This window comes from Hippopotamus amphibius, chromosome 1 (genome assembly GCF_030028045.1).
Source record: "Hippopotamus amphibius kiboko isolate mHipAmp2 chromosome 1, mHipAmp2.hap2, whole genome shotgun sequence".
Classification (NCBI taxonomy): domain Eukaryota; kingdom Metazoa; phylum Chordata; class Mammalia; order Artiodactyla; family Hippopotamidae; genus Hippopotamus; species Hippopotamus amphibius.
The window spans coordinates 82932855-83004204 of record NC_080186.1 but is presented as its reverse complement, the minus strand read 5'-3'; the positions used below and the strand labels follow the sequence as shown (position 1 = coordinate 83004204).

At 45.1% G+C, this 71350-nt stretch overlaps 1 protein-coding gene, 1 long non-coding RNA gene and 1 other non-coding gene across 7 annotated transcripts in view; 2 read left to right on the top strand and 1 right to left on the bottom strand.

Moving 5' to 3' along the window:
• The window catches only part of LOC130841737 (uncharacterized), a 4864-nt gene extending 3834 nt beyond the window's left edge, over window positions 1-1030 (bottom strand). The window contains exon 1 of the long non-coding RNA XR_009050271.1: window positions 815-1030. This is a non-coding gene — a long non-coding RNA (uncharacterized LOC130841737). The remainder of the gene's footprint in view (window positions 1-814) is intronic.
• Window positions 1031-28596: 27566 nt separating this feature from the next.
• F3 (coagulation factor III, tissue factor) lies at window positions 28597-70708 on the top strand. Of its 5 annotated transcripts, none has more exons than XM_057718080.1 (8): window positions 28597-28718; window positions 58491-59657; window positions 60141-60387; window positions 61433-61544; window positions 65464-65654; window positions 67481-67659; window positions 68214-68373; window positions 69711-70708. In XM_057718080.1, the coding sequence occupies exons 3-8, from the start codon at window positions 60288-60290 to the stop codon at window positions 69845-69847; spliced, it is 879 nt and encodes a 292-aa protein (XP_057574063.1). In that variant the 5' UTR covers window positions 28597-28718; window positions 58491-59657; window positions 60141-60287; the 3' UTR covers window positions 69848-70708. The 5 variants fall into 5 exon arrangements, with proteins under 5 accessions (XP_057574063.1, XP_057574070.1, XP_057574079.1 ...); XM_057718087.1 differs by having other exon boundaries at window positions 28639-28718; window positions 58475-59657; XM_057718096.1 differs by lacking the exon at window positions 28597-28718 and having other exon boundaries at window positions 45352-59657; window positions 60189-60387.
• Window positions 44868-44976, top strand: LOC130842868 (U6 spliceosomal RNA). Its single transcript, XR_009050623.1, has one exon. It is a non-coding gene; the product is annotated as a U6 spliceosomal RNA (small nuclear RNA).
• Window positions 70709-71350: the final 642 nt, after the last annotated feature.

The window sequence follows — 71350 nt, the reverse complement described above, 5'->3', positions numbered from 1 at the left end:
TTCAAGAAACAGCTCTCCAGGCATGGATGAATGTTTCAGAGTTTTCAGGTCTCTGCCTCAAACAAGGAAACCACTCTTGCTCAATTTTCTATGTTTCTCAAGATCTTGTGTTTCAAGAGGAAATTGTGTTCTTAAAGTTCCTAGAATTCATGGCTGCCAAAACAGTTCAAAGAGTCTCAACAAAGTGGGGAATGAGCGTAAGAAGGTATTCTTTTCCCCAGTCACCTCTGCCCTTCCTGTACTGATGTCTTAAGCGGATTCCATAACTCACTGTTCACACTCAGTGTCCAGCCCAGTTGAGGTCAAAACTCCAATCTCAGATCCAATTTAAGTCTCCCCTTTCCTGTCCCACTGGGAAAGTCAGGCTTCAGCTTGGAACTTGAAGTAGGATGGTGTGTGGTCTGCATGCTCTCTCTTTACCTTCCCTTTCAAGTTGCTCTAGGTTGGAGGGGGACAGGGAAGAGGGAGGGAGGGGGAAACAGGGTGATCTAACATGACTGGTCACCTTTCTGTGCTGGGAAGGTGTTGCTAGTCTTGTCTTGACTCAGTTGGGGTCCATATGATACTGGAAATTTTGGCTGGTGTGCTGGTCTCAGCATAAATGGGGGCAAGGTTTTCTCTGGGCCACGTCCGGACACACCCCTGAACCGAGGCCTCCTTAGGGCAGCTGCATGTCCTTTTGGCCAGCATTGATCTGTGCCTTTACCCTCCTCTCTGGGTGGGTATTGCCTCACTTGGCCCATTGGCTTATTGCCAAGCAGCTACCAGACAGTGCCCTCCCACCTCTGCCCAGACTGGTCCTGCAGGCCTCTACCTTCAGAAACCTCCAGCTTTCAGTCGCCACACTCCAGGCACACGTGTTGCTCACCCCCGAAGAACTTTCCCAGTGTCACCGTATTCTGCTCCACTCAGATGGCCCCCTCAGTCTTCCAGCACATCCGATTCTCCACATGGCTCTGGGGAGGAAGTAACCTTTCCTCTGAACCCTGCACTGGTGAGAACCTGTCCTCGCTCTCCTCCCTCCCCTGGTTCTCTGCTTGTGTTGCAGGGGGCAGCCGAGTGAGGTTGGGGAGCCAGCGGGGCCAGTTCTGAAGCCTCTTATGAAGCCTTGAGCAAGTGGTCTGGCCCCTCCTTAGCATGAGTTTCCTAAGACTCATGTCGTCAAGTGCAGCGTGGGCCTCCCTTTCCTGTTCAACTTTTCCACTCCAGCTGCTTTTCGAAACACATCTTTTGGTGATGTCTTTTCTAGAAACCTCTGTCAGTTTTAACAACAACCCTAACTAGTAAGACAGAGGGCTTGAAATAAAATTCGCTGTGAACAAGGTCTATAGGAATTAGGTTTCAGATGTATAAAGATGGAAAAAGCCCAGCCCTATCGAAGCAGAGATAGGAAAGAACTGAACAGTTTTTCTAAATACAATGAAATAGCTCAACAGCTTTGAGCTCTAGGCACCTCCCAGGACGCAGCCCTTACCTTTTCTGTGCTTCCAGCTGCTAAGAAACTGACTTTGACTCTGGGAGGAGCCGTACTGGGGCTTCTACCTGTTCCTCACCAGTTAGCACTGTTAGTGTAGATGAAGCCACATTAACCGTCATGTGTACCCACTTGTACCTGCCTCTTACCTGCCCCAACAGGGCTCTCTCCCAGTGCCCACCCCCCAGTCCCAGGTGTCTCTGCGTCCCCAGACGATCCCCCACCTGTGGAGACCCCTGGACGTGGCAGTCACTGCTCTGGGCGCTGCTCTCTGCTGCGCTGGAGCCTCGGGTGGTCTGTGGAAAGGGGTGGGACATGCTCCTTTCCTCTCCACATGCACCGAGATAAAGGGTCCCCAGGTAGCGCTCTTGTGCCCCTAAGGCTCACAGATGTGTTGGGTTTCATTACTTTAACACTTTACACGTACAGTGCTCTGAGCCGTTTACAAGCGTTCACGCCCATGACCTCACAGCAGCCCTCTGAGCTGAGAACTATATATCACCGTTTGATAGCCGAGGAGCCCAGCACAGGGGGCTGAGGTAGCTTGCCCAAAGCCACTCAGTGAGTGGGTAGAGAAGCAAAGCTGGAATTTTGAAAATGTATAGACATATATTTTTATATATATTAAATACATATATTTTTAAATGGCAGTCCCTCTCCTCCCTATGACCCGGATGACGTGTCCAAGAGGCCAAGCGATGAGGATAGACTCCATCGGGCTGAAGCCGGAATCACACCCAGCTTCCACACACCAGGTGTGGCTCCCTCTGCCTGACTCCCTGGAACAGTTTCTGCAGAGGCTCCCACACCCTTTAAAACCCAGCCACTGTCAGGCAGCCCAGGCAGCCGCAGAGAGGCCCGAACTCCCCGCAGGGGAGGAAGAAGCTGCGGCTGCGCTCGGGCAGTGTGGTCCTCTGGACCTGACGCAGCATTTGGGGTCTAGTTTGATTGCTTTCTTCTCAGGCAGCACCTTTGGAGAGTGACCCTTCGTCCTGGGCATCTGCCGCCCCCACCTCCACCCGAGAGGGCTTCGTGGGCCTGAAGAAGACAAGTGAGGGTGGGCGCCACGGGCTCGGCAGGCCAGGCTGGAAGCAACCGCGCCCGTCTCCCAGCTGGAGGAGACTCACCTCAGAAAAGGGGAGCCCAACCCCGCAGTGAGCGCCCGGTCAGGAAGGAAAATGTACCCCTCCCTGGCCCTCCACTCGCTGCTGGTTAAACAATTCAGCTGAGATGCAGCTGAAAACAGAGAGCTGATAGGACGCCTCCGGGGGCTTCCGTCTGCTCTAGCGTGAGGACGAGGAGGTTCACCCTGGAGAGTTCTCTTTGCTGCACTCAGAGCTGGGGGAAGAGGGGCAGGGGTGGCTGCCAGCTCCTCCGAGGCCCCCGCCCCCCCGCCCCCGGCAGTCCCAGGCCGTGCCGAGCGGCATCGCAGACTCCACCGACTGGAGTGCTGGTGACCACACCCCCAGCCGTTTAGACCACACACACTCAGGGCAAAGGCAGCTCCTTCCCTAGCCCTCCCTTCATGCCAGAGTCTGGGCTGATTTCACCCGGTTCTAATGAACAGCTCATAAGTGCTAACAAACTCCTTGGCACCCAGAATCCAGGCAGCGTCATTTCCAATGTGACTTCAACTGGCCGGACCAAGTCTCAGCCCCAGCACCGTCTCAGGGTTTTCCCAGGTCCTGTGGAGCCTGGGTGCCGTGGGGTGAGCAGAAAGGCTCATCACGGCTCCCGGAAGCCGGCTCATTACAGCCTCTCGCAGACCCGTTTCTAGGTCACAGAAACTTCCACCGGCCAAACAGGCGTGAACACTGACCCCTCCCTGATACTCGGAATATGGAGCAGCTTCCAGAAGGTCCAAGATCAGACCCTGGTCTCAGAGAATATTTGTGTGAGGATGGAAAGCAAGAAACATTAGACTTTTCTACCCAGCATCTGCCCCTTACACTCTGAGCCTGTCCTCAGGCCATGAAGGACGCACGCATAAGGTTAATTCAAACCTGTTTCCCTGAGCTCCTTCGTGTTTTCAGAAGGAAACCTCTCCAGAAAGAGCTGTATGAAACAATACCTCCATCCCCCCGCCTTCCCCCTGGTGGAGGCGAGAGGCCCACACCTGCGGGGCCGCATTCCTCTCCCTGGGTTGGGTATTCATTGTCTTCCCTCTTGTCTTTCCTGGCTGCTCCAGGCCTGGGCCTGTGGTGGACCAGGCAGAGGCTATGAGGCCTTTCCCAGTCCCACGTCCGCTCCCCCTTCTGCAGGCCTACGTGTTCTGTGACGCTGCCTGAGGGATTTCTCTGTCTGCGGGAATTTGCTGGCCTACAGGCAGGGCACACTCGCCAGGGGTTGGTCCCCTCCACCGCTGACAGAGGGAATTGGCCAACTTGTCCCCCAGCTTCCTCACCCAGGCTGGGGGGTGAAGGCCAGGCAAGGTCTACACCATCTCCTAGAGGTCCCCAGTGGGAGTGGGAGCATCTATCTGCTGTACACGGTAACGTGCTCATTCCATGCACTTTGAATTTGCTTCCTCCCTCATCAGCCCATTTAAACCCAACGGGGGGTAGGAAGTATAGGAAAGAAAGAGGGAACATCAGAGAAAAAGTGCCTCCTTTAGGACCTCATCAAGCCCAAATCCAAGAGCAGTGTTCAGTGAGGAATTTTTACAGGTAGTGGGCTCTTATCCTGCCTTTGGGTTAATAATTACATCCGTCTCAGCAGCTGCAGGGCTGCATGTCGTTTGAGGTCATCAGGGACGCAAACTGTGGCACAGTCACTCTTCTTCCTAAGGTGTCTGGCACAGGCGCAGCACTCAATAGATTCTCAGTAAAGGCCAAACTCAGCAGAGCTCACTCCAGGGAAGCTTGGAAGGGGCTCTCCAGAGACCCCTGGGTGAGAGAGAATGGCTTTTGGAATTTCTGTCCATCCGAAGCCACCAAGGAACAATAGTTTATGCACCCCCACATCCTATTTTTCTCTCTTACTGGAGCAGTCAACATGCAGGCTCATGAGTGGATGTAGGGCTCCTCGTGTGAGGACTGTGGGGTCGTCTTCAGGAGAAAGAAGCTTGGAGCCTGACCTCCTGGAGGGCAGAAGGCCAAGCCCTGAACTGAATATTGTCCTGTCCCCAGAACTGTGACCAGGAGGTCCAGGGCTCCTTTACGTGATGTTTCTGCAAGGCTCACTCTGGACATTGCTCCCACAATGTAATAAGATTTGGGCATAGCATTTATTTATTATACATAATTTATTATTGCACAGAGAACTGGGAGGATTTTGAAAAATCCTGATTAGATGTGAGCTTGGGAATAAGCTTGAGGAGTACATTTTCTGTAACCCTACTGAAAAATTCCCTAACAAGTTAAAGAAGGAAAAAGAAGAGAAAAAAGCCCCTGGCTCTTGAAGTGAACACCAGATAATTGTCACATTTGTCACCCACAGGTCTTAGATAGTTGGTCCCCAGGGACTCCCAGTTACTGCCTTGAGATCTCAGTGCCTGTATATGCTGCTGGGTTAGTAAACCTCAGAGGAATGGATTAACCACTGTGTCTGGGCTTTTTACTTCCTTGGCCTGAGTCATGCCAGGCAAGCTCACCTAAACTTCCTAAAAAATGTGGAGAAGTGCAGAGGACATGCAGGCCTGGGTGTGGCGCTGCTGGGACCCAGCCAGCCTCTGGATTCTCTGGCTACAGAGAGAACTGGCCAACTCACACAGGTAGTGCCTTTGTACTCTTGGAAAAAGAAGCATCAGAGTAAATGGGGAGGTGGAGGGAAGGCTAGACAGGAACATTTTTCCAGGCCCCTCTGCTCAGGAATTAAAAGTTGGCTGGGAAATGCTTCTGATGGCTTTAAATGTTACAGATGATATACTCCAGAGGGAACACAGTCCCCACCGGACATGGCCCCTGGGAAGTACTTAATATCGCTGGGTATCGTGTTTTTCTACAATAAAACTCGACATCTCTTGAGAACAGAGGCTAATTTTCACAGCTCTTTTTTGTCTCCTACAGGGCCTTTCACACGTGTCCAAGAGTGTGTTGATCTACTTTGTTCTCCTATTGTTTAAGACGATTTCCTCCAGGAAAGAACATGCAGTGAATTCATGAAACTTAGTACAGAGTTTGATCTCGATTTATAGATGGGAACATCTATAAAATGAAGAGGGTTGGGACAGACAGTCTGTGAGGCCAGTTCTAGCTCTAAATCCTGGCGTCCTCTAAGATGTGGAAGAGTGAGGTCAGAGGGAGGTGGCTAGCTGCTGGCAGCTCAGGGGAGGTGGGTGCTAGGGCCCAGGGCTCTTCAGAGACCATATCTGAAATCCTGTTTTGCCACCACCAAGATGTATACACAAAGGCACATCCCACAGTACTGCCCCTGGGTGTGTAGGCAAATATTGATTTAAATCATTTAATGAGTTCGTATTTGCGGAGAACCTTCTGCAAACGATGGGCTGAGGGGCTGTGTTGTGAGCGGTACAAAAGTTGAACACATCAAGACTCTTGCCCTCAAGGAGCTTGGGGCCCAAATGCCAGCTCCATCTGCAGCAGGCGGTGTGGCCTTCCACACACAACAACCTCTCTATTTCCTCATCTGTGAAACAAGGAAAGGCAAACTGATTTTGCTTGTTATGAGAATTAGAGATAACATACGCATAGCTTGCTGGACTGTGTCTAGGATTGGACTCTTGTTAAGAAATAGGTATTATAGGTCAAGTTCCCAGCACAGTGCCTAGCACTTGCTGAGGATGATTTTAGGTGGGTTCTTTTTCTTTTTTCTTTTTTTTTTTACTTGAAGTACAGTTGCTTTACCATGTTGGGTTAGTTTCCGATGTACAGCAAAGTGATTCAGGTATTCTTTTTCAGATTCTTTCCCCGTATAGTTTATTACAAAATATTGAGTATAGTTCCCTGTGCTGTACAGTCGGTCCTTGTTGGTTGTCTATTTTATATATAGTGTGTGTATATGTCAACCCCAAACTCCTAATTTATCCCTCCGCACCCTTTCCCCTTTGGTATAGGCTGGTTAGTTTTGAAAAACAACAGATACAGGAGACGCTCTGAAAACCAAGCAGAAGTTCCATCTTGTAAAAGATGCTTATGTGAGAGAGGGGAATCTCTATTTGTAAGGGTGTCTCCCTCACTATACCAGGAAGACAGGGATGACTCAATCTCTAGAAACTCTTATCAGTGGAGGAGTCAAGGGCTTCAGGCTGCATAATAACCTTGCTCTTCTCACTGGGTTTTTCCTCCGTACCCTCTCATAACTCCCCTTCCTCCCGTATCTTCTTTTGTTTTCAGTCAAGATGGTATTTAAGACGAGGGTTTCCACCATTTCAGGGAGTTACTCAGGTTTCTTGGGTCTCTCCCATGGATACAGGAGGTTAATCTTTTGTTCGTTTTTCTCCTATTGATGTGTCTCATGGCAATTGAACAATTAGACTAGCCAGAGAACGGAGAAGGGAAGAAGGGAACATTTTGCCTCCCTGCAGTAATTACTGTAGTTGCTGGTACTATACGCTCATCATGATTAGCAGCATGGGCCAGCATTAATAATGCTTTTGGAAGAGAGGAGACCTGAGAGGGCCCCAAAGGAGGGGAGGGACTCAGTGAATGGCAGGTGAGTCTCCACCCAAGAGCTCTTTGCCTCTCTAACGCACAGTCTACGTGCGTCACACCCCCACCTGTGTCCCTATGAACTTACTCTTGTGCCTGTCATTCATTCTCCAGAACTCATAGACTCACCCTTCCGCAAGGCTTTCTAACAGGAAATACAACTGTCAGCAGATTTTTTTAAAAGTGAAAACCAAGTTCAGCGCTCGTACGTTTCTTCAGGCGTGAATCGTAGACCCACGCTGCCTCATGAGCAGATCCCCGCCTGCTCTCTGAAAGAGGCAAACCCCGGTCTCTGTGCTGATCCAGGGGCAGCTTTGTTATCCTCAGTTCAACGGTGGGGGACGGGGGTCTGGGGGCGGGTATGGAGGGTCCGCCCTTACGTGGGGCTGAGGCAGGCTGGGGCCACTCCACTGCCCCCAGAGGAATGTAAGAAATCCCCTTGATCCCTGAAGAATCTGGATTAACAAGCCTTCTGGGTGGGCGAGGAAACCTGCCACCAATTCTAGCATCCACATTCAAAGGCTTTCAAACTCTTGCTTCTTAAAACTAGTCCATTAATTAATGCCAGACACATCACATTTTTTTTTCTCTTTTCCTGTGCTCCTACTTTTCTCTGAAACCATAACTATATTGGGGGGTGGGTTTAATAAACAAGTAGTTGTAGAAAAGGTTTTCACTTCTTTGGCCTTACCTCTCCTCTCTCCCTCCCTTTCTCCCTCCCACAGGAGCTTTACAGGCAGAACCCCTTTTACTGCACTTTGCTTTATTGCACTTTACAGATCTGGTGTCTTTACACATTGAAGGTTTGTGGCAACCCCGCCTCCAGCAAGTTTCTGGGTGCCATCTCCCCGCAGCGTTTGCTCACTTCGTGTCTCTGTGTTACATTCTGGTAATTCTCTCAGTATTTCCAGCGGTTTCATTACTACTATATTTGCGATGGTGACCTGTGATGTTACTATTGTGAATGTGTAAGACGCCCAATCTAAGACTGTGAACTTAATGCATAAGTGTGGTGTGTGTTCTGACTGCTCCACCGACTCGCCATTCCCCCTCCCCCTCTCCTCGGGCCTCCCCTCCTCCCTGAAACACAACAGTATTGAATTCAGGCCAATTCATAACCCTACAATGGGCTCTACGCATTCAAGTGAAAGGAAGAGTTGCCTGTCTCTCACTTCAAATCAAAAGCTAGAAATGATTCCGCTTAGTGAGGAAGGCATGTCCAAGGAAGACTGGCCAAGATCTAGGCTTCTGGCACCAAACACTTAGCCACGTTATGAGTGCAAAGGAAAAGTTCTTGAAGGAAATGAAAAGTGCTACCCCAGTGAACACATGAATAATAAGAAAGGGAAACAGCCTTATTGCTGATATAGAGAAAGTTTTACTGGTCTGGATAGAACACCAAACTGGTCACAACACTCCCTTAAGCCAAAGCCTAATCCAGAGCCAGGCCCTAACTCTCTTCAGTGCTGTGCAGGCTGAGACGGGTGAGGCAGCTTAAGAAGGGAAAGTGTGAGCGTGCACACGGCACTTAGCCTTTCTGGGCCCTACTCTCTTCAACTGTGAAATGAGGTTAATCATACTTCTTAACACCCCGTTCCTGGGAGTGTTAAAACTTGTGCAAAGCCCGCATGGTGCCTGGCACCGTGCAGAGAGCCAATAAATGTTAGAAATATGTATAGACAGAAGTGAATCGAGTCCATTTTTTCCACATGGCTATTTACACATTCTCTAAATATCCTGATTGATGGAGGGGGTGGCGGGGGGGGGGGGGTAGATCCGGAAAGAGAATCAGGGACATTGTCCTAAATATCCATTCACCCAGGCCTTGAGCTTTGGTTCCAGATGCTGTTATGACCCTCAAAGCAGACAGGCCAGGAAGCAGACGTGATTTTATAAAATTATCTTCCCAAAGTGCAGAGACGTCAGTTTTGGAGACAACCCGTGAGTCAGCAACAGGAGTGAGGTGTGAGTAGGGAGACAGTCCCTGATAAGGAAGAGATGACTCAACGAACTAGTCTTCGAATAGGTACGACTACCTGAACACAATACTACTTCGGTGGGTGTTTGTGCCGAGTTGTTGAGGAGAGGGGACAGAAGTCATCAAGACCACGAAGGGGGGTGGGACCTCCCTGGGGGTCCAGTGTTAAGACGCTGCACTTCCAGTGCAGGGGGTGTGGGTTCAATCCCTGGTGGGGGCGGGGGGGGGCGGGGCTAGGATCCCACATGCTGCGCGGCCAAAAAAGAAAAGACTATAAAGTGGGAGCTTTCTTTCTGAAGGAACTCGGGAGGTGCTCCAGCAAACACCCACGCATCCCTCTTTTGCCAACCCCTTCCGTCCTCAAATCCGTTTTTGCTCCAGGAATCATCCTCTTGGGGAACCATTTACTCCCTTTACTCATTACTGCCACTCTCCTTTTTTTTCTTCCCCAAACCACACTTACAAATGCCAGGACTCAGGAAAAGAGTCTCTCCCTTCTCTGCCTCTCCAGAGTTAACAGAACTGTAAGGACCCACCTTAGGAGACCACGTGAATCCCACAGGCATTTCCCAGAAAGATTCTGGCCCATCCTATTGATCAAAGAATCACAAGAGGAATCCCATGTTGCGTCCAGGATGAACAGTCTTCATGCTGGATGGATCACCAGCTGCCTGGAGTGTCCACACCAGGCACAAACCCACCACCTTATTCGTTTCCAAGCCCCAGCGGCTCCCGCCTCCCACTCAGCCCCCAGGTCCTGGCACGCTAATGTGTAGGCATTCCTGAGCCTCAGAGGAAGGGGCTACAGGTTTTATTCATCAAAATTTTCAGGCCACATCCTAGTATCTAAATCAACTCAGCTGATATTTATTCAGAAACTAGCGGGAGGGCTTGTGCCAGACTCTGCTGAGGCACTTTCTCCCCATCGAGGTACTTAGCGCAGTGCCCAACACTGTCTTTATGTTGCTTTGTGTAGCCACGTCCTGCCGTCCAGCTGGTCAGTGCTAGCTCTGTGCTCTGGGGAGAACTGCACCTCTCATCCTTCCTGTCTTTCTTCCCCTGCTATTTCCTAGAAGACCATGTGTGGACCTTACCCCCTTGGCTAAGGAGACCTGGAGCTCCCGGAAGGCAGGGAGAGGGGAGAGGGAGATGGGTGCAGAGGAGACAGAGAGACACACAGAGAAGCGGGGAGAAAGACAAGGGGGCGGGGGTGGGCAGGGGAGCATGGCAGAGAGCTCAAGGGGGCTGGGGGTTGCCAGGCCATACTTTGTCCTAGTTCTTGAGTGCCCACTGTGTGCCAGGATCTGTTGTAGACCCTTGAGGACACAGTGGTCAAGAAGACAAGCTCTTTCCTCAAGGAGTTTCTGTTCCCATGGATGACTGGTGACAAATGAATTAGTATATAATAAAAGTTGTTAAAGAAAAATAAAGCAGGTGATGGTCTGCTCTCAAATAGAAGCTAGTTTCACTCAGAAGGTTCTGACTCCTAGTCCAGTGCTATTGTGTTAATGTGAAAGACAAAATGCCCCAATGAAGGAGATGCTTTTATTCAGGCTATTGCAATAGGGAGAACATTCATTAAGGAGGAATGTCTCAAAGAAAAGGAAGGGGTCTGTGGTTTCATACAGGCAGGTAAACAAGGGAGTCATCCTGAGTCTTACAGGAGCCTTGAGGGAGGATGGGTCTTATCTAGAAATATTTGGAGGCAGGTTCTCTTTTGAGGTTAGAGGTTTAGCTTCTGGAACACAAAGGGATGGGGGATTTTGAAAAATCAAAGGGTAGGGACTTCCTAGGTGGCAGAGTGGTTAAGAATCCGCCTGCCAATGCAGGGGACGCGGGTTCAAGCCCTGCTCTGGGAAGATTCCACATGCCACGGAGCAACTGGGCCCATGAGCCACAACTATTGAGCCTGTGTGCCGCAGCTATTGAAGCCCATGTGCCTAGAACCCCGTGCTCTGCAACAGGAGAAGCCACTACAATGAGTCCATGCACCACAATGAAGAGTAACCCCCGCTCTCAGCAACTAGAGAAAGCCCATGTGCAGCAACAAAGACCAACGCAGCCAATAAATAAATTAAATAAATAAATAAAATTTATTTTAAAAAATCAAAGGGTAGGTGATTTCTTAAGTGTTGCTGCTTTCAGAAGCACAGGACTCAGGTAAATTTCAACCTTGTCACGAATATCACCCCACCTCCATTATTCTAAAAACTAAATGTGATTGCTTCCCTGTGCTTATTACCTGCCCCTTAACTTTGGACTTCCTTCAGGCGGCACACAGGGCCCTTTGTGACCTGATTCCTCCCTGCTCTGCATTAGCTGAAGTGGGAAAGCACAGGGAAGGGCACACAGGAGCAGATCTTCTGGGCCAGGCTCACCCATCACCTCCGCACGCCTGCCTCGGGCCAGAACTCAGTCATGTGGCCACACTAACCTGCAAGGGGGCTGGGAAGTACAATCCAGCTGTGCACCCAGAAAGAAGGAGAGAATGGATGCTCGTGGCCACGGGGTAGCTGGCTCTGTCACGCGTGCTTTTCAGGCTGCTCCCTCTCTCTCTAGGAACATCCCTCTGCCTCCTTCCTGGCCCTTCTCTGAGTAGATGGTACCTGTGCACCCTTCCAGAGTCACATAAGCATGCTTTCCTTTAGGAAGTTCTTCTTGACCACCAGTGTGGGTCAGATACCCCCGGATGCCTCTGTGGCACCCGAGCATCTGTTACAATACCAATTGCGCTGGCCTACAACTGTTTCTTTTTGCATCTGTCTCCTCACACTAGACCTCGAGGTCCCTGGCGCTAGAGACTGCCTTTGTCTCCCCGTCCTTAATGGCCAGCACTGCCAGACACTGGGTCCGTGACCCATATCACCTGTGAGACAGGCGAATGGACTCTGCTTTTCTTCCAAACTTCCCAGATAATTTCAAGTGGAAAAAAGACCAGAGGGTCGCTTCATAACCCTAATATAAGGTTTCATTTGAGATCTGGCCCTGGATCAATTCTCACAGACACTAAGAAGACACTAAGCATTGTTGATTTTAGGGGCACAAAGTGAGCTCAGATACTTTATTTTGAGTTCAGCCCACTAACCATCTTTCACTGCCTGATTAGCCCTTAGAAAAGAGAACTGTGGCCTCAGTTTCCTGGCAGGTGAGGACAGGAGTAACAGGCGCCCATTGTGTGAGTTGGGCGAGGACAGCAGCCAACTTGGAAGGAAGACAATGGGCTGGAGTGGTATCTGGGTAGTCAAGTAAACAGTTACACAGTGACACACGGGCACAGCTTCAGTGACCCCCACGTCGCTCCCAGCCAGTTTGAGTCAGGACCAAAGACAGTAAAGTCTTATTAACACAGGAGAGAAAGGCTGAGTCATTTCCATAATGACTGGCTCACGGCAGGAATCATTACCAAGCCTGAGGATGAGAAAATGGCCTCTTTTCATGTCAAGTAATTGGCTGGAGTCTCATCTTTACATCTTCTGAAGAAGGAATTATGTGGCTCACACATCCAAGAACAAAATGGGGAGATTACCTCATGGCACATGAGTAACCAGACCACACATGTGACTGGGACCTAAGGCCGGAGGGGACAGGGCAGCCACCCACAGCTGCTCCACAACCATGGAGCTCTCTCCTGTGAAGCCCTAGGTGTGTGCATTGGTTAAGCAGGAACATTGAGCTGGCCGGTGATGATGATGATGGTTATAGCTGACATTTATTAAAACTTAAAATGTACTAGGCACTAAGCTGGGGGATTTACACATGCTATTTATTTAATCTTTGCAATCACTCTATGAAATATATATACTACATACCCTCATCATTTTACATGGAAAACGTACTGTGAGGAAGGTGCTGAAAACCTCGTCTCACTCTGCTCCAGCCACACTGGGCTTTGTTTTCCTAAGATCACATCAAGTTGTTTCCCACCTCGGGGCCTTTGCACATACTCTTTCTGCTGTCTCTGCCGCATACTTTGCCCAGATCCTCCCCTGGGTTTACTCCTTACCTCATTCAGGGACTCTGCTCAAATGCTACCTTCTCCAAAGAGGCTTCCCTGATCTTTCCACATAAGATAGTCCCAAACTCCCATCTGCTGTTCTCTATTTCATTACCCTCCTTTGTCTTTCTTCATAGCACTAAACAGTACTCAAAATGATACCATAGATTTATTCATCACTTGCTGAACGTAAGCAGGGACTTTGTCATACTCACGCTGAGTCTCCAGAGCCTTGACGAGAGCCCGGCACATAGTAGTATCTCAATAAATAATGGTTGGGTAAATGAATAAACAAAGTCCCTGGAGAGCAGGGCTGCCTCAGCACACAGTTCTCAATAAGAACCAACAAAAAGAGAAGGAAGAAGGAGGGAGAAGAAAAGCCCTATTAAGATTCCAGTTTAACGACATTTATTTAGTTTTTCTTGTGCATCCGAGTGACCCATAGTATCTCATTCAATTCTCATATCCTGTGAAATAGGTAAGTTTAGTGAGAAAAGGGGAATATAAGAATAGTGGGCAGAAACACGTTGGCGTCAATTCCTGGATAAACTCTTTATCTATAACAGGGCAAAGCCTCTTATTAAAGAAACAGATTCCCTATTGCTTATCTCTATGTAGCCCAAACGAAAATAAACACAGGATTTCGTGGTTTGTTTTTTTTATGATTCAGCTTCATTTAATTTATTTCAGGCTATTTAATTTATTGTGTTTACTTTTACTATAACTTCAAGATAAAAGATTTATTTCTTACATCCACCCTTTCCTCAACTCAGCTTTTAGAGTTTCCTCCATGGTTTATGTGTATTGATTCAGTTCTCTGTATGCCTGTGAGTTTCCTCCACAAACTGTTTTACCAACTGTTATGGAAAAGGAACCTGAGTTTTTCTAAAGATGTGTCCAAACTAAAATGTGATTTTTATAATAGCATTAAAACAGCATTTAAATCACTTAATCATTTTAATCACATATGGAACAGTAACCCAACACAATCTTACAGGGTCCTAATCTAAAATCCTGGGAGTCCCTGACACCACCCCCCCACACACACACACACACAAATCCTCCTCCCTTATTAAAAGAAAGCATTCTTTTTTTTAAAATTAATTAATTTTATTGGCTGTGTTGGGTCTCCGTTGCTGCACACGCGCTTTCTCTAGTTGCAGCGAGCGGGGGCTACGCTTTGTTGTGGTGCATGGGCTTCTCATTGCGGTAGCCTCTCTTGTTGTAGAGCACGGGCTTTAGGCGTGTGGGCTTCAGTAATTGCGGCACATGGGCTCAGTAGTTGTGGCTCATGGACTCTAGAGCGCAGGCTCAATAGTTGTGGCATACGGGCCCAGTTGCTCCGCGGCATGTGGTATCTTCCAGGGGCAGGGATCAAACCCGTGTCCCCTGCATTGGCAGGCGGATTCTTACCCACTGCGCCACCTAGGAAGTACAGAGAGCATTCTTCAGTGGGTTGGACCTCTCCTTGCCTAGCAAGGCACAGGCTGTTCGGTTAAACCTGAACTTATGCAATGAGGATGTGGCTACTATTGCAGAGTTGTGCAAAATGGGGGAATCTGATGAAGTTTGGACTTTGAGCAGGGTCCCAGTTTATGTAACAAGCCCCAGTCTGACAGATCCTGAGGCCAACTGGCCAGCTGGTGAGCCTGACTGGTCCTTCCACCCCTCCCTCTGTGCACCCGTGGGAGCCCGTAAATCCAGGTGTGGGTTAGGGTTAGGATCAGAGGTCACCCTATTATAGCTCAGACCCACTTCGTGCTGAAGCAGCCCACAGGCTGCTTTTCAGAGGTGCCGGGAGCTCTTGAAGGGACAGCAATGCTGAAATAAAAGCACATCCCTGATCAGAGACACTGAACCCCTGAACAATGTCAGGGGGAATGGAAATGGTAAACCAGTGCGATTTCAGAGTCTTTGGGTGTCCATTCCCCTCTTTGTGTCCTGTTGAAGAGGAAAGAAATTTTCACATGCTGTCGAGCCCCAGTTCTCACCTACCACACGAAGCGTCACAGGCAGGAATTTTGGGGGGAGTCCCCCACCCCTTTGAGCCCTCCTGCTATATCTACCAGAGCTATCCCTCCCTGCAAACAACTCCTCTCCATGTTGTTCAAAACGTACTTCTGATTAAACGCTTGCCTAGGGTGGGAGTTGAGCCTGGGCCGGTGTTTTTTAGTTAAACGAGCTAACATTGGTGCTCGGCATGCGGGATCGTCGTTCCCTGACCAGGGATCGAACCAATGTCCCCTGCAGTAGAAGTGTGGAGTCTTAGCCACTGGACCACACGGAAGTGCCACATGACATAGCATCTTATGACTTACGACTTGGTTCAATCCTTAACCCTGGGTATGCTTGCTCCCATTTTAGTAGTGGGAGAACTAAGTCGTATCGGAGTTGATAACATATGGCAAGATGAAGATTACAATTTGAATTCCAATGACTTTTGACATCACATCACAAGCAAGCAGGACTAATAAAAGCAAGCCCAATAGAACTACCATATGATCCAGTCATCCCACTCCTGGGCATATACCCAAAGAAAACCATCATCCCAAAAGAAACTTGTACCATCATGTTTATTGCAGCGCTATTTACAATAGCCAGGACATGGAAGCAACCGAAATGCCCATCAACAAATGAATGGATAAAGAAGATGTGGCATATATACACAATGGAATATTACTCAGCCATAAAAAGGGATGAGATGGAGCTATATGTAATGAGGTGGCTAGAACTACAGTCTGTCATACAGAGTGAAGTAAGTCAGAAAGAGAAGGACAAATATTGTATGCTAACTCACATATACGGAATCTAAAAATGGTACTGATGAACTCAATGACAAGAACAAAGATGCAGATACAGAGAATGGACTGGAGAACTCGAGGTTTGGGAGGGGGCGGGGGGAGAAGGGGAAGCTGAGACGAAGCGAGAGAGTAGCACAGACATATATATACTACAAACTGTAAAATAGATAGCCAGTGGGAAGTTGTTGTATAACAAAGGGAGTCCAACTGGAGGATGGAAGATGCCTTAGAGGACTGGGGCAGGGAGGGTGGGGGGGACTCGAGGGGGGGGCGTCAAGGAAGGGAGGGAATACGGGGATATGTGTATAAAAACAGATGATTGAACTTGGTGTACCCCCCCCAAAAAAAATTAAAAATAAAAAAAACAAAAACAAAAACAAACAAAAAACCATTATAAATATAGCAACCATTAAAAGAAAAAAAAAAAAAAAAAAAAGCAAGCCCAAGCAAACCCAGCTCTCTCTGGGTGGAGACCCCTCTGCCAGTGCCAGACAGGTTGGCACACGTTGGAGATTATGAAACATCCTCAGGCTCTTGTCCAGGCAATGACACCGGGGCTTTGCTGGATCACAGCCACCAGCCCACTGAGGGCAGGGACAAATGCCAGCACACTCCAGTAGAGCAAATTCAGAATGACCCCATAACTGGTTTTCATAACGGCGATCTTAAGTCAGCAGGGCAAACAGGACCCAATTTCCATTGCGTTCCTGTTTCAGAAAGCAGTGAGTACACAAGGGATTTGGGAGAATCTTCCATCAAAAATGTTTAACACAAGTGTTGAGTTTCTCAAAGGATAGGCGTTAAATACTTCAATATTTGATTTCTCTGAAATGCCTCATCCCCTGATGGTCCCAGATAAATGGGGTGTTACCGTATATACCTGCTAATCTTCCAAACCTAAGTCCCAGCACAGTAATTTTTTAAAAAATATGTTCAAAGTTTCCACTAAACAATGAAAAAATTTACCTACTTCCCACAAGCCTAGTGTTTTATTCTGTTAAAATGAAAACAAAGTCTTCTTTTACCCAGTAAGCCTCCAAACTTCTCAAATCATTGGCAGTGAATTAAATGTTGATGTGACATATTGCTTCCTCTGCTCAGTGCAACATTTTACTCTTTTTCATGTCCATGCATCATATTCTCAGGGAGTGCCAAAGAAATAAACATATTTTCTGGAGTAAATATGTTTAAAATAAAATATAGTCCCAATTCTTAGGCCTGTGAGAGAGAGGAGAAGTCAGCAAACCACCACCCAGTTCCCCAGAGCTGGCTGCCAGCCCACAGGGGTTTTCTGGGGAAGGAGAGAGGGTTTGGCATCTATCAGGTTCAGAGTTTTGACTGCTCTTGTGGACCAGACATGCTGACGCTGAATCAAGTCAATACTTACCGCCCAAAGTGACTCTAGGATTGTCCCTTACCTAAATAAGCAGCACATTCTTGGAGCCTGCTGGAGTTCTCCTCCAGGGCAGGGAAGGATTACCAATAGTAAACAGATCATAAAGAATGCTGAGAGGCTACAAATGAAGATACATTTTGATTAGTCTATGAGTCTGCTCTGTGACACACAGGCAATAGTTGATGTTCACACAAACACAGCTGTCCTGCAGCAAATCAGAGGCGTGTCCTCCCTCAGGAAGGCCTTGGGTGTCACAACAGGGGGGGCCAGTTTGAGCTTGAGATGACACAAGTAATGTGCCTGGCCCATCAGGAGAAGAGGTAGATCCTCCGTGACTCTCTGTAGATTTTTCCTTTGGGCCAGTTTCTTCTAATCCACAAGGAGGCCCAGCAAGGAGGCTCTTCAGCTGGTTGAGGCTGGGCCCAGGCTGCTTCAGAAGTACACCTGGGGCAATGATACTGAAGCCTGGACGTAATATTCCTGAGATCATGAAAGGTTATGACTTGAGACCCATGGAGCTTCAAAGCGCCCACTGAGGTCCCTCATGTCAAGCTTAGGAGAGCTTTCCTCTCAGAGGACTGCTCGTTCCTCCTTACTCCGTTGGGAGTGATGGAGTGGGAACTCCTGCCTCTGAGCTGCCTTCAAGGAAAGATCCTAGAAAGGAATCACTGTTCTCCCCAAATTCCTCACCTTGACTGCTCACTCTGCCCCAACTCTCCCGGACATTCCTCCATCTGGGCCAGCACTATGGCCACCACCATCAGGGGCCCCTGGGACTTACCTGGCCAGGTGTGAGCCACACATTTATCACACCTGAAACAGGATATTTTTAGAAATTACAAAGATTAAAATACATAGAAATCAACTAAGAGAAAAATATCTACACATGGAGGAAGCTACCAAGCACAGGGTTGTTCTGGAATAACCAGGCTCTAGCCACACAGTGTCTGGGCTGCTGACACAGCTTCTGGTCCTGGCTTCTTCCCTTACTTCAATAGCCACTGAGAGACCACATCCCAAAGCCCAGTTTTCAGTCCAGCAAGATATGGATAGAGTTTGGGGGAGGAAGAAGGAGTCCAGTCAAGTCCCAGTTTGGACAATAGAGTTGCTTGAGGCGATAACAGAAATGCATACTCATCTAGGAAGACAGTGAGAAATAGAAGACGCCGACGGATGTGTCCCATCTGCAGGCAAGCAGTCTCGCCATCCTCTCATCTCTCAGTGGCTTGTGTGTGACATTCATTCGTCTCACAAACATCTCCTGAGCACCTACTGTGTCCTACGGCCTGGGTTAGGCACTGTTGGTGGAAATAAATAGGGTTCAGCTCCTGCCTTAGAGAAGCTCAGCTCTAAAGGGCAAGTCACTGTAATCTCTGGATTATTTTACTAGCCTTCTATCTAGTCTTTCTACTTCCCAACTTTTCCCCTTCAGCACATTCTTGGTATAGTAATCAGGGGGATCTTAATAAAAGTTAGTCACATTTTGTTACTTATTTGCTACCGTGGCTTCTCGACTCACAATAAAAAACAGCTTTTTCTTTTTTTTTTTAATATTTTTTTATTTGGTTGCACCGTGTCTTAGTTGTGGCAGGTGGGCTCTTTAGTTGTGGCTCCAGGGCTCCTTAGTTGTGGCATGCAAACTCTTAGTTGCAGCATGCATGCGGGATCTAGTTCCCTGACCAGGGATCAAACCTGGGCCCCCTGCCTTGGGAGTGAGGAATCCTAACCACTGTGCAATCAGGGAAGTCCCAAAAAATCAGCATCTTTATAATGGCCTAACAGCTGAGTATAATCTGACCTCCCTATTGCCTCTCATCTCATCTCTTGCTTCTCCTCCTCTCATCCATTACAGCTACCCAGCATGTTCCTGCCTCAAAATCTTTGCTCTTACACTTCCTTCTTCCTTGAATTATCCTTTCCCACAGAATCCCCTGGATCATTCTGCTACATACTTCAGATGTGCCCTTAAATGCTATCTTTTCAGGGAAGACTTCCCTAAATCCCTGCTCTGGACTGAATTGTGCCCCCCTCAAGATTCATATGCGGAAGCCCTAAATGCTTATGTGACTACATTGGATGTAGGGCCTTTAAGGAGGTGATTAAGGTTAAGTGAGATCATAAGAGTAGAGCCCTGATTTGACAGATCTGGTGCCCTTATAAGTAGAGGTGGAGACACCAGAGCTCTCTCTCCACGAGGTGAGGGCACAGAAAGAAGGCAGCCATCTGCAAGCCAGGAAGAGAGCCCTCACCAAAACCTGACCTTGCTGGTACCCCCAGTCTCAGACATCTAGCTCCAGAACTGTGTGGAAATGCATGTTTGTTGCTTAAGCCACCCAGTCTCTGGCATTTGGTTATGGCATCCTGGGCTAATTAATATACTCTCCTACCCTATTTAAAATTTTAATTTTGACATCACCTCCTAACTTGGCTCCTTTCTTTGTAAGAATCATCATCGTCTAATAAACTACCTATTTTGTTTATTTTATTGTTTGTCTTCCAGTACAATATAACATGAATGAGAACATAAAACTTAAAACAAAAACAGGGGGACGATAATCACGTACAGAGGACATCTAGGGGAGTGTGTGGCCGTTGTCCCCCCGCCCCCAACCCCAGGGAAGCAGACGCTGAGACAGAGGTGAGCACGAAGGGTGCCCTTGGAACCGACACCTGCGGAAGGGCAGAGGAGAAAGCAGGACGAGCGGAGAGAGAGGTCCAGCTGCAACATAGGTCTGATGATGGTGTCGGTGACCCACAGGGAGCGGTGGCGCTAGAAAGGCTCTTCAGAGTTAAGCTGAGATCACGTCCACTCTGACTGATCAAGCATTGGGCTTAGAAAGAGGCATGACTTGGGCAGCTGGGGCAAGCCCTGGAGAGCTGGACAGCGGGCGGCTGTCTGCCGACAGCACATCCAGCGGCTGGGGCAACAGGCCCAGGGATTGGAGGGTCAGCGTGGTGTATCGCAGCGCCCACCACGGCACCCAGAGTACTGCGAGAGCAGGGAGGGGAGGAACGGGCTGCCCGCAAGAGCTGTGACGCCTTCACTGAGAAGAGCCCCAGATGGTGAGAAACGCTTTCAGGCAGACAAAGAGGGGCACACACGTGAGCTCAGTGCACGGGGGCTGTTGTTGCCTGGCGGACTGGGGAGGGTGCATTGAGGGGAGGTGAGAGGGTCATTCCCTCCTCATGAAGACCTGACGTCAGCCCCTCTGTGTGACGCGGGGGAGCCTCCCCTTGTTCCATAACCACTAGATAAGCATAACTATGTGGGTACACAGTAAACTCATGATCAGCTGGTGAGCAACTCAGCAGGATCTTTGAATCGGCAGATATGGAGTCGGCTAACCAACACCAGCACCAGCGTGGCAGGCTGCCCCCCTTCCTCTCCCACAGCGAGGCGGAAATCTGACCGCTGCAGGGCATGGGGAGGAATGGGGCCCCGCACCGCTGCCGGGGGGCGTATTCTCTGTGTGATCTTAGCCCAGCCACGTCACCTCTCGGGGTCCATCATCTGTAAAGCAGAGCTAACACCCTCTTCCCTGGGTTCCGTGGTCCAGAGGCGATACTGCAGCGAAAAGCTGCGCTGTGCACAGCGGGCACCCGTTACTGCTCTGCAGCCTTGGACCGCTCACGAGGGCTGCAGCACGTGCCCGCAGCCTGCTCGAAGGCCACCGCTGATCTTGGCCACTCTGTCACCAAGACACCGCTAGGCCCAGAGCAAGCCTGTGGACACCGTGACATAAGCTGTCTGCTCAGACAAGGCCGGGACTGGTAATGAGCAGAGACGGGGAGGTGAGAAGCCCCCACTTTTCTCCTCTTGCTGGCCCTGGGCTGGGGTTAGAGGTGGTTGCTTAGCGACGGCGCTAATTCATCCTCGGGGCCATGGCGCCAAGGCCCCCGGTTCCCACCAGGGAAGGAACGCCGAATGCCTCGGTGCTGATCAGAGCTCTCATTTGTGAGGATTATTTGGACACTTTTTCCTGAAGGGGGTTTTATTCTGAGGTAAACTGGGGACATTCCTCCGATGGGAATTACCACTGGGATGAAAGAAGAGCTGTGAGAGGTGGGGGTGGGCGGAGGGGCTGGGAGCTGCAACTTGGGGCTCCTTCCCACCCTTTCCATGGAGCCAATCATTCCGGAACAGAGGCAGGATGACCAAAGAGAAACTGCACAAGCGGGCCTTTGTTCCATGCTTGGCAGGGAGAGTGTCGGAGTCCTTTTTCTCTTGAGTCTTTCTAAGCCCAGCCGCTGTGCTGCCGCCGGCCGCGCGGGGCTCCTGAGCCTCTCAGAAGTGGGGCTGAGGGAGGTGCGTCAGAGAGCACCTGCCCTGGCTCGTGAGTTAGCAATTTCTGCACTGTTCCCATTGAGCTGGCTTCCCAGAGCTGTCCCGTCGCCTCCTCTCTGGGGAGGGGACACACCCGTTATTCCTTCGGCCTGCAGTTGCTTTTGCAGGTTGAAAGCCCGAAGCAGTAAGGCTGTAACAGTCGGATTTTCCATAAGATTAAAAGGAATGAACTGCAACATTTTAAGAGAACATGATTTCCTTGGTCAGTAGCTTCAAATGCTTTTCAAGGAGGAAAACCATGAAAGAAGCAGAGCTAATCAGAGCAGCCTGGCTTGTTTTAAATTCATCTCAAAATGTGTTTACAATTAGAGGACTCTCCTTAAGGGCAACTAACTGAAGAAATCAACTTTCTGTGAACTTCTAAGTGGAGGGGAAAAAAAGAAAAACAAAAACAAAAAAACAACCATAAAGCATTCAATTGCTCAGTAAAGCTCCTCCTTGAAGATAGAAGGATGCGGAGCCCCCTGGGACATTTCGGTAGCGCGGGTCCCAGCAGCCCCACCATCAGCAGGTGTGGTGCTCATGTCCCCCGGTGCAGGGGTGGGATTTATACGCGTTCGGCTGGGACTGTCCCTGGCGGGTATCCGTCTGATTAGTAAGCACCAGGGGAGCTGAAACGGCCCTACAGTTCACAGCTGCTATCTGAGCCATCTTTATTTTATTTTTTAATAATGTCCAACAGACTGATATACAAAATCAAAGACTAGTCTGTGTCATGGGGTGATGAGCCTTTTCTAGTCTCCTTCTCCTATAGTCTGGAAATCCAACATTCCTTCTTGAGGAATTCCCCCCTCTCCTTCCTTAAAAATCCCAAGGAGAAAAAAACACGGGAGGCAATGACCTCTATGCCCCTCAGTCATTTCTCGGCCGGAAGGATAACCCTGTATACAGACTCCTAAGGGAACCGGAGATGAGGAGAGTGAAGTGTAATTATTCAGTCCCATAATTTAGAGATGAATCAGTCTGAGTCCTGGAAGATTTGGAGGGTCATTGATGAGTTAGCACACCGTATTAACACTGAGAATCGGTTACAAGAATGATCTGAGGTCTTCCTCCCCCACCCCACGCCCGTCGGAAGGGTGGAGGAGGTAGTTGGGAATCTACTCTGACGTTTGCAGTTTGGGGTGCAAGAAATAGATATGTATCCAGGTCAAATCAAAAGAAGAGAGGTTTATTATGAGAAGTGCATAGTAACCCTGGAAAAGAAACAATATTCAGAGAATGTTCTTAACTACTCCTTTTCTGCTCTTCTACCTTCTACCATGTCCTTTCCATCTTTTCAGTCTTATTTTTGCCTCCTGGCTTGTGCTTTGGGTGTTACCTCCCCCCACTGCCACCTTAACTTTGGATGCCAAGACCATGCACCCTGCGTAGTCCCAGCTTCATCTACTTCTGCATGTGCCTCTTCTGAGTTCTGCTCCTGCTGTGAACTCATCCTCTTGATATTTTTAGTTGCAACTCCTGGATGAGCCCATCATCTCCAACTAGGTCACATCAGAGGTTGCTGGACAGACTATACATGACCCTGGGTCAATAGCCTATCCTGGGCCATTTCCTGTGGCTGGAGGAGAGCCTTGGGTAGAGGGGAGAGAAACAGAATCTTGTATATCAGGCATGGCTAAAGTGGCCTCTTCACCAGAAGCCCCCACTTGTCTGCTGTTTAATGTGGACAACCCCTTGGCTCTGGCTGGATAAGACAGTGCCAGTTTTTGGCAGTCTGTATTGGATAGTAGTCCAGCATCCTGAGAAATTATTTCATTTTTCATGACATCTTTTTCACATCCAAGCATACAGACACAAACAAACTGTGAAGTGCTTTCAGTGTTCAGTGAATTGACGGTCTTTGAGAAGGACCAAATCTAAGTGAGGTGATAGTTTGTCTCTAGTGTCTGTCTCAGCTTTTGATGCAGGATTCCTGGTCCTGCAGGAAGGAACTTCCTAGCTCTACTTTGGATCCAAGGAACTTTGGAGAAATAGGAAGACCTCTGGGCCAGGGTCAAGGGAGAGAAACTGACAAAGTTAGGGGTCCAGCCGAAGGAGCGCTTCCCCCTGTCCTCCACCACTTGCTGTGCCAGACAGTCGGGGCTCTCCTCACCCTGCTCTTCCTCTCCCACACACCGCACACCATCGTCAGATGACTGCATCCTCTCCTAAAGGAAGGTCTGACTGTGACAGTTTGTTCTTTTAGAAAAATCACATTAAGGGGTTTAAAGTCCTAGCCTCCCTGTAAGAGTTATGCTCTCACATGCTCAGCCTGACCCCAGAAAGAGGATCTTTGTGCTTCATAAAAGGAGAAAAGCCTCCCGTGTTTCTCCTCTCAACACTCTGCTTTCAATACTTCACCTCTGACACTCAGGACACTTACCTTCTGGTCACTTCCCTTCCCTTGGTGTGTGGGTTTTTTCCCCCACACCAAGAAAATCTCAGACACCAACTGGGTGTCCTACAGTTTACTCAATTCTGGCACTGTCTACCTGGAGATAGCATCAGATCCAGATCCCACAGGGTAAGGGCTCAGCACCCCCACTTCAAATGCCAACACAAGTCCAGATTGTTACCTGTGCTTGTGACCAATAGGCTACAAACCAGAGGTTCCCATGATCCCCTCCTCGGGTTCAATTAATTTGCTATAGAGGCTTAGAGAACTCAGGAAAACAGTTTACTTACTGTTTACCTGCTTATTAGAAAAGGATATTATAAAGGGTACAGAGGAACACCTAGGAGGAAGAGATGCATAGAGCAAGGGATGGGAAAGGGTGGAACATCCACATCTTCTCTGGGTGTCACTTTCCCAGCACCTCTGTGTGTTCACCCCAGAAGCTCACTGAGCCCCCATACATTTGGATTTTTAATAGAAACTTCATCACATAAGCATGATTGATTATTAACTCTATTTCCAGTCCCTCTCCCTTCTCTGGAGAATGAGAGGGGTAGAGCTGAAAGTTCCAAGCTTCTAACACATGGCTTGGTCTTTCTGGTGACCAGCCCCCATCCAGGAGCCCACCAAGAGTCACCTCATTAGAATAAAAGATGCTCCTATCACCCAGGAAATTCCAAGGGATTTAGGAGCTCTGTGTCAAGAACTGGGATCAAAGACCAAATATTAGATCAAAAGATGTTCCTAATGCTTTTATCACTTAGGAAATTAAAAGGGTTTTAGGAGTTCTGTGCCAGGAGCCCAGGACACGAGCCAATATCTATTTTTTCTGTATCCTCACACTGTGCTTCTGACCACTGGCTATAGATTGGAGGTTCCAATGGCCCCCTCTTTGGGTTCAATTATTTGTTAGCACTGTTCACAGAACTCAGAAAAACAATGTTCTTAATATATTAACAATGTATTATAAAAGGAGATAACTCCGGAACAAGCAGATGGAAGAGACGTATAGGCCAAGGTGTGTGGGAATGGGGCGTGGAGCTTCCGCGCCCTCTCTAGGCGTGCCACCCTCCCAGCACCTCCACGTGTTCACCAACAGGATGTTCTCCAAACCACGCCCTCTGCGGTTTTTATGGAGGCTTCATTCCAAGGCACAATTTGATTACATTATTAGCCATTGGCGATTAATTCAACCTCCGGCCCCTTTCCCCTCCCTGGAAGTGGGAGGGGAGGAATGGAAAATTCCATCCCTCTAATTGTGTGGTTGGCTCTCTTAGCAACCAGCTCCCATCCTGTGGCCTCTAGGGGATTTCCAAATTTCTCCCCATTAATATAAACTCAGATGTGGTTAAAAGGAGTTTGTTATGAACAACAAAAGATATCAATTTCATGTTTATTATTCTGAAGCTATTTCAGGAACTGAGGACAAAAATCAAATATTATAACAAAAGACACCTTTATTGCACTAATTACAAGGAATTTGGGAGCTACGAGCCAGAAACTGTGGATGAAGGCCAGAATGTATATTTCTTATTATAAATCACAATATCATACACTTCTTAGCAAAAGAGGGAAATCAGTAAGTCGTCATGGATCATCACTGTTGGGGGGACTGAGAGTTCCTGATACCTGCAAAGATGGCAAAATATAGTTTCTTATTTGAAAGAATTTTGAGACAACATTCCTTAAAGCTTTATGAAGTGTCTTGGATGTCTAAGTGTCTCAAATTACATTTTAGTAACTTTCAATATTAATAAATAAAAACTTGAATTCAATTTTCCTTTAAGTGTAATTTTTAATAAAGAAAAAATGCACAGCTAACTTTATTTTGACATTTTTTTGACTCAAGCATTTAAAAACCACCTCAAGATATTCCTCCTGATGAGCTCAAGATATGTCCAGATTCCTACATCTTTACTAGCATAAGACAACTTTTAAAACCAATTTTGTTCTTTTATTGAAAATAGTAAGGTGACTCAATTTATTTGCTTTCTTTTATTAAAAATCCATGGGAAAACTTTCATTATCAACCAACCAGTATAAGAATAAAGAACAACTAGAACACTTAAAGAACCGCTAGCATTTCAGCGCTCACGAGGCCCTTTTGTGGCGTGTGTTCCAGCATCCTGAAACTCCAGCATCTGAGTTTTTCCAGTCACCCTCTAAGATTAGGCAACTGTAAGAAATTTCACGTCGCTAAGTAAAGTACACAAAACCCATTGCAGCTGATAATCACCACTGCCATCTCGCCTAAAAGAACCCATGTCTTCCTGAAATCTTTGTGAACAAAAGCAGTAGTTTAGCTGATAGGCCACAGGACTCCAGCAGGAGTACCTTAGAAAGTTCATAATAACTTCTCTGTCAACAGTGTCCAAAATCCCTGATACAAGAAGCTGTAAATCATTAGGCCTCCAAGAATCACAAACACTTGATTGTGTTTGTCAGAGAAGCCATCCTAGAAAATTTTGCAGTCTTAAAGGACTTTCTCCCCACATAAACTATAAATGCAGAAGGGGCGAAAGCATAAGTGGGCGGTGTTGGACTGATCGCAGGAAAGAATTTGGCCAATGAATTAAGATTCCGTTTCCATACAGCATGTTTTTTAAAAAGAGCTTGCTTCTTAATTAAATGAAACATGCAGAAGGGGTGCATGTTATTAGCGTAGAGGCTGACAACTTTTTACAAAGAACACAGCTGTGTAACCAGCACTCGGAACAAAGAAAACCAGATTATCACCCACTGCCCAGAAGACTCAGACTTCTTTCCCAAAGGGCAATCCTGATTAGTTTGCCTGTTTCTATGTTTTCTGTAAAAGGAAACACATAAAGATCCCCCTTTAGTATCTGTCTGCCTTCACGCACCCTCATGTTTGACATGTTTGAGAGTCACCGCACGGATGCACTAGTGAGGGCCGTTCCTTCCAACCCTGTAGTGCACTCCACGGTGGGCCACATGCCCGGATAATTCATTCTATTACTGGTGGGCATTTAGGCCATAGAGTGTGAACCAATGGTTATTGTCTGGTGTGGGAGTATTTAAAACATAATCATGTATTTGAGAGAGACAAGTCAAGATTTTTATGCCAACATAGACAAAGAAAATAGGGGGTCACGTCACTTGCGTAGATCTCCAGATCTCTAGCTTTGTTCTGTTCTGCTCCCCCCCGCCCCCGCCCCTTCAACCGCCGGACTCAGGTGAAAACTGTGAGTCGTGCTTCTGAGAACATACCTGTTATAAGGAGGGTGAGATTCGGAATCCCAGAAAACGTGGGGCAACCTTGGATCTGTAAGAGTGGATATAGGAAGTTGCACACGTGTGTAAACTTCAGAGAAGCCCTCTGGTCACTGGAAAATTCTCTGCAAACATCTCAGAGTAGCTGGGATGCTTCACTCCACCCCAGGCTATTGTGACTTCAGTCTCCAGTGTCTCAACAAGGGAGGATATTCAGCCACCTCCCACCCCGCAAAACTCTCAAGACAAAGTGAGGTCATGAGATGCATGAGTCAGCAAGCAGTGAGGCTTCATGAGACAGAGTTACCTTTCTGTTTTCAATACAACTGTGGGCAAACCTGCCCTAGCATACAGTTCAGATTCTTCTCCCTTCTTCAAGAACACAATAGTTACCCTGCTGGAGATCTCTTTTGGGAACTCGTTGTTCTCTGTTCACTGTGTTTCCTTGAGTAAAGCTAGCTTATTTCCACACAGTTTCTGTCTGTCTGGGCACAATGGTTTAATATATTTGTAAATGCTTTAGGGAGGAGACTCTTGAAATTTTACTCTCTGATCACCGGTACATAAATTCCAAGTGCCTTTGGGATCTAAAGAAAACAAGAGTGTTCACTTGAAGGAGAGAGACTGGGAAAATACAAGGAAGTGTAGTGTTTAGATTCATTGGAAAGGCTTTTAAAAATATTTATATTAGTATCAAGAACTTATGTTTCATTTCCTGGCAAGGCTTTGAAGAAATTATATGTATATCCCCAGAGATTTTTAAGCAGTATTTCACAAAGAAAATGCTACTGTTTATAAACACAAATGTATGAGATGATTTTTTAAAGAATTAAGGTTTTTAATTATGTTTTTTCTTTTTCCTGCCTCTCTTTACTGCATACGCCTTTTTTACTTGGTTGTTTTTTCCAAACTTTGTAAGCACCCCAGTGATGCATTGGTGGTTTCTAAAAGGACATCTGAAAGACAAATTACTGGCTTCTCAGGCTGAACGTGTACCTATTCTGTGGTTCAGGAGCATCAGTCTCCTGAGAAAGTACATGGAGGGGCTTAAAGTACAAAAATATGATGATAACTTTTTTCCAGCTTAATTGAGAAATAATTGACATACATCACTGTATAAGTTTAAGGCATCCAGTACGACAGTTAGATTTACATATGTTGTGAAATGATTACCACAATAGATTCAGCTAACATTATCTTCTCATATAGATACAATAAAAAGAAAAGAAAAAAAAGGAAAAAAAAAGTTTCTCCTTGTCATGAAAACTCTTAGGATTTATTCTCTTAACTTTCATATATATATGTCACCTTGCAGAAGTTACGAGGTCGTGAATGACAGAGCTGGAACTTGAACCCCACCCTGGCCTGCAGCTTGAAACTCCGCCTCTGCTATGTCCCCTGCCCTTGCACAGGTAAGCTGCTCATGAAGACTGACATCAAGGCCAAATTATCCTGAACACAGAAGCACCACCAGGCCCCGGAAAGCTAGAGGCTTAAACTGCTAACTGCAAAGGTAAGGAAAACTTCCACTGAATTTATTGAAAATACCAGGCCCCAGAGAGCTAGGGGCTTAAACTGCTAACTGCAAAGGTAAGGATAACTTCCACTGAATTTACTGAAAATAATGAAATCAAGTTCTCCAACAATTTAGGGGACAATGTCAGTATTAAAATTTGGTTGTGGTTTTGTCTCTCTTTTTAAGCAGGTGACATGAAGGGAATTCCATTTGGAGAACAAAGAGTATTAAGCCTATTGAATGTCTGCTTTGTGCTGCTAGGTGCTAGGAATAGAGAACTTAACAAAATTGGTTCCTACATGAAAACATATAAACATGTGACTATCGCATCTGTGACACTGGGCAAATGATCGTTTTGTCTCTTAAGTCTGCATTTATTATGTATACCTAGTCAATCTCCTTAGGATTAATAATCCACAATAGTCCCCTCTTTGTCCAAACTGCTAAAGTGAGTTTTTTCCTACCATATGTGAGTTATTCATGAATAATACCATCAAGTGATGGTATAAGAATACAGATATTTTGTTCCTTTAAATGTTTATTTGCAAGTTTTCTGAGTAAATTATAGGGTTAATTTTCTCCTGCAAACTTTTCCCTCATTTATGTAGCTCTCTCCTCCCATTTTGCCAGGTAGAAAAGCCTTGTGCTAAAACAAGCTCAAAAATATATATTTTTTCCTTAGGCAGGATCCACGCTCCACTCCCAGTGAAACAGAATTCTTGAAGGTGAGAGCCAAAGCAGTAGAACTAACTGTGTAAAACACCTGATCCCATTTCTTATTTAGAAAATGGAATTACTGAGACTTTAAGAAGCTAAGTGGCTTTCCTATGGTCAGAAAAAAATAACGAACAAATCCAAGCTTTAAACCACAGTGCTAATACCACTCTTGCCTGAATAGCAGTAGCAAGGACAGTATCTACTGAGATACATATATTATCTGGGCAGAGGTGGAGACCACTTAGAGCTATTTAACCAGCTCATTTATAAGGCTATATTGACCCCTAGAAATGCCACACAGATGCTGAAGCAAGAATGTTTTAGTAACAGGGGTTGGTGTCAAATCCAGGGCATAGAGGATAGAGAGAAGTGAAAGAGAATTGGATCAAAGCACCCAAGAATGCAAAAGCTGGAGACAATCAGTGACTTAACTGTCTTGATCAAGATCACACAGCTGCTTGGTACCAGAGTGGGGATTTGAAGTCTGACGTTAAGATTAGTCTAGCAGCTTCATATGCTGCTGTTCTCCCAATAGACCAGAAGCCACAGTGCCCAGTTTGGGAAGTACTTGCACAGGGGTAAAGGATGGTACAGAAGTATAAAGGGCCAAGGACAAAAGAAGATGCGTATAATCAGTTAAAATGTTTATGGAGAATCTGCTTCTGTGTGTTGAACACTTATTGTGAACTAAACTGTGTCCCTCCCAAATTCATATGTTGAAGCCCTAACCCTCAAAGTGACTGTATTTGGAGACAAGGTCTTTAGGGAGGTAATTAAGGTTAAATGAGGTCATCAGTATGCGGCCCTAATCCAACAGGACTTGTGTCCTTATAAGAAGAGGAAGACACGACTAGAGCATGTGTGCACAAAGGAAAGGCCATGTGAGGACACAGCAAGAAGGTGGCCATCTGTAAGCCAAGGAGAGAGGCCTCAGGAGAAACCAGACCTGCTGGCACCTTGATCTTGGACTTCAAACCTCCAAAGCTGTGAGAAAACAAATTTCTGTTGTTTAAGCCACCCAGTCTGTGGCAGTTTGTTTTGGCAGCCTGAACAAACTAATACAGCAAAGTGAACATCAGTGAGGGGCTCCTGAGGACAAATTCTATCTCAGTCTCCTGCTCCAGGCTTGCCTGGGCCCAGGAAGGAGATGGAGAACTGACACATGCAATTGAAATTTAACCAAGTATTTTCAAGTTAATCAGGTCCATGCTGAAACAAACAAGTAAAAAGACATAAGTAATGATGAAAGTTGTAGAAAGCCATGTACAATTTATCTTTTTTCCGTGGCTTATCTCTTTGTACACACTTTAATTGTCTTGTCTCTTTGGTGGTTTACAAGAACAAATATTTGTCTCAGAAAACTAATTTCTTGAAAACTTAGAACAAATCTAAACTATTTGGGGCTTTAGATTGTCAATATTTAGAAAATAATAGCTTATATCAAGAAAAGGATAAATTCCATTGGAAGAATCTATACAGGGATGTCAGCAAAAATTGCAGAGAAAAGCCCTCTGGAATAATCTTTTCTATAAAAGCAATTAGAACACTGGCAAAAAATTGTCAAAATCAACTTTTTTCAGAACTCTGGAAATTAACCAAAGACTTGTGGCAGTCTGACAAGAGTTTATTCAAGAAAAAAGGCTGAATCTCAGAAAGAGCAACAAGCTTTGTGACATTTTAACTTGCTCTGTTTCCCCTCCCCAACTCAATGGTAGCTTTGGTAATCAACAGCCCACAAGTACAGTGAAAACCAGCAGCCTGGCAACCACTGGAGGGGCAGAATGGGGCTGGAACTCCTTCAAAGTCCTATTCCCAGAGAATTATTATTTGATCTATCTGGTAGTTCTTGGAAGACCCCACTCACAAAGCTGTCTTTATTTAAATTGACTTGGAACTTATTCATTATGAAAAGCCTTTCCCCAGAGGCATTAGTTGGAAACATTTCAGCTGTTTAAGGTGGCAACTAACATTTGGGTCAAACAGTAGGCTAACCAAAAAGCCTAAAAGAAAAATCTGGGGAATGAGATGTTTGAAAAGCTTTGGCATGTTCCTGGGAACCTAGAATGCTGCATGCATGCCCAGGTCTGTGCACATGCTCAGAAAAGACCGTAGAAGGCCCAGGCTGACCTTAAGGCTCTGCACAAGCAAGAAGTGAAAGCTAAGACAAAGTTGGAATCTGCCAGTTTGAATGTCAAAGGTGTTCCCCAGAGACTCACACAGACCTCCTCAGAAAAGACTGGGAGACTTACTGATTCCTGGCATTTAATCAAGTTTCTGTCCAATAATTAACTAACCATGAAGCTAAATGAGCAGACACTTTAGTAGCCACACAAGACAAAGTATACAGAATTAAACTACAAAATTAGTTCAGAAAAGTCACTAAAGAACAACAAATGCTGAGAGGGGAGAGAATGATTCCCAGAGTTAACACATTATATTTTTTTAATGTCCAATTTTCAAAATAAAAATTATGAAACATGCAAAGGAACAAGAAAATATGGCCATACTCAGGTGGAAAAAAAAGTGGTCAATAGAAACTGTCCCTGAGGAAGCCCAGATGCTGGACTTACTGGATAAAGACTTTAAATCAACTATTTTAAATATGTTCAAAGAACTAAAGAAAACCATGTATAAAGAACTAGAGGAAAGTATGAGAAGGATGTCTCACCAAATAAAGAGATGGAAATTATTAAAATGAACCAAATAGAAACTCTGGAGTTAAAAAATACAACACTGAAATGGAAAAAAAAAAACCACTAGAGGAGTTCAACAGCATATTTGAGTTGACAGAAGAAGGAATCAATGAATTTTAAGATAGGTCAATTGAGATTATCCAGTCTGAAGAAGAGAAAAAAAAGAATACTGAAAAATTTACAAAGCCTCAGAGACCTGTGGGACACCATCAAGAATATCAAAATATGCATAATGAGAGTCCCAGAAGAAGAGAAGAGAAAGGGACAGAAAGAATATTTGAAGAAATAATGACTGAAAACTTCCCAAATTTGATGACAAACAATCTACACATTCAAGAAGCTAAAAAAACAAAAATATTTTTCCAAGTAGAATGAGCTAAAAAAGATTAACATTTAGATCATAATCAAACTGCTGACAGCTAAAGACAGGAGACTCTTAAAGCAGCAAGAAAGACATGATTCATCATGTACAGAGGACTCTCAATAAGATTAACAGCTGATTTGTCATCAGAAACCATGGAATCCAGAAGGCAGTGGGATGACATATTCAAAGTACTGAAAGACTGCCCATCAAGAATTCTATATCCAGCAAAATGATCTTTCAAAAATAAAAAGGAAAGTAAGACATTCCTAGACAAACTAAAACTGACAGAGTTCATTACTAGTAAACCTGCCCTAAAAAAATACTAAAGGGAGTCTGTTAAGTTTAAGTGAAAAGAACTAGACAATAATATGAATCCCTATAGAGAAAAAAAGAGCCCTGGTAAAAGATAACTACATGATAAATATAAAAGACAGTATAATTGTTTTTTTGTTTTTAACTATTGTTTTCCTATTTGACTTAAAAGACAACTGCATGAAACAATAACTATAAATTTGTGTCTACAGGCCTCCCATGTATAAAGATGAGATTTGTATGATAATAACAGCAAAGGAGGTGGAAGAGAATGGAGCTATATAGGAGCAAATTTTTTGTATACCTTTAATTTTAAGTTATTATTAATTCAAACTAGATTGTTATAAGTTAAGATGATAATTGTAATCCCCAAGTCAACATTTAGAAAATAACTTTTGAAAAATCTGTGATACAGATGATTAAATCCAGCAAAGCCTCACTATTATATACAAAATAGTGGTAAAATCGGTATGAATTAGTGAAATCACTAAAGAAAGGAAATTCTTCACTGAGGACATCATTTTATTAATTTATCAATACACAATAACTAGAAGAGCATACAAGGTATTCTTTCATTCACTTTAGATTGAGGGTCTACTGTGTGTCAGGCACTGTTTGATGCTGCAAAAAGGAGGCTTAGCTGAATCTGTCTCAATGAAGAATTTCCTCATGGACCCATAACTTCTAGCAAGCTGTCTATTTCTGTTACTTTAATTTCCTAGTGACTTTGGTCTCCCTTGATAGTCTCTCTCAGTAACCATCTTCATATCTAATGTAACCTATTTACTCACTCAGCAAATGTGTTGAGCTCCTGCTATGTGCCATCCATTGGCAATACAGTGGTGAACAAGGCAGTTGGAGTTCTTGCCCTCCTGGCCTGAGGGAACTTGCATGTAATGTGTCACATTGTGCAGTACATATAATGTAATGTCAGGGGTGAATGTGCTTGGAAGAAAAACAAAATCCAGGTATAAGGAGGGGATGCTTTTAGATAAACTGATCAGGAAAGAAGGTGACATATGAACAGAAACCTCAATAAAATGCAAAGATCTGGGGAAGGAGCATTTTAGGGAGAGGGAACGACTACAAAAGCTGATACAGGAATGAGCTCTGCCTGTGAGGATTAGGAAGGAGGCGGGTGTGAGTGGAGTCTCTTCTTTGGACATATATTTTGGACTCAACCTGCCCCCTGTGCCTCCTACCACAACCCAATCCTTAGGCATAGCACTCACAGCTAACGTACTTCGAGAATCTTCTCATTGTTCTTGCCCCAAGTCTGTGTCCCACATAATTCATTCTAAACATCACTGCCAGAAAAATTTTTCAGAGCACATTCATCTTGTCACCTCACAGTCAAGGAATTCCAATGGCCCCCCACTGCAGCCGAGCTCTTCAGTTCCTTCACAGCATTTACAGGTTTACGACTATGTGCTGGACATTTTTCTAGGCGCTAGAAAACCTGCCCTACATAAAATACTAAAGGAGTTTCAAGCTAAAGTGAAAGGACTCTAGACATATGTGAATCCATATGGAGAAATAAAGAGCCCTGGTAAAAGATAACTACATGATAAATAAAAACAGTATAACTGTGTTTTTTGTTTTTAACTCTTTTTTCCTCCTACTTGATTTAAAAGACAACAGCGTAAAACAGCTATAAATCTGTGTTGACAGGCATACAATGTATAATGATGTGATTTGTTTGACAATAACAGTAAAGGAGGTGGGAGAGAATGGAACCTACAGCAGTGCATCATGAAGACCAGCCTCCTGCTCTCACAGGGCTTACGTTCCTAAATGACAAGACGGGCACTAGACAAATATCAAGATAATTTCAGATAATAATAAGTGCCAAGAATAAAACAGATAGAGAAATAGTGACGGGGGAAGGGGTGACCTGAGGAGGTCTGATGTGGTCTGGAAAATCTGGGGCTGGGGTCTGTTCCAGGAGTGGGAAGAACAGGTGCCAAGGCCCTAACATGGGGCTCTGCAGGGGCTGACCTCCACAGCACCTCCTTGGGGAAGTCTTCGCAGCACACCTGGGAAACGAGCCACCACTCCTCTGCGTGACTAAAGCGCAATGTCCATTCTTCTATCGAGTGCTTGTCAAAATGGTCACGTTTATCTCCTTCCTGCAGACTACGAGTCCATCGAGCACAGGAACCCTATCTAATCCTTACCAGGCCACCTGAAGCACTGTGAGTCACTGATGACCACCTGTGGAGCTGAACTGAATCAAGCTCAGTGTCCTAATCTGGCAGATGGAGTCTAATCCAACCTTAACTCACATTCCTGGATCTTGTTAAGGCAGCAACCTGTCTGCTCCTGCCCTCTCTGGGTAAAACTTGGCAAAGTTTACAAATTTTAACAAATCAATATTACATGAATATAAATTTCTGGTACACAAGTTATTGTTTGCTTACTTAGATAACTCTCCTCTCAAGAAAGAACACTCTTTACCTGCTGGATTGATTTAGTCAACTCTTTCAAAAATCGTTTAAACTTTTGAAATTGATATTGACAACAGTGACTTGTGGAAAATGCTTTATCTTGATTTAGTAGTTTCATTTAAAGATGTTTGTTGGAAGACTATCACTGATCTATTCATTGAATTAATATTATTAATAATTAATATTATTTTTAAGCACTTCTATGTGTTAGGTATGGTACCTATTCCTGGGTATACAGAGTGAATAAAATATACACATTCTGTTGCCCTTATAGAGTTTATAATCTTGTCAGGGATACAGATTAGGAAACAAGAAAAAAGTCAAATAAATATATAATTACAGCTTGTGATACATGCTATTAAAGAAACAAACAGCATACAGGACAGAGAATAATAGGGAGAATTTTACATACTGTAGTCAGGGAACACCTTACCTTTAAACGTTGACTCGGCTGTGCAAAAAAAGGGATGGGTCTCACAGCTTTTATTAAATTCTAAATAATTTGCTTAATTCTGACAGGTAGTTTCCAATGTCATGCGGCCATTATACTTTTGTACATTCCTATAAAAAAGATGTTTCTGCTTTGCCCTACAACTAATCAAAACTCACTGTGTGTTTATAGTATATTATCATTGTAAAGTAAGAATACTCACCAAGGAGATGACACTCTATTCTTCATTTCCCTAAAACATATTTTTTACCATTCATGTAAGCTGGGTAGGGTGACAGTGTGTTCCTAATGATATCCGTCTCCCTGAGTAGTTTCAAGCATGTAGACTGCTGTGGGCTCGTGGTGGTGAAGTCCCATAGCCACACAGCAGAAGCCCTTGAGGTCACACAGTTCACCTGGTTAGAATGTAGTGTCTGTGGAACATCTAGGGGACGTTCAGGTTGCAGCCCAGTGACCATGGCCACAGGTCTCATTCCACCCCAACCAGCGACTTCGCAGCCCTGTGCCTTGGGTCCTTTGGGGACCACGGAAGAGCATAGATTAATTAGGGCTGATAATTCCTGACCTCACAGAGTTAACACAGGAAGGCACTTATGAATGCAATGAAATGATTGCTTCTGAAGCAGCTCCCCCATCTTCTCAGAAGCAGAACAAAGGAAACACAGGAGCATGAGAGGCACAAAGCAGCCATGGGTAGCTGTGTCTGTGCACGCCCAGCCCAAACAGAAATTCCTGTGAATTCCGGTGACCAAAGAACAAATGTGGAGCATCCCTCCCTGCATTTCTGAAGGGAATGTGGAAATACTAAGAAAGAGAAGGACAGTCAGGTAGCCACAGCACAAGACTTCTTTGACAGAGATTGCTGAGCTGGTTTTAAGTAATGCAAGGTGCTATGAGCAGGAGCCAGCAGCAGAGAAACATGTGTAGGCTTGTTGGGCGACTATCAATTTGTGGTTCACCAAATAAAAAAGTGTTTCTGATCCGGGCCTGCCACAGGTGAGGAATGATAAGAAGAGCAATCAGAGAGTCGGGGGAAAGACCCCGCGTGGGGCTGAGTGACCCAGATGCGTGGCCGTTGTATTTCTCTTCAAGTGCGTTCTCAGTGGGGGGAAACACTCACTTGGTTCTAAGACTAAACTCAGATAAAGACCTTAGATATAAACCTATCATTGTTATGAGAGCCTGTAATTCCCATAAGCGTTTCTCACCAAGGTTGGATTCTTCCCTTTATTCAGTCCCCAAAAGTTGTTGAGCACCTACTATGTGTCACATACTATTGCTGCTTTGTCTTCAGTGCCTCCGAAGTTAGCAGAGGCAGTCTCTGCCCTCACAGAGCTCACATTCTCGTGGCGTGGGGCGGGGGAGACAGAAGATAGACTCATACACAAGCAAGTGCTATGAAAAGCCATGCGGGAGGTAATAAGGGGGTGAAGGTGCAGGGTGATGAGCAGGGGGCCTACAGAGAAACCCTTTTTCAGGGCTATTGTATACAGGGGTCAAGGAAGGCCTTCCTGATGAGTGACAGTGGTGTAGAAAGTACAGGGCAAACCCTCAGAAGACGCAGGGGAGAGGATTCCTGGTAGAACGGGAGAAGCAAGTGCAAAGTCCCTGGGGCAAGGAGTGTTCTTGGCACAGTCAAGGAACAGTGAGAGGGCAGTATGGCTGAGCAAATGAGGGACAGAATGGTAGGAAATGAGATCGGACATGTAGGCAGGGGCCGGGTCGTGTGGGCCACGGAAAGACTGGGACGGGAGTCGTGCAAAGGTTTTGAGCAGAGAAGTGATGGTATCTAATTCAGACTTTAAAGGGGTCACTCTGGCTGTGTGTGCAAAACAGAGAGGAAGCAGCAACAGCCCGGGGAGGAGACGAGGGTGGTAGATCATTAGCACGTTATTAACATGAGATTCCCCACCCATACCAGGAAGCCCAGGCCAAGGTGAGTTAAGAATGAGTTTCTTGAGTCACATTTCAAAACCGTAGATTTTCCTTCAGAAAGTCAGTGGGATGCAACCATCTTATATAGCAGCCACTGGCCGCATGTGTAAACTGACGATGTGAAATGCCGCTAGTCTGAATTGAGATATTCTATGAGTATAAATTACACTGAGTTTCAAAGACTTGGTACCAAAAAAAGAAAAGTAAGAAAAGAAAAAAATCCCCAAACCAGAATGTGAAGCATATCATTAATAATTTTGTACTACACTAATTACATATTGATATGATAATGTTTTGAATATACTAGGTTAAATAAAACATACTTTTTTCTTTTTCTCTCCTCAGAACCTTTATTACATAATAGCATGTACATCACATGTTAGCCTTTTATTAGATATTATATTGTTATAGGGCCCAGTACCCTGTTAGCCACACACTATAAATGCTTGATCTTGGATTGAAGGGAAGCTTATGAGTGCCAAGCTGTTGGCAAGCTCCTCTCAGAATTATCAAATTCCTCTTAATATGGTCATTTATAGAGCAACCTGTAGACAAGTTGCAGTAAAAAGAATAATGTGGCTTCTCTTCTCAAATGAGTTAATGTAGCAGAGTAATGACAAAGGAAAGTAATCTCACTTAAATTAGAACCACATTTTCCAAAGGAAGTCAAAGGCTTTGGTTTCAGGCTCTTCCTTTTTTTTTCCTGCTACCTCTGGCCCCACAGCCTGCAAATCACATTCCTTGTGCCAGAGTTCAGTCCTGTATGTCCCTTGCCATTGATGGATGTAAACATGACTTGCCTTAGGGCTCATGGAATCCAGATATTAGGACTAAAGTTTATCTCCTCAACAGGGAGGAGGCAAGTCCCCCTCAGACTTGAAAAAAATCTGCTCTTGAAATGAACACCACCTATTTCTTTTTACTTTTTAAAATGGAGCTGCTAGAAATTTTAAAACTGAAATATGTGGCTCACATTTGTGGCTCACATTATATTTCTATTGGACATGACTGGTATTAGAAACTGAATTATACAAAGAAATCCTTTGTGATTTCAAGACAAACATTTTTCTAAAATGTGTTGTCCAGTTTCTGGTTTTAATAGACAAAGTTATGCAAGGTATGCCTAATGTAATTGGATATACCAAACTTGTCTTAATGTGGTCATTCAAAGAGCATAGCGATTCTGCATCACCAAAGCTTTGTTCTAAACATCTCTCAGTGGCCCCATTGTTGTGAAGATGGTGAAATGGCTCCTCCACACTGACTTTCCCCTGGAGGGCCCCCTGGCATGGGGTCCTCAGCATCACAGGTTCAGAACATGAACTTGATACGTTTCCTGGCTGAGATCTTAGGGACACATTTCTCAAGAGTTGCTATGAGAACAGTGATTTTCCAGAAGGACAGGCTTTTCTGGGTCATTCTATCTGGCTTCTTGCTAATTTATTTTTCACCTCCCAAAGGTATCTATGTCATGGGTTGGGCCCCAAACCCGGGTAGGGCAATGCAAGCTACAGGGTGGATCCACTAAGGGCCAAGAGGTTCTGAAGATGAATGGCTTTACATAAGTGAGGCTGTGGCCTGGGAATGGGGTAGGCAGACCTCACAGAGACGGCCACTAATGTGAGCGACCTCAGGCTGCATCTCTCCCAATCCTACCGTGAATTTCTAACATCTCAGTTCCCAGCAATGATCAAGCTCTAGAGGAACAAGTCAAACGGTTCAGGTTCTCTAGAGGTGGCTACACACAGGAAAGCAACTTACCAATTTATAGGAAGAAACAAATCCTCAAGAATCAGAAAATTTGGGTCAGAGAATCACTTAGCTCTGCTCTCTGGGGGAGAGACTGCTCAGGAGAGCAAATCCGTCAATATTGGAGGTTGCTTGGTAGGCAGAGACTATGAATATGGGAGATAGAAGAGTGTCCCGTACACTTGGAAAAGGGAGAAATGGGTACCCTCTGAAGGGTTACACCATAAAGTTAAATCGCCCAGTGGGTCAGAGAAGAGCCATTTCTATTGCTTAGCTTGGAGTAAATATTCAAGAAATATTTATGGTCTGCATGCACGTCCAATTAAGAGTTAGTGAGACAGAATGAGTCCCAGGGCAAAGGAAGACTCGACAGCAGTGTTAATGTATTTCATGGAGGAATGAGTTAATCACCTACAGAAGCACAGAAAAGGGGGTAGTTTCAGAAACAAACTTTGGCTGTGCCCATTGGTACCATCCCAAGAGACTAGAGGGTGAACTTACTGGAGGTGGACTGAAGGCCAATGAGGACATAGAGGCCCCAACCGTGGAGAAGGACACATCCAGCTGTCAGAGCCCAGACCATCTAACATCTGAGTCCTGAAACTATGTTCCCAGGTTCTGAATCCAGGCTCACTAAGCTGATAATTTGGCTTCCCGTGCAGCTTTTCACTGGGAGAGACCATGCTAATGAGCTCACTTTGATTATCCAGTCTGCCCAAGCATTCTATTTTTCTATCCTGGTTAAGTTAATTGGGTTTATGGTTGGAGACAGCAGTATTTTGAAGCACAGAATTCATTCACAGAATGAAGCACTTAAATGAATTGTGTTTCTAAGTCCACAAGACTTACTCAAGTGGCAGATTCAGTAAGTCCAGCTAGTACATCCTTCCTATTGAGATTCCCGTGTGTTATTGAATTCCACTGCCTTCCAGTACAATCTTCAGCAGTGAGTACAAAGAATCACGTTCCAGTCTGGCTAAGATGACCAACTTGGAATCTGCAAGTTCAATCAGCTGACCACAGCCTCACACTTCGAACAGTTGTATGGAGTATAGGTGCAGAGGAGAGAAGGACACTGAGCTGAATGTTTACTCATCCAAGGACAGCTCTTGGGTGTTTTTTAAACGTCTCTATTATCAACATTTTGATGTATAAAAATATAAAACCAGGGTTGTGGTTTATTCATGCATGCTGTATGATCAGGCCACTCAAGATGACTGTTCTCTTGTTCTCTGCACATCCTCTGTTCAACCAGCACCTGCTTCACTTACACCCGCTCATGTGACTGACCTTCCTACATACCAGCCCCAGGCTCCAGCTACTGATTGTTTTTGTAATAGGTATTTCATATAACTCTTTAAAAAATGTTTTATTTTTAAATGTATTTTATTTTTATTGAAGTATAGTTGATTTACAATGTTGTGTTAGTTTCAGGGGTATAGCATGTTCTAGCTTTAAATCAGAATTCTCCACTATGCTTATCAAAAGGGTGGTGAGGGGCGTGCCCCTCTGCTGGTTTCCCTGGTAACCGGATGAGCCAGCCAGCCGTCAATTCCCCCTATAACTGGTAACCACCCCTTCCCTGGAGACTGTCACCATGTCCTGACCACAGTCTGCCGCTTCAGGACCTTGCTTCAGACCTGTAAGCTCCCCCATCCGTTAAACCATTGATGTCTCTGTCGCTGATTCCAGGCTCTTCCTTCGGTCTTGAAGCTTGCCTTGTAGGCCTGTGGGGTGCAGCCCAACACGTGCATTCCAGAAATATGTACTGAACATCTGCTATGTTGCCAGGCCTGTTTTAAGTGCTGAGGATGTATGTTAGTGGAAAAAACACACAGAGATATCTATTCTCAAGGAAATCACAGTCTAGAAGGGTGGGTGAGAAAGAGATGATTGTCTCTTAAGATGTCTCTTTAATAAACATGTTTTAAAAATCATGTAGTGTTTTGGAAAGAGATAAGTGTTAGTTTAAATTTTTAAATGACAACAGAGTAAGGTAAGGAGAATCAAGGTGCTTGACAGACAGACTGCAGAACTAAAAAGGCCAGATGGAGTGCTGTCCGGCTGATTTCCATTTTGAGCCCAGGCCCATGTGAGTAAATAGGTGACTACACATGTTCTTTAAGGCTAATTTGCAAAACCTGCAGACCAGGGAAGACAGCTGAAAAGAGAAATTAAGTATTTTGATCACATCTATTCTAAACAAGGGCAATTTCCCGTGGGCCCGCACTGTACTCTCATGAAGAGCTACTTTGGGACCAGTCCCCACATACATGCTGCTTGTGGAGCTACTGTTGCAGAGTCAGAAGCACTTTGTCTCTGCTGCTGCTTATCCATTTGCATTCTGACAAACCAGCAGCTCCTCACACCTTTGGCCCACACTTTCCCACCTTCCCTTCTCAGAGGATAGGAAGGGGAAAGGCTCGTTTCAGCTGCTGGAAAATGTCCTTGACCACCTCCCGTGGCCAAAGCCCCTCTTTGATGAGGGTCGAAGTTCTGCGCCTCTTCCTCTCAGAACCTCTCAGTCCTTCTGTCTGTGGTAGCTCATTGATAAAGCTGTGCTCCAGATTCTTTCCTAACATGCTTTTCAAATCTTTGCAAATCAGAACTTAATAGTGTGGTTTGAGATGAAGGATTCTTCTTCTCCCACCTTTCCCATTCATCTATATGGGTTTGCTTTTTAGAAGATCATAATGTGAGTTGACTGGCTTACATTTTCCCTTTGAAGAAGTAAAAACAATGGCTAAAAACATTTAAGAGTTATTAAATTAAGTGATTAATTAAATTGAATGCTATAGTTTGCCCGTTCCCCCAAACAGCAGAAATCAGTTCTTTTCAAGGGAACTCAAACAAGAACATAATCCTGACATGATGCTTTAGAGTTTGGTTCAAGCTTGATCAAACCTATACTACCGCTCATAGTGGAAAATATCTGTCTAGTCCCTCAAGGTCAGACATTCAGGACCTGTATTCCTATCAACACATTCAATATTTATCAGGCCTGAGCTCAGAGCTATGCAAAGTTAAACATTCCTGATCACTTCTTTCTTGTATCTTACTTGCAAAGACTAAGCAATCACATATGTGTGTAATAAACAGGCAAGATGAATAAACACAAAAGAAATGAATTAAGGAGGCTGACATTTTAGTAGAAACAGTTATTCTGCTCCTGGAAAGGTCTTAGGTTCTGGGTTACCATTGAGCATATCAGGAAATAGATGGGGGCAGGTTTTGTGTTCTCCACAGACCTTACAAAACATGAGTTGCCTCATATGCTGTGTTGCTGGGAAAGGAGAAGAGGCAGTTCTCAGGAGACAAGTCTGAGATTTGTAAACGCTGGCTGAGACCTTAAGGAAGGTCCTTTTCTCTGAGGCAACCACCTAATGTAAAGCCTGATGTAAAGCTTTCTTTTCTTCACTTGACATTAGAAAACAATGAGGTTTAAAGAAGTTAAGTAATTTTCTCAAACTTACATAGCTCAGGGGATGCAAAGCTGGGATTCAAACCCAGGTGTATCTTTCCACAAAGGCTGTGCTCTTCCCAATAAGCCTCATCAACCCAAACCTGCAGCCTTGAGTCATCTTCCAGGTCCCTTGAGATATCTCCCCTGAACTGAGCTCTGGGTACACACAGGTGGTGCTACTAGATCCCGGGGGTAGGACTGCCTCACTGGGTCCATGGAGATGGTATAGCCAACAGTGGGCACACCAACCAAAGTGGGGGCCGGGGGTGGAGAGAAATACCCCAGCTTCTCCCTTCCTCTTGCCCTCTGGTCTTCTACCAATTCCTCCCAATGACTGAATTCAGCTAGAAGGCAAGGGAGCCTAGCAAATATACTTCCCTACCTTAAAGGGCTGGACAGAGAAGGACCAGTCTTGAATCTAAGTGCAAATAAGCACTATGCAAAAGTCAACAATGTGGTGGTAAGTAAGGTGCCAATATGGCAATGCATGGGTTGGGATGGGGAAAGGAGAGACTGAAAGTGTTCCTGTAGCCACTGATTAAAGAGGAGTAGGTGGCACACAAGGACTTTATTCTGCCCATCCTTAGCAAAAGTGATTCTCAAATGCTTTAAAGCATTTTTAGGAAAGTGAGGAAGAGCATCATAAAAATGGGCTAAAATCCAGGAAGCATAAATTCCAAGGAAGTATTAAAGAATAATGCATGCTTGCTTTGCAAAAAGATAGAAGATTTAGAAGCAGCACAGAACTAACGTCTTGTGGATACAACTCATTATAATCAAGCTGGTCTAGAAGGATGGAGATTAAAAGCAGCAGCTGATTGAGGAGGAGCCCCCAAACCAGGACAGAGTCAGCCCCGGCTCAGGCAGAGGATGGAACGTTATACGTCAGGACCCCTAGGAATCTCACTCCAGGATTGCAGAGGGCACTTCCCAGGCTACCGTTATGCAAGTCCTTCCCGTCCCTGGGGTGAGTAACCATCATTTAGTCATTCATTCCACAGAGACTCAGTGAACCCCTGCAATGTACCAGGCACTATTCTAAGCACTGCAGAGAAAAAGCAGACGAATAATAGGAACACGCCAACCCTTCATGGGAGCCAGAGCAACGGAGTCCACCCTGTCGGGAGGAGAGGGAGGGGGGCGTGTTCCCAGCAGGGTGTGGTCAGAGAGAACCTTCCATCCCTACTTCCTGGGTTATTCCTAGTCCTAGCAGACACATTTATGGCAGTTAAGCACGCAGTAGGGACACATCTGTGTCATTAATAGAGATACTACTATAAAGAACAATTTTTCCTCCTGGGTTCTAGTTTATTCAGTTTAGTTCAACAAATGTGTATTGTGTGCCAATTCTATGCCTAGAACTGGAGCTACGAACATTTTCTTAAAAAAGCATTGCTCTTGGGACTTCCTAGGTGGCACAGTGGGTAAGAATCCGCCTGCCAATGCAGGGGACATGGGTTCGATCCCTGCTCCAGGAAGACACCACATGCTGTGGAGCAACTAAGCCCATGCGCCACAACCATTGAGCCTGTGCTCTAGAGCCTGTGAGCCACAACTATTGAGCCCATGTGCCACAACTACTGAAGCCAACGCACCTAGAGCCTGTGCTCTGCAACAAGAGAGGCCACCGCAATGAGGAGCCCACACACCACAACGAAGAGTATCCCCCGCTCGCCGCAACTAGAGAAAGCCCGTGTGCAGCAATGAAGACCCAACACAGCCAATAAAATTAATTAATTAAAAAAAAAAAAGGCATTGCTCCTGCCCTCTGCATAGTAAGAATGGCAAATCCATGCTGTTTCAATCCAGAAACTGATGCCAAAGACCTAAGTCCTTGGCAGGTGTATGCAGAGGGTGGGAAGTGATTTCCCCACCAGCTCAAAGTGGTGGTGATACCAGTCAGGGCAGCGTGAAGCGGACCTGAGCCGGCTCTGCCGCTCTCCAATCGCTGAGACTGAGGGCTGATTTTCAAGAAGGGAAAGCCTTTTTGACTTTGCCTTGTAAAACGAAGTTCAGCACTCTTTTCAGTAGCACATATAGTAAAATTAGAGATTTACAGAGAAGATTAGCATGGCCCCTGCGTAAGACTAACGTGCAAATTTGAACAACGCATTTCATAGTTTTGTAAATAGGTGGAGTGCAGAGGATTTTTCGGGCAGTGAAATAGTCTGTATGATACCATAATAACGGATACATGTCATTATACACTTGTCCAATCCCATGGAGTGGACACCATCAGGAGGGCACCGTAATGTAAGCTATGGACTCAGGGTGGTAGTGACGTGTCCCTGCGGTTCATCTGTTGTAACAAATGTCCACTCTTGGTGAGGCATGTTTATCACGGTGGAGGCTGTGGGCAGTGGGCAGGGGGCTTATGGGAAATCTCTGCACCTTCTGCTCAGTTTTGCTGTGACCCTAAAACTGCTCTTTAAAAAAAGAAAAAGGGGGGGGGAGTCAAGGAAGGGAGGGAATACGGGGATATGTGTATAAAAACAGATGATTGAACTTGGTGTACCCCCCAAATAAATAATAAAAAAAAAAAAAGAAAATCTTTAAAAAAAAAAAAAAAGAAAGAAAAAGACTAAAAACAAACAAAAAAAGAAGGTCAGGCAGCTGAGTAAACTCCCTGGATCAGACAGACAGACACAAGACAGGACCCTGGCTGCTCTACAGGGGCCTGAGGAAGTTTGAACAGTGTCACGGCGGGGATGGCGGCCGCACAGTCCAGCTCCAGCTCTGCCTCCCCATCTGGCAGGGGGCAGGGAATGCAGGCTGGTATACTGTAGTCTAATTTTCTCCTCTTACGCTAATGCTTTGCCAAAAACACCTACGTAATTTAACTGAGTCTGAAATTATCATTTAACTCGTTAAGAAAAGTGAAACAGGCACAGAAAATTAGTAGACAAGTTTATAGTTTTACCAAAGGGGAAAAGTGTGTGAGAGGGATATATCAACATAGAGTTTTGATCAACATATCCACAGGAATACATATAAAAGAAATAATCAACAAGGCCTTACTCTACTGCAAGGGAGGCGTACCAAACCCTGTAGAGTAACTTATATGTGAAAATTCACTGACGTGGAACACATATTTGTATAACTGAACAAGATTTTGTACACCTAACAAAGACGACATTGTAAATAAGTTTATTCCAATAAAAATTAACATTAAATTTTTTGAAAAATTAAAACAATAACATTATCGTTTACTTTTTGATTTATTAATTAGGGGGAAAATATATCTGAACAAATTTCTTACATTGTAAGTCCTTTTTTTTTAAAGCATTCCTCTGGGCTGATAAGGAAAAAGAAGACTCCATTTGTTATATCTTCCTCAGAAATGCTCAGAATTGCATTCCTGGGACGGTACTGTTGTGTCATAAACGTACAGCTAGACTTTTGTTTCATAAGAGAAGAAGTCATGTCCAAACCTGGATATCCTTGGTGTAGAATCTCCACTTCCTGGAACATCTGTTTGCCTCAGAAAGTTGAATTTTTAAGCATGATCAAGGATGTAGCCAGCCAAGTGTGTCAGTCATAGGATGCTGGGTATCGTGTAGCAGTTGGGGCAGAGCTTGTAATCTGTGTCTTCCAGAAGGGAGAAGGGCTGCTGGAGTCCTGCTGGAGCTTTCCCCTCTCTCCACTGCCACTGCATTTGCAGCCTGGAGCTGGGCAGGCTCACCCAGGAAGCACCTCTCATCCATTCTGGCCCAGCGCAGCCCTTCTCGCCCAGCTCACTCCCGGCTTCCTGCTGCCTCATTCTGAGTTAATTTGTCTAGAAAAACAAGTCAGCCTGCCAGTTCTCAAGCAGCATTTTGATCACGACACTAATCTAAGTGTGTTACTTTCAACACCTGGAGACATCAGTGAGGATTCAGATTTTGTCCAAACAGTGTCACTATTGTCATTGACTGGAGCAACCAAGTCCAAACCCTACACATTGATCCAACAACTGTTTGGGGGTGGACTTGAGGGTTAGGTGGATTTTTGGTTTGTGGTCTTTTTCGGCTTGTTGGTTAAAGCAACTGGAGTGGTTTAACAGGTATAGGGCAGCATCAGTTTCAGGGTCAGCTCTTCCTCCTTGGCATTCATTAAAAGATTTTACATCAAGCTTAATGCCTCCGCAAATGATGAAGTTAGCTGTTAAAGGAAGCTGAATCCACCCTTGGAGAGAACAGACAATACAAGGAAAAAAGGAAAACTGAACAGGAGGGCGTTTAAACATTGCCTGCCTACTGCTCACCAGGGGATGTAAATAAGGAAACAGCCTCCGGAATTTTATTTAAAGCCATACACCGTTGTTTTTTTTGTTTGGTTTCTTTGTTTTTTGGAAGGGCACATTTTCCTAGTTTTCAAAGTCTTAGTTGTCATTTTAATATACATTCATTTAAGGAAGCCAAGTGAGACTGAAAAGAGAAAATAGCTCCCCACCCAGAGCGGACCACTCCTCTCTCCAGCGCCTGCAGCACTTTTTGCTCTATCTCGGTCTAGTTGAGCGTCTTCTGCGTTATAGCACATATTTCTGCCTTCACGTCCCTAGGCCTCCTGGAGGGCAGGGGGAATATCTTGGTCTTTCTGGTGCCCCCGCAGTACCTTGCCCTGAGCTGGCGCATCGTGGGTGCTTAGGGTGGGGTGTTCGCAGGCTGCATCATCGTCACGTGTACATGCTCTGGGGTCAAATGACCTGGTTTTTTTTGTTTTTTTTTTTAATTTTATTTATTTATTTATTATTTTTGGGGGGTTACACCAAGTTCAATCACCTGTTTTTATACACATATCCCCGTATTCCCTCCCTCCCTTGACACCCCCCCATCCTCCCTCGAGTCCCCCCCGCCCTCCCCGTCCAAATGACCTGTTTTGAGCCCCCAGCTCTCATCCCAGTGTGTGATCTTGAGCAAGTTTCCTTAAGGCTGGGGTGGGGGGGAGGTGGGAATTACAGTACCTGCTTCTCAGGATTTTCATGAGAAGTAGATTAGATAATCCCAGTGCACGGTAAGCACTCAAAACATCCTGTGACTAAATCATGATGACCTAGATGGAAAAGTTCACCAATGCTGGTAAAACAATTAGTACTTGCTTATGAAATGTTCAGACAAAGGGAAATCTACTCATTTTAGACCAGTGCTGAGTACAGACAGCAGTGTTAGGAGGTAGGTGTTAGGAAAAACCCCATTCTTTGTCCAATATTATCAAGAAGGCTTTAAGGAATTGAGGTTTCAGGAGCTCTTAGTTGAAGGGAGCTTGCCCAGGAGAGTCTTATAGGGTAAGTGGGAGAATCCCAGAAAACTCTGCGCCTTGCTCTCTGAGCTCTCCCTCTCAAGTTCTCGCCTCCCCAAAGCCCTTCCCAGAACAGCACATCGCTGCTGAACTTAGAAAGGCATGGACCCCGAGGAGCAGGTTCAGAACCTGTCATGCGGTTTTCTGCCTCCCAACCTTGTCCTAGGGCATCGCCCACCCTGTCTCCTGTGTGTAACGTGCGCCACGGGTGTACCTGGTTATGTTATTCCGCCCTGGGAGCTATGTCCTCATTGTGTGCCAACTGCATGGCTGGCTCTCAGTAGTCATGGACATTGCTAAGCCTGCAATAACTAGAATCAATGCATTTGCCAATGCGGAAATAAGACAAGCAGACCCACAAGCAAATGGCCCCTAATATCTGAGTTAATTCTAGTGACAAAGAAATGGTGAGTCTGAATTCGGTCTCAAACTCTCATAAGCAGTTTATATGTGGAAACACTGGCTGCTTTGAACCAAGTCAGTTTAGAAGGTATGTCCACAGACACTATAACTATAATTCTTAGAAGATAGATATTAAAAACCTTAAAAAGTAATTTGGAAATAGTAACATTTGCTACAACTAGTATATATCAGCCATGAATATATGTTCTGGCCCACATTTCCAAGTCTCTAAGGTAACAAAAAATAGACTATGAGGTTTGGACCACTGTTTCATTGTGTCCATTTTACAGGTAGGAGAACTAAAACCCTGAGATATCAAATGGCTTACATACCTGCATACATGCACACCCAACACATAAATTTCTCCCTCTTAGTGGAAGGAGGATGTGCAACTTTTCCATGACCACTTTTGGTTTTAAGACTCAGCCATTTCACGAGGCCTCAAAATCCAGTGTGCTTTGCTCTTGGATTAACTATGCTATTTGAACTAAAGGCTTACCTTGTTCTTAATCTTGTTTTTGAAATGCTGACTTACAGAATTAGTGTCTGCCCAACAGGTCCCAGGCACGGATGAAGCAAAGAGCCAGCATGCACACTTCTTTAGCAACAGAAAGCGCCTGGGCTGGGGATCTGGGGACCAGATTGTCATGGCGCCTGTGTTAGAGCCAGCATACCAGGGTTAGAGATCAAGGCAGAGACAGAGATAGTGAGTTATGTGAGGAGGCACCAGATACGATCAGGAACGAGCATCACGGCCAGAGCCAAGACCTCAGTGACGGCAGTGGCTCTCTTGGGTCATTCAGAGTGGGTGGACGTCTCTGTGAAGGAGAACCACAGAGATGGTGCCTTTCACACACCCGCTGTTATTGTTATCCATCACTGATGAGGCTGGGGTAACCATCCCTGCCCCACTGGGTTAACGAGCAGCTGAGAATCAGAATCTATGAGTGTTGCCTGGCAGAACTGGAGTACTATTTCCAGTTACAGCATGACCTTTCGGCCCTATGTAGACGGAGGCAAAGGGACTTTCTCAGGCATGGGGACAAGACACTGCTTTCCCTCTCTCGGGATATTTGGGGACAGCTGGTGAGAACTTGTGGTTCACGTCCATACAGTCAGCTCCAAACTCCTCTCCATTATAAAAAGAAAATTCTCTCCATCTGACCCCACAACCCCCTGATGGCATGTTCACTGTCTTACTCAACTCCTGCTGCCCCCGTGGGGTTTTTCTTTCCTGGCCTCCCTTGATGATCACTGGAACCTTACGACCAAGTGATAATCATGTTTCTGATGGGAGGGCAGAAGAGGGCCCGACGCGATTTTTCCTGGGATCAGCCTCAGTCATTGGCTCTCAGACATCATCGACATTTCGCTAAGCAGCTTTAAAGGTGACGCAGAAATGATCCCATAGGCAGGGCACAAAGGTAGTGACGGTTCAATAAACAAGACCTGGACACCCGGGCACTGGTGCCACCTGACCTGCTCCCAGAGGCAAGCTCAGAGGTTGGCATGAAGCAACCTAGACTGGGTTTGGTGAAGTGATGCCCCACAGAGGAGTCAGGTCCGTGGTGGAGGCAGCCCCTGTATCCCACAGTGGGGAACTCAGCTACAGAAGCCTCCCTCCTGGGCTCTCAAGTAAGAGGGAACCATTGTACACGGACAAGTGGAAATACAAGTGACTCCAACGAGTTCCATCTTGAGCCTGGACATTTGCATCATGATGATATGAATTCATCTGTGAAAAAAGGCTTGTGGAAGACAGATAAGTGGAGGTGATTATGGTTTAAACAAACTCATCAGCTCCACTATACCATAAGCAAGAAGCAGGTCAGAAGGGCTCTCCTGACCCAAACTCTAGTTACACATTGTATCATGACCTGTGTTTCTTTTTTTTTCTTTTTTTTTTTACTTTTATTTATTTATTTATTATTTTTGGGGGGGTACACCAAGTTCAATCATCTGTTTTTATACACATATCCCCGTATTCCCTCCCTTCCTTGACTCCCCCCGCCCCGAGTCCCCCCCACCCTCCCTGCCCCAGTCCTCTAAGGCATCTTCCATCCTCGAGTTGGACTCCCTTTGTTATACAACAACTTCCCACTGACTATTTTACAGTTGGTAGTATATATATGTCTGTGCTACTCTCTCGCTTTGTCTCAGTTTCCCCTTCACCCCTGCCCCCTCCCATACCTCGAGTTCTCCAGTCCATTCTCTGTATCTGCGTCCTTGTTCTTGTCACTGAGTTCATCAGTACCATTTTTAGATTCCGTATATGTGAGTTAGCATACAATATTTGTCTTTCTCTTTCTGACTTACTTCACTCTGTATGACAGATTGTAGTTCTATCCACCTCATGACATATAGCTCCATCTCATCCCTTTTTATAGCTGAGTAATATTCCATTGTGTATATATGCCACATCTTCTTTATCCATTCATTTGTTGATGGGCATTTCGGTTGCTTCCATGTCCTGGCTATTGTAAATAGTGCTGCAATAAACGTGACGGTACAAGTTTCTTTTGGGATTACGGTTTTCTTTGGGTATATGCCCAGGAGTGGGATGACTGGATCATATGGTAGTTCTATTTGCAGTTTTTTAAGGAACCTCCAAATTGTTTTCCATAGTGGCTGTACCAACTTACATTCCCACCAACAGTGCAAGAGAGTTCCCTTTTCTCCACACCCTCTCCAACATTTGTTGTTTCCAGATTTTGCGATGATGGCCATTCTGATTGGTGTGAGGTGATACCTCATTGTGGCTTTGACTTGCATTTCTCTGATGATTAGTGATGTTGAGCATCTTTTCATGTGTTTGTTGGCCATCATGACCTGTGTTTCTTAATGGGTAACAGAAATGCTGAGGAATATTTACTGCATGCTCTCGGGACAAAAATAGCCATTTTCAGGTAGAGTCTCTTTTTATTCTGCTCTAGAGAGGAAAAAAATCTGAATATGGAAAAACATTAAGGACTAAATGAGTTGGAAACAAAGCAAAAGAAGGAGCTCTTTATTCTTGAACAAAGCCAGGTTCTGGCTTGGCTTTCTTTTGGAAATTCCGTTTTTTTCGAAGCCTGGAACTTCAGAGAGGGCCAGCCTCACAAGGTAGGAAACATGAAGGAAAAAGAGAAAGGGACTTGAATCCAAGCAGTGGTTTCCATGGAGCTTTCATGAGACATGTGCACGCTTTAGTGCTGTCCCTGGGGAGGGTGTTATGGAGTGACACCCCAGAACACAACTGCCTGTGTTCAAATCCCAGTTCTACCTCTTCTCAGCTGTGTAAACTTGGGCAAGTTCCTTAACCTCTCTGGGTTTTGGGTTAACTCATGTTGTAACATTCTATCTACCTCTCACAGGGTTGTCATGAGGATTAAATAAAATAATACCTAGAGGATGCTAGAATGATATTTTCCAGCCATTTTTACTAGCTGCAAATAATAGAAATAGATCGCTGATGAGAGCCACTGAATATTTCCAAATGATCATTTGCTTCTCTACTGGCATCATGACATCAGCTAAGAAGAAATAAAAGGCTAATTATAGAGGGAACAAAGTTCGCAGATTTCCTGGATTCTCAGAAAGTGACATCATGTCAGAGCTATGGCTAGTGTGTTGTCCATTCATCTTGCAAATATTTGATGGGAGCATGCAAGCTGGAGGTCCTGGCCTTCAGTGGGGGAGCAAGGCAGACATGTTCCCACCTGCGTGATGCTTAGACCAGGGCAGAAGAGAATAACATCATAATAACCTCAATACAGGGCAATGAAGGTGGCGAGAGGCTAAGTACAGGATTCTGGTTGCTGACCAGATGGAAGGCTGTGTCTTGAACAGCCCCAGCCCCCCAGGTACCCAGCACAGCCCAGACACATAGCAGGTGCTCAATAAACATTCAAGGAACTCATGGATACAGCACTTACTGTGCTGGACTGTGTGTCTCATGTTGTCCTTTATCTCCTAACCTTCAGAGCAAGAACACAGCTCCTTCATTTTTGTGACCTCACCACCTAACATCATGTCTAGCACTTAGGGTAGGGGGGCGATAAATGTTTGTTGAATTGATATGAATGACTGATAAGCCTAATGTGTCTTTCTCCCTGTTCAACTGTAGAGGCCTTTCTTGCTTTAACCCAAAGAAGCAAGAAACTTGATAAGATCAGTAGCCAAGTTATTTTTAGGAGTTGAATCTTTTCATACCCATTAAAATTACTGATTTTCTGCTCTTAGCTGCCATGATCTCTTCTTTCTTATGAAAACTCTCCTCCTTTAGGGTTAGGGTCCCACCTGTCCTCCCCCATCTCTCTGGAAATTTCTCTACTTTTTCCCTAGGTCCTCTTCCTCCTCCAGCAACATAGCATGGTCACCGCCCCATCTCAGTCCTAAGCCCAGTGGTAGTCATTATTGCTGTCAGGCCACTAACATGATAAACCCACTCCCTCCAGTAGCAGACCCACCCCCTGGCCCCAGGAGCGGACATGTGTTCCTCTGGAAACACTGATTGGCCCAAGGAGTGGGCATGTGCATCAAGCAGGGACAGTCAAAGTCCTTCCCGGGCATGGTACCTGGACCCTGGTGTGATGAAGCTGAGAGGATGTCGCCCTGGGGCTGTTGGCCGTCACCAGACCCTACCATGTGGAGTCCCCTGCAGAAGCAAATGGAGCCCAGCTGAAATGGGAGATGGGAGAGAGAGCAGACAAGAGCCAGAGAGAGACCCAGCCTCTGGGACTTCCCTGTTGGTCCAGTGCTTGAGACTCCGAGCTTCCAATGCAGGGGGCATGGGTTCGATCCCTGGTCAGGGAATTAGGACCCCACATGCCATGCAGGTGTGGCCAAAAATAAATACATATGATACATAAATTTAAAACAAGAGAGAGAGAGAGAGAAACCCAGCCTCAGAAGGCTCTGGTTTCTGTAGCCCTTCGACGGGGCTGTGAGCTGCCCAGGCTCATAAGCCTATGCATTCCCCTTTAACGTGGGCTAGGCAGAGCAGGTGCTGCTGCTTGCAAAGGGATCTGCTGTCACTATAGACCCTCCTTCGGAGACCTGGGTCCACTTTTACAACTTTGAGCAAACCTCTAAGCAAATGGCTCCCAATTTTATCCCTAACCTCAATGTCCCCACAAGCATATACCCCATTTCCAACTCTCCATGCAGGGCACTTTCCCTAGATGTCCACTGTCCCCCTCGACTTCAACTTGTATAAAGCTCTTCGCTGCTGAGCCAAAAACTGTCTCCTCCAGGCTCTGTCTTGACCTGTGGTGCCTCATCTCTCTCCCCCAAGGCCCTCCTCCTCTCTCTCCTTCCCACTCCCACCCACAATCAGACACTACGTCCTACAACTTCCTCCACGCTGTTTCCTACAGCTCCCCTTCGTTTCTATTCCTCGGCCACCACATGGGTTAGGGGTTTAGTTTCTAGGCCCCCTGACTCAATTCTTCTGGCACAGCGTGACCACATGGCTGCATTGGGTCTTCATTGCTGTGCACGGGCTTTTTCTAGTTGTAGCAAGCAGGGGCTACTCTTCATTGCGGTGCGTGGGCTTCTCAATGTGGTGGCTTCTCTTGTTGTGGAGCACAGGATCTGGGCATGCAGGCTTCAGTAGTTGCAGTACATGGGCTCAGTAGTTGTGGCATGTGGGTCCTAGAGCTCACGGGCTTCAGTAGTTGTGGTGTGTGGATTCAGTAGTTTCAGTCAGTGGGTTCAGTAGTTATGGCACACGGGCTTAGTTGCTCTGTGGCATGTGAAATCTTCCTGGCCCAGGGATCAAACCCATGTCCCCTGCATTGGCAGGTGGATTCTTAACCACTGTATGCGTATATACATACATATATATATATATATATATATACACACTCTTTGTCATATTCTTTTCCATTATGGTTTGTCACAGGATATTGAACACAGTTCCCTGAGCTATACAGTAGGATCTTGCTGCCTATCCATTCTAAATACAATAGTATGCATCTGCTAATCCCAAACTCCCAATCCAGCCCTCTCCCACAGCCTCCGCCTTGGCAACCACGAGTCTGTTCTCTCTGTCTGTGAATCTGTTTATGTTTTGTAGGTAAGTTCATATGTGTCATTTTAGATTCCATACATGTGATATCAGATGGTATTTGACTGTCTTTCTGACACTTCATTTAATATGATAATCTCTGGGTCCATCCATGTTGCTGCAAATAGCATCATTTCATTCTTTTTTTAAACAAATACTATTCTTAAAATTAATGGCAAGGCTTAAGACCAATCCTTTCAATTTTGTCATTTTAACAGCTGTGTATAAAGTTTACCAAATTCTGAAAACTACTGTCTTGGTACCACAAGTACCCTCTAGAGTATATGCCCTGTTACTCCCCTAATGATGCGGAATAGGAGTCATTTCATGGTTTATTTGCAGCTGATTTAGAACTGTGAGTTGCTACAACATAGTAACTTAAAGGCTGATGGTTTAGGATAGCAATTACAAGTAGCCAAACATTGTAAGCATGCTTCCAGTGTGGAAACAACTTGGCTTATTCAGGAATTACTTCCGGGTTTGAAAGTTCTGTTTGCTTTCAAGAGGTATTGGTATAATAGGATGTAGCATCATTCACTAAAGGCAGCAAGTGATTGGATGGGTGATGGGCTAAAATTTTGGAGCATCTGTGATCTATGCTATTTTATAAAATGTCAGCAAACAAATTATCTAAAAAAGAATGAATCTTACTGTGCTAATGCTTTTAAACTGTTTATTTCATTATTTTTTAAATTTTTCACCTGAGGTAGTTTTTTTTTAAATTTTTCACCTGAGGAATGCCACACCTAATTATCTTTTCCCATTAGATTTGTGTTTTAATAGAGTTGTCTTTCTATATAGGAATTCATTTTTTTCCATGTACATAACTTTGAGAGTCCATCAATACGTCCAACCTAATAAAGTATATATACTTCAAGCCCACAGATAATTTTCTGAGTTAAAGACACCTGTTTGATGGAATAACCATGACATACCTAAAGCTTATTTTTTTTAAATTTGCATGGAACAAAATTTATTAATAAGTAACATTGTAAGATTTTTCATATCCAATCCGAAATACTGACAGAAAATCATACAAACCATTACATAGGAGTGATGATACATATATAATAGGAGGACTTTTTGTTTTATATCAGAAGCCTAGCAGAGAACTCAGCATCAGGTGTTACTCAAGCATTTATTGAATGAATAAATTCTGTTCATCAAATTAGTGCATATGTCAGTGTAAGTTCAGGCCACTCAAGGTGGCTGGTCTCTTGCTCTCGGTTCGTCCCCTGCTTGACCAGTGCCTGCTTCACTCACGTGACTATCCAATCCTCTTAATTATAGGGCTTAATTAGTCCCCAGTAACTGATGAAACAGCCTGCTGTCAATTCCCCCTGTAAATGGTAGCCTCCTTCTCCCTCAAGTAGTAAAGACTGCTGCCATTTCTTGCTCACTGCCTGCCGCACATGGGGTGTCGCTCCAGGACTATTTGTGTAAGATTCCCCCATCTATTAAACCATTAATGTCTGTGTCGCTGTCTCCAGAGTCTGTCTTCCGTCTCCTTCTCCAGGCTGGGCAACTGCAAGGCTTGCAGGCCTGTGGGGAATTAAGGGATATTTTCATGACATGATATCATATAAAAACTTTTAAATCATATGTGTTATATTACTAAGAACCTACCTTAAAGGCTTTAATTTTAAGAGTTGTTACTAAAACAATATCCACAATTTACATTTATGATTTAATTTGTCTCTACTGTATGTAGAGAATGTATGATGAATATTTACTGTTCATCAAAATGAAATTTGGCAGGAAGTTTGATAAGCCTTTAGCTTATAAAGATAGTTGTGTGCTGAAAATTACAACCCTGTCTAAGAGTTGAACTGGAAGCTTTTTCTCTAAAATTGTACATTTCAGAATACTGGTGCTATGGGATAACTTATTTGGCAAAGTTTCTTGTAAATAATTCTAGACAGCTAATTGAAGTATTTTGAATGACCAGGGTAATAAATTTCATTGTATGGACTCTCAAGTATTTAATTTCAGTCTAAACGTTAACTGTTGGACTAGTATATAATTATTTTCACAAAATGCATAATCATGACTGTCAATTTTTCCATGACTAACTATACCCTGCCAGATGTTTTTTAGGTTCTGCTAAGTCACATTTTTTCCCCCTGGAACTCTGTGTTCCCACCCTACTCCCTCCGGCCTTTTTTCGTATTTTTGCCTTTTACCTGAATTTTGGGTAAAATGGTTTTATTGCTCTTTTTATTATTTCATATGAATATAATAGTTTCATATAAATTACTCTCAATTTCACCTTCTATCATAAAGCTTAACCCATCCCTTTCCTGGTGAGAAATACATTTTGTGCAATTTATTCTGAAAAGTTATTAAACCTTTCTACGCAAGGAAAGCTATCAACAGTTCATCAGATGACTGAAAATCTTCGGAATCACTCTAACAGTGAGTCTTACAGGAAAACACTAACCAGTACCCAAACTTTCACCATTTGTTTTCTGTTCTTCAGCCACTTCTCCTGATTAGATTTTCTGGCTGCAGCAAGGATCATTAATCATTAGTTAGACAGCTGGAGCTCACTGTCAAGTGAGACCTTGCAACACATGTTGGATTTGTATTTTCTTACCAAGTTGAGCCCTTATGGAACATTCACTGCCGGCCACTAGCAGAAAAATTTCGAAGACAAATTTCATGTCTCGAATGCCGATGAAAATATCTGGCTGCATGCATGATTTCAAAAAGTGTTTATTGATTCAAAGTGTATTAAAAGCCGACCAGGTGCTCATAATTGTGTGAGAAATGTAAAGAAAAAATCCAGTCCTTATTGCCCCAAGGAGCTCTAGTGGTTAAGACAGATGACAAACACACAGTTGAAATCAAGTATTCAATGAAACCAAGTCTGTGAAATCAGTGGGGAGTGCTATAAAAGTACAGAGGAAGTGCTGCAACATCGCCTCAGGCACCTTCAGACTCCTCGTCAACCACGTTTCATTACTGGTTATGTAAAGGCAATGCAACCTCTTCTGCATGACTCCATGCGTGCATGCTGGAAGGAGAAACCATCAGAATATTTCTGCAGGAGAACTATGAGGTCCCCAAACTGCAAATGTTTTCTACACCAACTGCAGAGCATTGCTGGGTGTCTATGAATGAATAAACTAATTAAGGCGAGCCTGGGTTTACAACCTAATCTTACTTTTCCATGCAACGGGAGAAGAAAGCATGGTTGTGGAAAGAAAGCTCCTGGGGTCAGAGGACCAGATTTGCATTGTGAAATTAGGCAAGCGGGTTCACTCAGGCCAGCTGAACACAGGATCTTCATCTGTGAAAGCGTGTCTGTGGGGTTCCCCCTAGTTATCTGACATTCTAAGATCTAATCATAAGGGGACTGGTCAGGTCAGCCTGATGATCATGATACTTTAGGAACGTTTCAAACTTCTGAATCTCCAAGGTGTATCATGTAGGAGGAAACTTTGGTAACTGCTGAGCTCCACTTTATTGAAGGGGCTAAAAAAATTGTTTTAATGATCCATTTGTTTCTGTGCAAAAAATTATCAACAGTGAAATTTTAGGAATGTACTTTGTGCAGAGCAGCCCTGGAAAACATTTGGCCACAGACTGATCAACCAGGAAAAAAACATTGCTATGCAATGTTATTTACCATAGCCAGTTTTTCTTCCTCTTCTTCTTGAAAGTGGTAATTTTTTTTAGCATATTTCAAATATTAAAGAATGTCATTCTATATTAATTCAAAAACCCATGCTAACACCCAACAAAGTCCTCTCTTCCCTGCCTGATAACTTTAGTGAATATGGAAAATAAATATTCTTCTACTTTATCAACCTTCATGGCACCTTTTTGTATCACAATATAAGGTTAAACAAATTTTTCTTATCAAATTGCTGATCTTGACATTGTTTAAAGCCCTTTATGATTTCAGGACAGTCAGTGGCTCCAAATACAATCAATTCCTCTGCAGACAGACCAACAATTCCTTGGGGTTTGTAAAGCACTTGATTGAAGTGGAACATTTGCTCCCAGCTACCTTCAACTCCAGAGCACAAAGAATCACAACCGATGTGGGGCTAAAGATCTGTTAGGGAAAATGACTCAGGCCAGAGACTGCAAAAAGGAGGATTGCATGGCTTAGTTTTGCAAATATAAACGTTATGGCTTTTAGAGTTGGAAGAGAGCTCAAAGGGGAAACCAGCAAGTGCAGCTTTCAGTCTCTAGGAAGAACTACAAGAGCTAAACCTGGATGTGCTACTTCAGTTCAAGGAAACATGGAAAATTTAATTTTGCAAAGTTTTATTTTAAAATGAATGTAATCCTATGGCTCAGTAGACTATATGGAAATGTTTATAGAGTGTACACTAAAATGCAAGGCTAATTTCCTTAGGAAAAAAACTGGGAGAGAAGGAGAGAAAAAACAGACTCCTCTCTCATAAAAACTCTCCAGTCTGTCTCGGAGGCAACTACAGAGTAACAGTAAAGAATGACGACAATACTTTGACAAGATCGCGTACAGGGGATGCTCAGTCTAGTAAAAGTTAACGTTCTCTTGCCCGACAACTTTACAGCAAAGCCCAGAAGAGGAAGCCAGAAGAAAACTCAGAAAAACCAAAGCTCGAGTCTGATTATCTTTTTTAATTTCATTTTTGGTTTCTTTACATTTGAGCGGAACTAACTCAATCCCGCAAACGTCTTCCCAACGAGAGAACAATCTTTTCTGGAAACACGGCGGCAGATGTCACGCTGGAATTCTCCCAGGGCAAACTGCCAGATTTGGGGCAGTTCTTCCCCCGTCATCACTAACCCGAGCTGGGGTGCGCTGTGCCTAGGCTGACTGACCTTCGGATCTTAGAAACACCTGCATTGGCATCACCTCATAGAATGCACCCGGGCTAACGGCCCGGGGAAGTAGGCAGGCCAGGTATCATTGCCTTCGGGCCGAAAGAGGAAATCGCAGCTGGGAGAGGGTTCTGCTCCTCGTCACGTTGTTACTTGGCGGCAGATTCCAAACCTCAGCCCGACGTGGGCAAAGCGCCCGGGAAATGCCCTCTGGGACCGGAGAGGAGCCCGGAACCAGCACTTTCTATTAAACTCGGTAAGTGCTGCGCTCCTGCTGGCCGGGACACTGCATCTCCAAATGCAAGGGAGGGATCCCTCTCCTCCACCTCGAACTCCTTCCAACCTCCCCCTTTTCATTCCCCACAGACCTGCCGCCCACTCAGGCGGGACATCTGGGTCGTTGGCCTCGGGGCCAGGAAGTTGGAGAGTCGAGGGGGAAGGGGGCGGTCTGGGCGGCTGGCGACCCTGGTTCAGCACCTGGGCTCGCCAGCGGCTGAAGGGCACTCGCGCTCGGCTTGAATCACGGGTGAATCAGCCCTTGCAGGGTCGCGGATTTTCCTACCGGGAGGAGGCGGGGCCGGGGTGTGGACTCGCCGGGGGCCGCCCACCGAGGCGGCCGGAGCCGGTCCGGGGGCGGGGAGTCGCGAGGTGCTGCGGGGGCGGGGGGCGGGAGCCGGGCAGGCAGAGGCGAGGGCGTGCGCGCGGTCCTTTAAAGCGCGCCGGGCGCTGGCTCCCGCAGACGTGGGCTTCCCCGCTCCATCCCGCTCCATCCCGCTGCATCCCGCAGTCCCAGGCGCCTCCTGCCCAACCTCCGCAGCCTCCCCGCTTCCCCAGCCCCCGGGGCGCGCACGGAATCCTCCAGACCTCGCTGCGTCAGCTCGTGGACATGGCGACCCCCACCCGGCGCCGAGTGCCCTGCCCCGAGGCCGCCGTCGCTCGGGCCCTGCTCTTCGGCTGGGTCCTCGTCCAGGTGGCCGGAGCCGCAGGTGAGTGGCGCCCGCCGCCGGGAGGAGGGAGGACAGTTCTGGCTGGCAGCGGGCTCGCCCTGCCGCCCCGAGGTGCCAGCCGCCCGGGACCCGCCGCCCCTTCTGCTGGAAATGCTGGCTCGGGGCGTCCAGCGTTGCATGAGTGCGTTTGGGGCTCTCACTTTAAGTTTAGGGGAAGGGAGCCGACACCTTGAAGGTGGTGGGTTGTGGCTCCGCAGCTGCACGGGTCGGCATGCAGTGTTTGAGTGTTATCCTTCATTATTTGTGCACTTTCCTTCATAAAAAGCGCTCTTGGTCTTACCTTGATCGTCTGTGCTTTAGATTAGGTTAGAAGCAATCCTTACAAAATGTCGCTTGGATTGGAGCAGGCGTCACATTGTGAATGCCCAGTAAGCCTGTTCGGTGTGGGGGACAGGGCAGAGACTGGCCTGCTGAGAATTGACAAAGCAGACCTTAACAATCAGGCATCCTAACTGAATACATCCGAAGGTGTGACTTGCCTGGGTGTCCACGAAAGTTTCAGAATAGAAATATTTTAGATAAAAATGAAAAAAGTCAAGATTTGATTTTTTTTATTGGATGCAGTCCTAACTCTTCTTACACATGTGGGCTTTGCCCTTTAACATAACTTACAAGGAAAATCCTTTCTAGCCGGCCTTCCCTGCTAAGTTGAATCTGGAGTCTTGTCCTTTCCCCTTCCCCAGTTGGGCAGTGGACACTCTAGGCCACTGAGGGCTCCTGGGCTGTGCTTCCAGGTCGTTATCACAGGGCTTCCCCCATGAATAATGTCAAACAAGGATTTGAAGATTCTTGTGTGTTTCTTTAGGTTACCCGGTCAGTTTTGCCGTAAGGAAATTCTGGGTTTAGGAAAAAATTGCAGATTTTTTCTTATGATAATTCAGTTAAAGCTTTTGTGGTTGGAAAAATATTAATGTGAGATTTATGATGATCTTGGGGAGTGGGAAGATGTTTTATACCATCAGCATGAAATTGTGTGCAGAGAAGTTCATGTAAACATTAATAGTTGTTTCTCTGTTGTTTAAAGGCACTACAGATGTAGTAGTAGCATATAATTTAACTTGGAAGTCAACTAATTTCAAGACCATTTTGGAGTGGGAACCCAAGCCCATCAATCATGTCTACACTGTTCAGATAAGGTAAGCTAGTTACCGAAAAAGAAAAATAAGATTTTTCCACTGTTTCCACTTTCCTCTGCTGAATACAAATGCTTTAAAGCTGATTGATCGATGCCATTATTTAACAGATAACAAAGAGGAGGGCGCTCATGGTAATTTGTTGGCCAGAGCCATACTGTATCAAGCCTGCAACATTTCCAGACCTTAAATTGATAGAACATTTTAATTGCTTTTGGAGATGATGGGGAAATTTGTAAGTGGAGTATAAGCTGTGGAGAGAAGAACCTTCTTGAGCAAGCCACGGTAGCAGTGATTGCTGATAATTCATCTCATCTAAGTCCACATGTCTTTTTCCATGCTGTCTAGACTTCTAGGCGGATCTAACATGTTAGAGAAGAGGTGGGGAAGAGTTCGGATGTATGCATTGCCCTTAAGCAGTGTTTGATTCATTAATCTTTGGATTCATGATTCAAAATTCGGCTGCATACATGATCTTGGAGGAGGTCAAATTTGTGACTCACTGAGGAGGGAAGGAATACTCCTCTGTCTGCACCCTGAGCTGTCCTAGCTGCTGCGCTCATCCGTCCTCATCCCTGATTGGCAGCTCTGCCCAGGAGCCCCTAATTCAGCATATTCAGTCTCAGTGTCCTCTCCTTGATGGTTGTCACCATATTTTTGGCAAGTGTTTGGTTCCTGAAATGTTCTCGGAAGCTTGGTAGAGCTCTTATTAAGTAGAGGAGAGCAGCTGTGGAAACTGACACTACTTGTATAGGCACAAAAGTATCGCTGGCTAAAATTAAATGTGCTTTGCTGTTTTGTTTAGCCTGTGCCAAGCCTTTTGTAGCATTTCGAATGCAGCTCCTAAGTATGGAGTAGGTCTTTTAGGTGGAATTTTTTTTTCCCCTAAAATTAACTTCGTGACAACTCTTGCCAAGTCAACGGGAAAGAGAATTTGTATGTGCATGCATGCTTGTATAGATACGTAGAAGGATTTAAAGGAATTTCTTAGCTCGAGGTCATAATTATGATTATGGTCACACTTGTCAAATCAGATTCTACTAGTTGAGAGTTAGTAATTCCACTGATACAGAGTTGAAGTTTACCTTAGTAGACACTTTCCTTCTGGGGAGTGAAAATAAGATTTTTAGGAGGAACACTTACCTCCTAAATACATTGAGTCTGGTGAACGTGAGGAAACATATTTTTGATTTACCAGATTTTTAAACATAATCCTTTGTCAAACCAAAGTACTTGGACTTTGCAAGGCTGCTGTTATCTAAGTGGAGGCAACCCCCATGTGCAAACATCCTAGTGCAGAGCTGCAGCCTGGGGGCGCCCGCGGACCCGGGGTGGGGGTGGTCCCTGCCGAGCCAGCCATCTCCCCACCTGTGCTGGAGGACGGGCGAGCAGTCCCTTGCCCCTGCCCGAGACCCACACTCTTCCATGACCAGCCCACGGCTACATGGGATTCCTGAGTGAAGGGACTATGGCAGTCATTTTATGGAAGAGGAAACTGGCCCTAAGAAGGTGAGGGACTTATTCATGACTGTGCAGAGGGCACGCGCCAGCAGGGTCAGGAACCAAGGTCTCCCCAGCAGGGCGCACCACCCCCTCCTCAGTGGGTCTCTCCAGGGCTGATGTGAGGCTCCAAAGCCGGGAGGAGGAAAGCAAGCCGTTCCCACTGGTCTCCTCAGTGTGCCTTCCTCCCTCCCAGTTTCCTTCCCTAGAGAACGCGTCTTGGCCTGCTGCTTCTTCTGACGCAGTTGCCTCACCACCAGCCTGTCCCCAAACACAGGGCACCACTGCTGTGCCTAAAGCCCTCTCTTGCAGCTCCAGCTGCATTTTTCCCCTTTGGAGACAGTTTTCAGCGGTGATTGCAGAGGGTTACTGGCTCAAGCCTTAGCACCGGATGATCCCCTGTAACACGGATTCCATGAAACATTCTGAATTCTAAAATGGAACTTACAAAGCTTGTAGAAAACAACCTGCTCCTTAATTGGTGAGTCTGAATTCTCTTGGGATTTTTTAGAAGTTCCGTAGGGACTTTTATTATTGCCAAATCAGGAGATTTTGCAATACCCAAAGGAACCTCGGAGACGCTTATAGTACTCATGCTGATTATAGCATTCAGGGGAACTTACTGCAGAACTGCCCCTTGCTAACCTGTTCGCAGCACTTGTTAGCTTTATTACTTTTGTGATTTAGTTGCTTGTGCTGAATGTTGCCAGAGGACTGTGCTTCCTGCTGTGAGCTGAGAGGAACCAAATGCTCTCTCTCGGATGGAATGTAGCTGCAGCACCCAGCAGTGTTTCTCCTGTTATCTGAGCAACTTGTTTGCCATAGCGGTGGAGAAGAATCATCAGGTTCTTGTTCACTTTTTAAAATAGAAATGATGTAATTTTTAAAAATGCATTCTGGTCATTCTGGAATTAAGACTGCATCTCTACTTTTGTCATAGAAAATTAGAGAAATCTAAGAGTCTGTAAACGGGTATTTCTGTATCAATCTAAGTGTGTAAATTTAAGGACCAAGAGTATGTTTATCAACACCCTCTTAGCCCAGTTATTTAGTTCAGACTTTTAAAAAGTACTTATTTATGGTTCTTATGCCTGTATGTAGACCGTTGAATCCATATGGCAGTTTGCTTTCCCCCAATTCAACCTCTAAATATGAACCATCTAACACTCAGCGAGGCCTGGCCGTGTGCAAGCCCTAAAGCCCCACTGCTCGATGGGGGAGCAGAAGGGCGGGGAGCCCTGGTACCATGCTCATGTTACTGCTTTAATGAGATATCAGTGCTGGGGGATGGGGAAGGGAGAGATCAATTCTGAGCAAGGAAATCTGAAGATTCCTGCAGAAGGTGGGGTTGGAACGTGGCCTTGAATGATGGGGAGGGCACTCTGGTGGTTGATGATGGCGAAGAGCAGGGTAGCTGTGAACTTGTGTGGGACAGATGTGTGTGGATCAAGTTGCAGTGACATTCATCTGGGAGTTGCTTCGGTCCTGCAGAATAATTTCATTTTTTGTAGAAGTTCTTTATATCATTTCAGGATAATTTCATTTTTAGTAGTTCTTTAAATCATTTCCTCTTCAATGACATCTTACAAAAGAAAGCTCTGTCTTTAATCAGATCTGTTTCTTAGTCTCAGACTTTGACAGATACCACCTGTATTAATACTCTATCATTTTTGATGGCCCATCTTGTGAAAGTGAGGGAGGCATGTAGTATAATGAGAGGAACAGACCCAGCTCTCACGTCATAAGCTGTGAGACCTTGTACAAATTACCCAGCAGCTCTGAGCTTCAGTGTCCTCATATGTGAGAAAGATCCAATACTTTCTTGGATTACACCAAGCGAAGTAACATGTTTAAGGGTCCAGTGCAGCGCCTGACTTATCATAGTTTTAATAACTGTTAAATAATGACACCAATAATGGTCATAATAGAATGTAATAGAATAGATCATCATATAGACTCCATTAGTACTGCACTGACTATATTCTACAAAGAATATAGGATGTGATAAACATAATAATATGATATAAGTAGACTGTGATAAATAATTGGGTCATGATGGAAGGTTGCCCTTTCTCCCACACAGTCATGACAGATCATCTACGTTTTAAGAAAGATAACGAAACGGTTAAGGCACAGACCCAGTAGTCCAATTGCTGTCTGGCTCACAATCCAGCTGTGTGACTTTGAGCTGGACACCCAATCTCCCCTTGCCTCAGTTGCCTTGTATCAGTAAGCACGGAGACAATTACAGAGCCACCCCTGCTTGCTGTGAGGATGCAAACTCGTCTAAAGTGCCCAGTGTAGCAGACGCCTCCTTGGGATTGCTCGTGGAAGCTGCTACTGTAGCACAGCACCGCAGCCAGAAAGCAATTCGTCTTGTTGGATGCAAATCATAATGTTCCATTTGTCTTCCTTCCTTCAGCTCCAGATTAGGAAATTGGAAAAACAAATGCTTCTACACAAGAGACACAGAGTGTGATGTCACCGATGAGATTGTGAAAAACGTGACTGAGACATACTTGGCACGGGTCATTTCCTACCCGGTGGATGCCATCGATTCTACCTGGGAGCCTCCGTTTACCAACTCCCCGGAGTTCACACCCTACCTGGAAAGTAAGTAGTTCAGTTTGTAGTAACCTTTCAATCTTGTCTTCATAAACTTCTGAATATTCTTGTGAGCTTGTGACCCGTAGGAGCCATTACATAAAAAAATATTTATCCATAAACACATCTTCTTTCTCAGAAACTCAGAAACTTTCTCAGAAACTCAGAAACTTTCTCAGCCCCCTTCACTCTTCCAGGTGTGGCAGGAGGTTCACGGAACGTGAAGTTTAGAGTTGATAACAGTATCATCAAGTAGGTTTCTCCACCCGTCTGTCCCCAGACCGTACCAGTAACTTGCTGGATGAAGGGCAGGGAGTAGGAAATTCACCAAGGCTGGGATTCCAGTATTTCCCCTTATATATTTAGGAGATTTTATATATCTCACTTCTGAATTTTCTGTCCCTTCATCAGACCAGAAGTCCCAGTTTAGGGTTTTTTAACAAATCTGGGGGGAAAGTTCAGTTTCCCTCCGATCTCATAATTGGGCTTGCTGACGGTTTTAATCACTTGACTGTAATTAGAGTCTCGTGGTGTGCTGGCACTTGCCAGGCCAGCTCCCATCCTGCTTCCTTCATGCTGGTCTTGAAAACATGGAATGCTTTTCTCCCCAGGCTTTGGCCCAGTAAAGTGACTTGAGCATCTGCTAAGGGAGTGCAGAGGCTTCCTGCCAAGTAGGAGACATAAATTTTTGGTCACGGCTATGGTTCTGAACTAGGTATTTGAAGTAAACATATGTAGCACATTGAGAAGAGTGAAATCAGCTGCTGTAGCAAGATTTAGAATGAAAGTGTTGTGTTAATGGTACTTTTATATTTACCCCTCTGACACCCAGAGGGGAGTTTCTCAAGGCAGGGATGGAGAGAAGAGGGCAGAGGGACAGGCAGCTGCCTTTCCCCTTAGTATCTACTTTGAGGGTGGAAATAGGGGCAGCCTCATCCTGGGGGAATCTGGCTGCCAGCCCTGAGCCGCTGGGTGCCAGAGCCTGCCTTCAAACTCCTCCACTGCTTCTTCCTGTGTGCCTCTCCTGGCACTTAGCAAGAGTCTAGACCCCACCCACAGCCGCCTGCAGTAACCGCAGGGTCATTGATATTTATTCTCCCAACATTGGCAGCATCCTCCTGATTTCTTTTTATAGTTCTTGAGCTTTTTACAAGCCACTTCAGATCCTTTTTTGGTGCGAGAGAGAAAATAGTTTATATTTTTGCATATGCTCACACACACACCTACTTGCATGTAATTCCTGTTAAATTATTGGGATTTGTTTTACAGTCATTCAAACAAAGCACATGAGATAACTGAGCCACTGAAGAGACCTGGTGGTTAAAACTGGTTCCTTGAGGTACCAAGGACATGTCACGGGCTTTCCCACAGCCTCTAATTTATTGTCTAAAATATGGAATCTTATGCAGCAGTTTGGTTAACCACATGTGGCTGTTGAGCACTTGAAATACGGCTAATGCCCTAAGTGCAAAATACACACTGGATTTTGAGAAAGATCTCCGAAAGTTTTTATATTGATTAAATGTTAAAATGATAATATTTTAGCCATATGTGGTTAAATGAAATACATTTTCAAAATTAACTTCACCTGTTCCTTTTTACATTTTCTAATGTGACCGCAAGGAAATGTAAGGTGACATCTGTGGCTCCCATTACATCTCCACTGGACAGCAGTGCTGTAGACCCTCTTCGGGTTCAGCTCTGGTGCCAGGGAGCTGCTTCTATGAGGTGTTTCATGAGGGATGACTAGGTTGTTATTAACCGTGATAACTAAATGGGATTCTATTTTGTATAGAATTCTTTGGTTCCAACGAAGCTCATTTTCTGTGTTTTAGCAAACCTCGGATGGCCAACAAATCAGAGTTTTGAACAGGTTGGGACAAAACTGAAGGTGACCGTACAAGATCCACTCACCTTAGTCAGAGTGAACGGCACATTCCTGAGCCTCCGGGATGTTTTTGGCAAGGACATGAATTATGTACTTTATTATTGGAGAGCTTCAAGTACAGGAAAGGTGAGCATTCTTTTGTTTTCATGACTTGTTTTAAATTGCAGATCCTTGATTTTATAGCCTACTTCTTCTCCAGCTCACACATCAGAGCGGGTGGTTGAGAGGGCAGTGTGGTGGAGTGGGAGGCGGGCTGCTGTCCTGCTTCTACCTGTGACTTCCTGCTGCCTTGGGCAGGGCCTCCTCGGATACTCAGTTTCCTCAGCCAAGGGGGGCTGGACCAGTTACCTCTGAGGTTCCCGCCAGCTCCCACATTTCTTCCTCTACTGAGGATTCCAGAGACAAAATTTATTTTCCATTCAACAAATAATACTTCATTCCTTTTTGCAGATATCTTGTAAAAGGGCTAAAAATTGGGTTGGATGTGCCCAAACTGGGTATCTTCATCCTTGGGGAAAAAAAATCTTTAGCAGTTACCAGAGGAACTTGATGAGCCAACTTACTTCTAATCCTTTTTGTCAGATGTGTCCATGTAGCAGCTTTTAGTATCACAGTGACTTAGTAAAGGGGACAGAATTCACTCTGAGCCCAGACAATTAAAGAACTCTATCCTTTAACAGAAAAAGGCCACGACAAACACTAATGAGTTTTCAATTGATGTGGATAAAGGAGAAAACTACTGTTTCACTGTTCAAGCAGTGATTCCATCACGAAAAACTAACCAGAAGAGTCTAGAAAGTCCCATCGAATGTACTAGCCAAGAGAAAGGTCTGTTCTCAGGTGAGTGTCTCTGCCCTTGGTCTGTCTGGGAGGCAGGGGTGCCTTCCAGGACCAGGATGTACTTTCTTCAGGGGTAAGCTGCCTTAGTTTTTTGTGTTTTGGTGGGTACTCATAATTTTAGGCATTTATAAGTGTTTCTGTGTTGTTCTCTCGTATGAGCAAGGGTTTTTTGGAGCACCTACCATGTGCTAAGGTCTCCGCTGAGCCCTGGGCCCATGGCACGTGTTCAGGATTTAGCATCAAATCACAGAATTCTCTGGGCATTTTTTCATACTTAAATTCTGATTTGGGGGGCGTGGGGGGAGCTTCTGGACCAGGTGCAGCAGCACCCAGTGGACATTTGTGAGCACCTGCTGTGGGCTGTTGCCACAAAGGTTGTAACCCATGAAGGGAAGAGATTGCGTCGGTGAGATATACCACGTGCATGTGTGTGCCTGGGCGGCACGTGTGTGCACATACGTACCACCCCAGGGCCCAGACGCCAAGGGAGGAGTGGACCTTATCCGGAGGTGCCGCAGGGGTCTAGGCGCGTGCATGAGACTGAGAGCCCAGGAACCTCCCTCCCTCCAGGCTTGATCAGGATAGTGCCCTGAGTACTTCTAGGGAACGAATGAGTCAGAGGATAGTAATAATGATCTAGTGCCTTGCAAAGATGTAATTTAAACATTTTTAAAACACTTTTAAAATTCTCTCCCGTTTATCGACACTGACATGAGGGAAGGGCTCCCTTTCCCTCTGGTCCTGCACCCTCTGGGCCATCATACCCACAGCCCTCACATCCATCTTCCTGACGCTGGCTCGAGTTCCGCTGCTCTGTGTCTTTGTGCACACCTAGATCGCTGCTTCCCCTGCTTCTTCTCTATCTGCTGAATTGTGTCCTTTGAGAATTGTTTCAAATGCCACCTCCCCCAGGAAGCCTTCTTATTGCCCCAACCAGTGATCATCTCTTCTTTACTTGAATCTTGGTAGCGCTTCTGTATCTCTCTTTGCGCTGATAGTTCATCTTCTGCCATAATCGTCGCCACCAAACTCAGCATCATTTTTAGCCACTTGTTTCTAACAGCTGTTCTTGCTTCCGTCTACGTGTGTCTTTCTAGGCCTTGAGCATTATCCAGTTAACATTAAGTGCTTTTTCACCATTGTCAATTGCCTGCAAACATCTAGCGTTTAAGAGAGTCTTTCCTAATTGAAATGTGTTGTGGCGGAAAGAGTGGAGGAAAGAAATTTCGTTATGCAAGAGCAGGATGGTGTAATTTGGGGTGATGCCCTCAGTTCTGCCCACTGATGAATGGGATTTGAGCGCTCTCTCCGAGTTGACTTGGTACCTTGTCTTTCAGAAACGTTCTGCATCGTTGCAGCGGCGGTGCTTGTGGTCACCACCTTCGTCGTGGTCCTGTCTGTGTCTCTGTACAAGTGCAGGAAGGCGAGAGCAAGGGGAAGCGGGAAGGAGAGCTCGCCCCTCAACGTTACATAAGAGAGCCTGCTCTTGGATCTGCCAGCTCTGCAGAGCTCGTGTTGCACTGTGACCAAGAACGTTTAAGGCAGCAGAATACGTTAGAAACACAAACGAGCGTTTTGGAGCATAGAGACCCTTGGGCTCGAAGAAAGCTCTTATCTGATCTGTTCTCACGATAAGCATTCTGGTTTCGACATCAGCATCAGCCACTTTGGAATGTCATGAGCGGTACAACCAATTCCAAGTTTTTAAAATTTCTCTTTTAACACTATGGCACCTTTTGCACGTCATGCTTTAGACTGTATGTTTTCTACACTCAAGTTGAAGCCAGATCATCTAAGGAAAAACAAATGAACAAATGCCCTAAAAAATCCTGGGTGGACTTTTGGAGAACTTTTGAGAGACTGACTTTAAACCGTGTGGGAGAGTAAAATGGAAGTTGGGTGGGCTTTCTAACATATGTCTGTCCTTCTGTAATATGGTGTTTAGGTTGTTTTTTTGTCTCTTTTTTTGTTTTCTTGAGTACTTCTGGAGGTTCGAAACAACTGGCAAACGTTCACATGAATGTGTTAAAAGCAGAAGACTTGTATTGGGACACATTCCTAACATGCATTACAGTTTAGCACTTTGACTTAAATGCTGTTGATGAAATACTTGACAGCTAACTATATTTTTATAAGACTACTACACCAGCAAATTACATAGAGTTTAAGATTTAAGGTACTTCAAACTTTATGGTCAACATTGTATATATTTATATAATTTGAAAAAAGGTTTTATATATGGGGATTTTCTATTTATAGAGGTAATATTGTTCTGTTTGTATATGTTGAGATAATTTATTTAATATACTTTTATATAAATAAAGGTGACTGGGAATCGTGGCTATTTATTATATCTTATTTAGTTATTATTTGTGGTTTGGCCTTTGTATTAGTTGGCTCTGCTGCAGAAACAAATGGCCCTGAAATTCTCAGTGGCTTATGACAATGGTATCTTTATATTACACTTACAGTTTGGTGGCTGTGGATTTGACTGCAGCTCTTCTTAATGTCTTCTGATTCTAGGACCCAAACCAAAGGTGAAGCCCCTATTTGGATCAGGGCAGAGGGAAAAACAAACAACTGGTAGAACACACAGCCATGTCTTTAAGGTTTAAGCCGCCTCCTAAAACTTCTCCTCCAGAGTGGCTCACTGTCACTTCTGCTCAGATGCCAGTGGCCCAGGCAAGACATGACCAAGCCTGATAAGACTCTACCTGCCGGGAGGCATCGCAAGTCACACGGCAACAGGCAGGGATGTATAGTTTCCAGGGAAAGGAGGAAATTATACCATCTACCGCAGGCTTAGCAGGAGAGAGTTCTTTCCGTGGGCATTAGTTTGAGTCGCAGATGAAGGTTGGAGAGGAGAACAGAAGAAAAATTCTTTGGATTTTTGAAAGAAAATTGGATAAAAGGACAATGTAAGATAGGGAGAGGGAGAAGTGACTAGAGTCTTTACAGTTATTAAAAGCAAACTATG

What these genes read in the sequence shown, in the direction of transcription:
- F3 (XM_057718060.1), top strand. Translation starts at nt 59,700, where the DNA reads ATGCAAGGGAGGGATCCCTCTCCTCCACCTCGAACTCCTTCCAACCTC. An exon ending in GTCTACACTGTTCAGATAAG is followed by an intron (nt 61,545 to 65,463) that starts GTAAGCTAGTTA and finishes TCCTTCCTTCAG; the next exon opens with CTCCAGATTAGGAAATTGGA. An exon ending in AGAGAAAGGTCTGTTCTCAG is followed by an intron (nt 68,374 to 69,710) that starts GTGAGTGTCTCT and finishes CTTGTCTTTCAG; the next exon opens with AAACGTTCTGCATCGTTGCA.